General features: G+C 40.4%; 1 protein-coding gene and 1 pseudogene across 1 annotated transcript; both read right to left on the minus strand.

The window, feature by feature from the left end:
- Window positions 1-5,881: 5,881 nt before the first annotated feature.
- Window positions 5,882-39,279, minus strand: YTHDF2 (YTH N6-methyladenosine RNA binding protein F2). Its single transcript, XM_026014422.2, has 5 exons — window positions 38,614-39,279; window positions 38,092-38,116; window positions 37,429-37,508; window positions 32,708-34,294; window positions 5,882-6,731 (listed from the first exon to the last, which is right to left on the minus strand). The coding sequence occupies exons 1-5, from the start codon at window positions 38,638-38,640 to the stop codon at window positions 6,708-6,710; spliced, it is 1,743 nt and encodes a 580-aa protein (XP_025870207.1). The 5' UTR covers window positions 38,641-39,279; the 3' UTR covers window positions 5,882-6,707.
- Window positions 39,280-41,163: 1,884 nt separating this feature from the next.
- LOC112931670 (small ribosomal subunit protein eS21 pseudogene) lies at window positions 41,164-41,447 on the minus strand (annotated as a pseudogene).
- Window positions 41,448-51,991: the final 10,544 nt, after the last annotated feature.

Raw genomic sequence — 51,991 nt, forward strand, 5'->3', positions numbered from 1 at the left:
CGCTAAACAGCTGCGCCACCGGGGCTGCCCCTGAGCATTATTTTAAAAGGTAAAAGAAAACAATAAAACCATGCATGACACTAAAGTCATCTGCACCATTTGCACTGTTGAGTGAAATCCCTACCCCCCAGGCTACCTTGCTCACCTGTGAAGGTAAGGGGTTTAGCTCAGGGAAACAGAACCCATTTCAAACCCAGTTCCTGAAGCTCTTCGGTCAGGAAGGAGAAGTGTCTACAAAAATGAGGGTATGCAGAGCGGCCCCTCATGTTGTTGCAGTGAGCTAGAGCCAGCAAGGTCACAGGAATATGGATTCAGGTTATAACAGAAGTTGTCCCACCCGCAGGCCATGAAGCTAGGGGCCAGCGCTGAGCACGCACCATTCAGTGTCCTAACCCAGCGGCCGGATGGGGCAGAGTGGGAGGACCTGCCCTAAGCTCCCCAGGCAGGCCAGATTGCAGAGCCATTCTCAGAATCCTTGATGCAGAGCCATGAAGGCTTTGTGAGAACTTCTCCAACCTACTTAATCTTGCTGTGGATGTTTTACCCCACAACCACGTCAGGTTTCCACATGCAAGCCTACCTATAATAAATACTACCGTTCTAAAGAAAGACTTCTCAAAAGTAAGGAGCCTCACCAGCTGCCCAGAAGCCACTAGGGAGAAGTGACATACAGTCATCTGTGGCATGACTTCCAGGGAGGCGGGGGCAAAGGGGAATCAACTGCAAACTATCAGATCGGAATCCTACATACATGATTACTCCTTATCAGAAGGGTCCTACATTCATGACATAAGCCACATTTCAAATGCACATATCCTTCAACTTAAGATGGGTTTGGGTCCTAGGACGCCTGGGTGGCTCAGCAGTTGATCATCTGCTTTTGACTCAGGTAGTGATCCTGGGATCAAGTCCCACATCAGGGTCTCCATGCGGAGCCCGCTTCTCTCTCTGCCTGTCTCTGCCGGTCTCTCATGAATAAATAAAATTTTAAAAACCTGATGAGGTTGGGTCCTGATAAACCTATGAAGTTAAAAATATCCTTAAGTTGAAAATGCATTCAATACACATAACGGGGGACATCTGGCTGGCTCAGGCTGTAGAATATGCAACTCTTGATTTCAGGGTTGTGAGTTCAAGCCCTACATTGGGTTAAGATTACAAAAAAAAAAAAAAAAAAATCTTTAAAGATGTATCACACATAATCTACCAAACATCATAGTTTTGACTTGCCCACCTTAAAAGTGCTCAGAACATTTACATCAAACTACAGTTGGGCAATATTATCTAACATCAAGCCTATTTTATAATAAAATACTCACTGAAAAATAAGAAAAATTTTTCACTGAAAGTGAAAAACGAAATGGTTGTGTAGCACTAAATGATTATAAGTGTTGACCCTCCTGATCATGTAGATGGGACTAGCAGTTGCAGTAGTCTTGCTATGTCATGAGAAAATATCTTTGGGCATACAGCTAGCCTGGGAAAATGATCAAAATTCAAAGTTCAGTTTCTACTGAATGCATATCACTTGCACACCAGCATGAAGTTGAAAAATCTTAGATCAAAACATCATAAATCAGGGACTGTCTGTGAAATCATTTTTCAAATAAAAGTAAAAAATAATCGGCAATACCCAAATGCCACAATAATTCTAATGAAAAATTGAAAACTTTAGCATATGACCATTTGTTTTCTTGCAGGTTGAAAAACCTCTCAATCCCTAAAAGTTCAGATGGGGTGAAAGCCAGGTCTTCCAACATTTTGGGTCTTATTTATAAAACTAAAAGTAGAAATTCTGGAAGGGCACAAACCAACCCACATTCACTGGGCCTCACTCTAGGTGAAGCGTTATGCCAAGTGGAAGTCCTCTCCACAACTCCACAAGATTCATATGACAGGGCTAGAAGTGAAGAGCAAAAGAAATGAAGTGGTTAGGTGTTTAATGGGCTAAGTAATTCTCGACCTACATCAGTAATAAAAACTCTAATAATCTTGTGCAATTTAAAGAATTGCTTTAAAAAAAAATCAAGGGATGGTTTCTAAATACTCTCCAATAAAAGGAATCTTTATTCCTTGGGAAAATGGGGCTGGGGCAGAGAAAATACAAGATTAACTGGGATCTAAGTATATTGTACCAGAAAGTAAGGAAGGGCTCCAAAAAACATTGAGGACATGCCAAAAAGACACAAAAGCCAACTTAAAGAAGCAGCTCCCAATTGCCAACTCTGGGACAATCTGAGCAAGAAAATAAATGATGCACTGACCCATCGAATTATATATCCCTGAGTCCACACTGGTACAATTTTTTTAAAAACGGGAGAAGGCACAGTTCCTCCTTACAGGATTCTAATTTGTGTAAATATAGAATAGACCTACAAATAAACATTTGGCAAACACCACGGTAATACTTGTAGGTAATAACAATCCAGATGTCAAAATTAGTGAACCAAAGATTGAAGTTTTTAAGTATACCCCTCCACGAGTTACTTATTATAAAGGGAAAATCAGTAACTATACAGTGGAGAAATCTGGCAGACACTACCTAAACACCAAGTGACCAAAGTCAACATCACCACCAGTTAAGACATATGGACACCATGTATCATGATGTAATGCAGTGAGAAGGGTACAGGACTCTTGTGGTAGTCTTGCCAAAAAATAACCTCAATCTAACAGTGAAAAATTTGAGACAAATCCAATTCAAGGGACATCCTATAAAATACTTGGCCAATACTTCTCCAAAAGTGTCAATCATAAAAAGTGAAGACTGAAGAACTCATAGGCTAGAAGCCTAAAAAAACCAAAATGCAATATGGGATCCTAGATTGGATGCAGAGCCAGAGAAACAAAAGGATATTCCTTGAACAATTGGCACAATTCATAGATTAGTTAGTAGTACTGAATTAGTATTTAGTGTTTTTTTATTTTTATTTTTATTTATTTATGATAGTCACAGAGAGAGAGAGAGAGAGGCAGAGGCACAGGCGGAGGGAGAAGCAGGCTCCATGCACCGGGAGCCCGACGTGGGATTCGATCCCGGGTCTCCAGGATCGCGCCCTGGGCCAAAGGCAGGCGCCAAACCGCTGTGCCACCCAGGGATCCCCTATTTAGTGTTTTTGATAATTGTACCATGGTTACATAAATGTTGACATTTGGGGAAAGGGAAGTGAACAGTGTATGAGAGAACTCTATACTATTTTCACAAAATGAAATTATTCTAAAGTAAATTTTTAAAAAACAGAACATGTAAAAATAAAAACGTTAGGGGAAAATAGCCCATCAAATGCGACTAAGATTGAGTGACTTACACATTTTGTTCAAATCTTAAAGGTTTAGAATGCTTTGAATTGACAATGATGATATGTGGTAATATTGTTCAGTTTCCCCTCAACAGAGGAGAAAAGTAAACAAACATGGCTATCCAAAGTCTTACATTCACAAAGTAAAGAACAAAACAAAAGTACAGAGGACAAATAATCAAGTCAGCAGTTTCCACTGGCAAAGCAGTCACTGGCAAATAAGAGAACTAGTTTTATTTACTTATTCATTCATTCATGAGAGCCACAGATTGAGAGAGAGAGAGAGAGAGAGAGAGAGAGAGGCAGAGACATAGGCAGAGAGAAAAGCAGGCTCCATGCAGGAAGCCCATGCGGGACCCAATCCCAAGACTCCAGGATCACGTCATGGGCCGAAGGCAGGCGCTCAACCACTGAGCCACCCAGGCGTCCCCAAGAGAACTAGTTTTAGCTGCCCTGGGAGATCACCAAACCAACTTTTGAACCAAAAACTTAGGGAGAACATAGCCTAATTTTTTATACTACAAACACCTCTCTGTGCGTGTATTTTTAACACAGAAATTCAACATCCTGACACCCTCAATCTCCCCCTCAAGGGAGAGCTAAGTGAACAGCCTTGTTAGGGGTTCTAAATTCTGTTTGTTCCCAAAGCTATACCAGTATTTTCTGTGACGTGAAAAGAAAAACTGGCAAGCACTGGCTTTAAACTAACATTCCAAATTACAAAACAAGCATCTTGAATAATCTATCCAACTTGAATACAAGGTAGAAAAATCTAGGAAAAATTGCTTTTGAATTTGCTTTGCTCAGGATATTTTCCCTTTTGAAGGTGAAATACTGGACAAATTAAGTTCACGGGAGTTCTCTACAAGTCAGAGAAGTTTGACTAAAACTGAAAACAGTGAATGTAGATGAGCATCTTCAAACTGATGAAAGTGCAAAGGACTCCCAATGGGGGCGGGGGGGGGGGGGATGTAATTCAAAATGAGCTTGGGAAATAGGAATATCTAGGTATATTGTACCGTGCCTCAGGCAGAGAAAAGTTCTCCACTCAACTACAAATCAGAATTATTTGATTCAGTAGCCTGGGCTATGTCAAATAGTCAAATAAAGAAGTCAATTGAGGACAAAATATCATTAAAATCCATTTTCAGAACTCTTTCTTTAAAAAGTTTTCACAGGGACACCTGGGTGGCTCAGCAGTTGGGCATCTGCCTTCGGCTCAGGGCATGATCCTGGAGTCCCGGGATCGAGTCCCACTTCGGGCTCCCTGCGAGGAGCTTGCTTCTCCCTCTGCCTGTGTCTCTGCCTCTGTGTCTCTCATGAATAAATAAAATCTTAAAAAAAATAAAAATAAACCAATTTTCTCAACAAGGATCCCCATTAGTTTTAAAAATAAAAAAATAAAAAATAAATAAAATAAAAAGTTTTCACAGATTTAACTCTATAAAATTGGGACATCTTCAGAACTAAATATCTCCTGGGGCACCTGGGTGGCTCAGATCATGATCCCAGGGTCCTGGGATTGAGCCCCACCTTTGGGCTTCCTGCTCAGTGGGGAGTCTGTTCCTCTCTCTCTCTCCTCACCCTGCTCATTCTCTCTCTCAAATAAAATAATAGAATCTTAAGGAAAAAAAAAATAACAATCTTTTTAAACTTATTCACCTTATTTTTAAAAAAGACTTACTTTATTTATTCATGAGAGACACAGAGAGAGGCAGACAGGAGAAGCAGGCTCCATGCAGGAGTCTGATGTGGGACTCGACCCTGGAGTTCCAGAGCCTAAGGCAGACACTCAACCACTGAGCCACCCAGGTGTCCCATCACCTTATTTTTTTTTAAACTAATCTCTATACCCAACATGGGGCTCAAACACCACCTTGAGATCAAGAGTCCCATACTTGGGATGCCTGGGTAGCTCAGGTCATAATCTCAGGGTTTTGACTGAGCCTCACGTTGGGCTCCTTACTGGGTGTGGAGCCTGCTTTAGAGTCCCTCTCCCTCTCTGCCCCCCCCCCCACACATTAAAAAAAAAGAGTCCATGCTCTACCAACTAAGCCAGCCAGGCACCCCAAAGACAAAAAATCATTAAGGCAGAGAAGCCCCAAACCCTGAAAAGCAAAGGTAAATCAAATACCATTATGGTTATATGGTTAACAAAAACCCAAGCCCCACTGGAATTTATTGTTTGACCTGCACCCACAGGGAATACTCTCTAGATAAGTGGTATTTCAAATTAAACACTTAACATCGTTGATATTGGGCTCTACCTACTTTGCAAATAAAATTATGCACTATCTTGCCAGTTTCTAAAGGGTCAGCACAGTGCCTGGCACCTAGTAAGCAGTCATAATAAAATATTTGCTGAAATGATTTAGCAATGGCTTGACTTTATGAATTCTGGCCCACCTTTTTCTTTATGGAGGTCATGGTTGTCTGGCCCTGGATACAAAAGCAAACCTGAACTATTTCATTTCAGCAAGCTTTCTAAAAACAGTTGCCATCTCACCTATACAACTCCTTACACTCCAAATCTTTAATAAAACACAGAAGACACAAATCATATTAATAAATGGTACTAGAAGTGATGCTCAACAGGATCTCACGTTTATTGAGAAGTGATTAATGGTAAAAAGAAAGGCAATGCCCTCTCCTCATTGGCTGAACAATAAACTGAAGAAACATTCACTACACGTTTTACAATATTTTTCTCTTCCAAAATGCATTTCTGTAAACAAGTTTTTACCACTGTTCTTAGCTTTGAAATCAAATTAATCCTGACTTAATCAGTATAATGTACAAGAACAGAAAATTTCTTAGGACTCCTAGTACTTTACTTTGAGTAACAAAGGGTCAGAGAAAATGAACCACCCTTAAAGACACAACCTTGGGTAACACTGTTAAATTCTCCAAGACAAAAATTCTTCATAAAAATGTTCTTCCAGTTCGGAAGGGAAAAACCAAATTCCCACTTTCTGGGGTGGAGGCCCAAAATCTTCGAAACTCAAGTGTTCTCCAAGTGCAAATGTCAAAATGGGGAGAGGAAAGGGTTTAAAAATTAGAGAAAACTGTATGCACTTACGGACTTTAAAATCCGAAAAAAACATAGTAAAAAGACAAAAAAACAAAGCATTATGCTCTGAAATCACAACCAAAGCCAAAATAAAAGGGACATTTTTCACCTAAACTACCTAGAGGGATTTTTTGTTTAGTTTTTTCTTTTTCTTTTTTTTTTCATTTTCCAGTTAAGTCCTATGTCTTTTGTGAAATTCCAATACTTAAACTGCAAGTCTGCAATCGTCTCTGAAGTCAATGAAATTAAGAAAAAAGTCCTAATTCTCTTGAAGGTCATTTTTTTCCTCTTAGGATATGCAGATGCAACCGTTGCTGCAGTCTGTGCAGAACTGCCTTTTATTTGCCACGACCTTGACGTTCCTATAGAAGTTAAAAAAAAAAAATTTGAAATGGTTAGTTAAAACTTATCTGAACATGCATAAGAATTAAAATTTTACAACTCAACAGAAACTTCGTTATTTGTGCTAAGTAGAATATTCCTCACAAATATTTACTTCCTATATTTAAACCAAAGTAGTAATAAACACTCAATCATCCCAATTAATACAAAATTATTTTCCTTTGACTTTAAAATTTCTTACATGACTTAAACAGATCTGTTTTCCAATTACAGTTGGTTTAGGCTAATACTTATCAGTCCCCCCAAATAATGGGCCTAATGGAAGTAACTCAAACATACATCAAAAGCCTAAAGAAGGGAAGCAGCATAAAGTATACTAAACAAAAACAAAAACTTAACACTACTAGAGTCATCCCATACTAGTCCTAAGGCCTTAGGCATATTCACAGGCCTCAATTTCCTTTTTTTTTTTTTTTTTGTAAAGTGAGGATATATATCTCACAGGGTTGTGTGAGAATTAATGGGCTGACATACAGAAAGCTCTTTATCCATAGCCAAAAAGAAAATTATCCTTTTCCCCTAGGGACAGTTTAAAATCCACTTAGAGATGGATTTTGAAAACTGACCTCAATACTTAAGTTTTCCTTGAAATAAATCTAAATGCTCATTTCTTAGTAAAAATCATTCTTCGTGTGCCTTTTAGAAGCTTATCCTAAACAGCCTTCCATTTCACACACTACCTCATGTACTGGAATCTTTTAAACTATGACTCAATCCATGTGCCCTTTCTTTCTTTCTTTTTTTTTTTAAGAGAAGGAGGGGCAGAGGGAGAAGGAGAGCGTCTTTAGCAGGCTCCAAGCCCAGCACAGACCCCATGCAGGGCTCTGTCTCATGACCCTGAGATCATGACCCTGAGATCATGACCTGGACTAAAATCAAGAGTCAGCTGTTTAACCAACTGAGCTACCCAGGCACCCCTCAATCCACGTTCCTTTTATTTTTTTATTTTTTTTAAAGATCTATTTATTTATGATAGAGAGAGAGAGACAGGCAGAGAGGCAGAGACACAGGAGGAGGGAGAAGCAGGCTCCATGCCGGGAGCCTGACGTGGGACTCGATCCCGGGACTCCAGGATCACACCCTGGGCCAAAGGCAGGCGCTAAACCGCTGAGCCACCCAGGGATCCCCCACGTTCCTTTTAAAAGCAAAAACATTAAGTAGTTAGGAGCACACAGGCCTGAACTTATACTTGATTCATCAATCTGCTTGAGTAGAGTCATCTGCTCCCATTTACCCCATGGTAACTACGATTCTGAAGTAAAATAGGACTCCTACTAAAAGGAATAGCAACTACTACTTACGGGGTTCCGTGTTCCAGACACCATACATAATAATGATCTTCATAACTATGCTGCAGGGACTGTATTACTTCTGAGATAGGAAAACTAAAGCTCAAAAAAGCTACTTGACTAGTATTACCTAATAACCAAGATTCAAACGTAAGGTCACATACTATATAGGCTCTTTCTGAACACCAGTTATTACAAATACTTATGTGAAAGTCAACAAACTGAAGCTTTGTGATGAACTACCCTTACTACTAAATTAATCCATAGGTATAAAAACAGTATTCAGAAAGAAGTTATCTTTTTTCTTTTTAAAAGATTTTATTCATTTGAGAGTGAGAAGGCCCTCATGAGTGGGGGAAGGGGCAGGGGGGAAGAGACAGAGAGGGACCAGCATACTCTATGATAAGCACAGAGCCCCACACAGGGCTCAATCCCACAGCTCAATCCCATGACCCTGAGATCACAACCTGAGCCAAAATGAAGAGTTGGGACACTCAACCAACTGAGCCATCCAGGCACCCTGAGCAGTTATCTTTTTCTAAGATTTTATTTATTTATTCAAGAAAGACACAGAGAGTGGGAGAGAGGCAGAGACACAGGCAGAGGGAGAAGGAGGCTCCATGCAGGGAGCCCGACGTGGGACTCGATCCCGGGATCCCAGGACCACGCCCTGGGCTGAAGGCAGACACTCAACCACTGTGCCACCCAGGCGTCCCAAAAACAGCATTTTTAATTCAAAAGAAACTAACCCCCTGAGGGGGGCACTTGATGGGATGAGCACTGGGTGTTATTCTGTATGTTGGTAAATTGAACACTAATAAAAAATAAATTTATTATTTAAAAAAAAAAGAAATAAAAAAAAAAGAAACTAACCAGCATTTTGCAATTGTACTGCATCATCTGACTTTTTTTTTATCTGACTTTTAAAACACCAAATTCCTCTTCATAATGTGCTAAGTTCCACAAATACCTGTTCAAATTTTGCCCCAAACATAAAGCTATTCTTGAATCTTCACTACACAATGATACCAAGAAGGCAAGTATACAACCTGTGTCCTAACTTAAACCTATATGCCAGAAGGTTTAAGATTTTTATTTAAGATTTTATTTTTTCAAAACAACAACAACAACAAAGATTTTATTTTCTCATGGGAGACACAGAGACAGTGGCAGAGAGAAATACAGGCAGAGGGAGAAGCAGGCTCCCCATCAGGGAGCCGGATGTGGGAGTCCCTCCAGGACTCTAGGATCATGTCCTGAGCCGAAGGCAGATACTCAATCATTGAGCTACCCAGGCATCCCTAAGATTTTATTTTTAAGTAATTTCTACACCTACGGTGGGTCTCAAACTCACAACCCCGAAATTGAGTCAAATGGTCTTCCAGCTGAGCCAGCCAGGCACCCCACAGGTTTATCTTAAATTATGCAAATTACATACAAATAAATAGCATTCACAATCTTAAATCTTTTTTTAAGATTTATTTATTCATAGAGACACAGGCAGAGACACAGGCAGAGGGAGAAGCAGGCATACAGAGAGCCTGACGTGGGACTCGATCCAGGGTCTCCAGGATCACGCCCTGGGTTGCAGGCGGCGCCAAACCGTTGCACCACCGGGGCTGCCTGGCATTCACAATCTTAATCTCCTGATCTACATCAAGAAAACATCATATACAATTCAGCAAGCTCAATTAACTGCTGTCCTATTTCCAAATAGTTTTGATGTGTATACAAAAATAAATTTATAAAATTATAAATAAGGAGAACCTCCATCTTCTCGGAGATTATAGAAAATATTCACAAGGCTGTTTTTTTAAAAGATTTTATTTATTTATTCAGGAGAGACACACAGAAAGAGGCAGACACAGGCAGAGGGAGAAGCTCCCCATGCAGGGAGCCGGATGTGGAACTCGATTCCAGGACCCCAGGATCACGCTCTGAGCCAAAGGCAGATGCTCAACCGCTGAGTCACCCAGGCGTCCCTTGTTTTGTTTTTAAAAGATTTTTATTTATTCATTCATGAGAGGCAGAGGGAAAAGCAGGCTGCATGCAAGGAGCCTAATGCGGGACTCGATCCCAGGACTCCAAGATCATGCCCTGGGCCAAAGGCAGGGGCCAAACTGCTGAGGCACCCAGGGATCTTTTTGTTTTTGTTTTTTTTTAAAGTAGGCTCTGCCCAGCATGGAGACCAACAAAGGCCTGAACTCACAACCCCAAGATCAGAACTCAAGCTGAGATGAAAATTCAGATGCACTTAACTGACTGAGCCAACCCCAGGTGCCCCCAAGCAAGATTTTACACACTAGATTGAATTTTTAAAATATTTTCATCAGGGTGCCTGGCTCAGTCCATAGAGCATGCAACTCTTGATCCTGGAGTTGTGAGTTTTGAGCCACACAGTGGATGTAAAGATTACTTAAAATTTATTTTAAAAAATAAAAATTAAGGGGCACCTAGCTGGCTCAGGTCATGATCCCAGGCTCCTGGGATCGAGTCCTGCATCAGGCTTTCCACAGAGAGCCTGCTTCCTCTGCCTATTGTCTCTGCCTCTCTCATGAATAAATAAATAACATCTTTAAAAAAAAATTTTTCATTAAAAAAAATATAGGACAGTCCCGGTGGCACAAAGGTTTAGCGCCGCCCGTGTGATCCTGGAGACCCAGGATCGAGTCCCACGTCGGGCTCCCTGCATGGAGCCTGCTTCTCCCTCTGCCTGTGTCTCTGCCTCTTCTCTGACTCTATGAATAAATAAACAAGTAAAAAATCTTTTTTTATTTTTGTAAAAAAACTTAAAAAAAAATTATAGGTTGGAAACAGGAATCAGTAGGATCTTGCTTGAAGGTCCTCCCACTGCTCAAATCTGTGACAACTTAAGCATTACATAACCGCAGTAAGTAAACCATTATCACGGGGTGTCTGGGTAGCTCAGTTAAGCATCTGCCTTTCGGCTCAGGTCACGATCTCAGGGTCCTGGGATGGGCCCCCACATTAGGCTGCCTGCTGAGTGGGAAGCCTGTGTCTCCCTCTCCCTCTGCTGTTCCCCATGCTTATGCTCTCTGGCTGTCAAATAAATAATTAAAAAAAAAAAGAATTATTATAGTGTTATCTGAATTAAGGCAAGAAAACAATGCATGCAAAAACTAAAAGGTGAAAATTTGGTAAGGAACAAGGTATTTTACAGTCTCAAACTATTTTCCCACTTATTGAAAGGAAAATAGCTTTACAATGGAGAATTTGGTGAACACTTTAAGTGATCAAATAACATTCCCAATAATGACATAAAACAGCCTCCTAATGTGAAGCACTGAAGACACAGTCACTTATGTGGTATTCCTGCTAGAGAAACACAATCAGAATGTACATGATGAGGAAACCTTAGACAAACTGAGGGGCATTCTACAAACACCATATACTCTTCAGAAAGGCAATGACATAAAACAGCTGAGTGGGTGGGGTATGGTATTCATATGTAATCGCTGCAGATTAAAAGAAAAAAAAATAGACATGAAAACTAAAAGATCCTGGACTAGAACCTGGATTATTAAAAAATGGCTATCAAATGAAACTCGGGACACCTGCACCCCGATGTTTCTATCAGCAATGGCCACAATAGCCAAACTGTGGAAGGAGCCTTGGTGTCCATCGAAAGACAAATGGATAAAGAAGATGTGGTTTATCTATACAATGGAATATTACTCAGCAATTAGAAACGACAAATACCCACCATTTGCTTCAACGTGGATGGAACTGGAGGGTATTATGCTGAGTGAAATAAGTCAATCAGAGAAGGACAAACAGTGTATGTTCTCATTCATTTGGGGAATATAAATAATAGTGAAAGGGAATATAAAGGAAGGGAAAAGAAATGTTGGGAAATATCAGGAAGGGAGACAGAATATAAAGACTCCTAACTCGGGGAAACGAACTAGGGGTGGTGGAAGGGGAGGAGGGCGGGTGTTGGAGGGGAATGGGTGACGGGCACTGAGGTGGACACTTGACGGGATGAGCACTGGGTGTTTTTCTGTATGTTGGTAAATTGAACACCAATAAAAATTAATTAAAAAAATAAAATAAATAAAAAATGGCTATCAAGGACATTAAGACTTACTGTAAAATATAAATAAGATCTATAGATAATAGTGTTGTGTGTCAAAGTTAAATTTCCTGATGTTGGTAAATACACTGTGGTTATAAGCCAATGTTCTTTTTTTTTTTTTTAATATTTTTTTAATTTTTATTTATTTATGGTAGTCACAGAGAGAGAGAGAAAGAGAGGCAGAGACATAGGCAGAGGGAGAAGCAGGCTCCATGCACCGGGAGCCTGATGTGGGATTCGATCCCAGGTCTCTAGGATCGCGCCCTGGGCCAAAGGCAAGCGCCAAACCACTGCGCCACCCAGGGATCCCTATAAGCCAATGTTCTTATTTTCAGGAATTAACAGCAAAATATTGAGGAGAAAGGACCTATCTGAAACTTACTTTTAAATTGTCAGAAAATTACACACACATACCAAAAAGAATAAAGTAAATGAGCCAAAACGGTACACTGACAAATCTGGGTGAGAAGTATATAGGCATTCATGTACTATTCTTGAAATTTCTTGAAGTTTGAAATTATTTCAAAATAAATAAATGGGGAGAAAGTGAATGTTCATTTAACTCTTCTGCAAATACTGGTTACACTAAAAGTCATGTACAACAATTCATAAAACTTTGAATTAAGTTTATTTCTGGAGCACCTGGGTGGCTCAGTTTAAGTATCTGACTCAGGTCTTGATCTCAGAGTTGAGCCTCATGCTCAGCAGGGAGTCTGCTGGGGATTCTCTCCCTCCCTCTACCCCTCCGCCCTAAGAAAAATAAATAAATAAAATAATGAAATGAGTTTATTTCCTCAGACCTACACTAAAAGTCCCTAAACACAGAGTATTTTAGTAAAAAAAAGAAAACAGGAGCCCCTGGCTAGCCGAGTTGGTGGAGTATGCAACTCTTGATCTCTGGGTTGTAAGTTCCAACCCCACACTGGATGTACATTACTTAAATAAATTTTTTAAAATTCTGTTTAATTGTAAAAAAAGAAAAAAAAAGAAAAAGTCTACTTAGCAGCTTTTTACAAGTCTTTTACAATGAGAAAAGAGGACAGAGAATGTTCTAAGACAAGGACCATTATTTTTAGACACTTATGGACATTAAAACCTTTTAATTTTTTTTTAAGATTTTATGTATTTAGGGATCCCTGGGTGGCGCAGTTTAGCGCCTGCCTTTGGCCCAGGGCGCGATGCTGGAGACCCGGGATCGAATCCTACGTTGGGCTCCCGGTGCATGGAGCCTGCTTCTCCCTCTGCCTGTGTCTCTGCCTCTCTCTCTCTGTGACTATCATAAATAAATAAAAATAAAAAAATAAAATACTTAAAAAAAAAAGATTTTATGTATTTATTCATGAGAGATAGAGGCAGAGACCCAATGTGGGACTCAATCCTGGGGCCCAGGGATCACATGCTGAGCCACCCAGGCGTCCCTAAACTTTTTAGGTATCTTTTTTCTTTCTTTCTTTTTTTTTTTTTACCTTTTAGGTTTCTTTTTTTTCTTTTTTTAAAGATTTTATTTATTTATTCATAGAGACACAGAGAGAGAGAGAGAGGCAGAGACACAGGCAGAGGGAGAAGCAGGCTCCATGCTGAGAGCCCGACGTGGGACTTGATCCAGGGTCTCCAGGATCACACCCTGGGCTGCAGGAGGCGCTAAACCGCTGCGCCACCGGGCCTGCCCAATCTTTTAGGTTTCTATAGATGACTTCTCTTATAGCAGCTTTCTTTCACTTTTGTGACTATCTCCTATTACCACTGAGAACAATTTCACTAAATGCTTTGACAACTTATGGCCAAAGGGTTTTGCTTGTAGGTTGGCTGTATCTGCTGACATTCCTAATCAACCAGTCCTACCCTAGTAATATTTAATTAATAAAAAGCAAGGAGGGATCCCTGGGTGGCACAGCGGTTTAGCGCCTGACTTTGGCCCAGGGCGCGATCCTGGAGACCCGGGATCGAATCCCACATCGGGCTCCCGGTGCATGGAGCCTGCTTCTCTCTCTCTGCCTGTGTCTCTGCCTCTCTCTCTCTCTGTGACTATCATAAATAAATAAATTTAAAAAAAAAAAAAAAAAAAAAAAAAAAAGCAAGGAGAGGGGGGAACCAGAAGAATGATGATGGATATATAATAAAGGGAGGAGAGAAGAGCATATAAAAGCAAAATTGGATTTCCAATGGGTCCAAATCCCAGTCAGAATTGCCATGAGCAAAACATACATCTATGTTTCGTTGGACATGCCAGCCTTTTTTTTAAGATTTATTTATTCATGAGACACAGAGAGGCAGAGACAGACAGTGAAGCAGACTCCCTGCAGGGAGCCCAATGCGGGACTTGATCCCAGGATCACAACCTGAGCCAAAAGCTCAACCACTGAGCCACTGGACACTCCAGCTTTTATTATACATGAAGACACTGCTGACTCATCATAGCAGTGCAAGTGGTATGTCAAGTTGTTTCTCCCCATGGTACCGTCATGTGGAACTGATCTACCAACTCCCCCCGCCACCCTTTTTTTTTTAACTTAGTACTTCTAGAGCCACAGTCTGGACAGTTACAATGAGATCTGTGGTAAGAATAGGCTGAAATGGTCAGTCAAGGTTAAGCTCTTGCCATGATTTACTGTCTGCAGAAAGGTAAACATAAGATCCTCAAGCACAAACACAAAATTATCATAAAGTCCCAGTTAACCAGAAAACAACCCAAACACTAGAAGTTAGAGAAGATGCATGCATTTCTAGAGCTTAAGAATATTGTACTGATAATAAACAAATAGAAGATCACAGAGCCAAGATCTTACTGAATTCACACCCCTTCCTCAAAATTCTAATTAGGATACATTCATCCTATCTTCAATCAATTCACAATCTCAACAAAAACAGCAAGACTAAAGAAACAATCTTAGAAATAAAGATAGGGCAACCCCAGTGGCTCAGCGATTTAGCGCAGCCTTCAGCCCAGGGTGTGATCCTGGAGACCTGGGATCGAGTCCCACACGTCAGGCTCCCTACATGGAGCCTGCTTCTCCCTCTGCCTGTCTCTCTCTCTCTGCATCTCTCATGAATAAAATCTAAAAAAAAAAGAAAGAAAGAAAAAGAAAGATAATTTAAAGACAGTAAGAAAGCGTAAAAAGGGAAAAAATTTCTAGCCCTCAGCATCTGTTCTGCTACTTAAATAACTAGAGGTAATACCCATACTAATCATGCATCCCACCCTGAGCCCCTCCCCACTTTACATCTATGATTATAAAATACAAAACTTCATCTCTAGAAAATATCCTAAAAACCACAAGGTGGCAATGTTACTTAAAATGTGCACATCTAGGGATGCCTGAGTGGCTCAGTGGTTGAGTGTCTGCCTTTGGCTTAGGGCGTGATCCTGGAGTCCTGGGATGGAGTCCCACATCAGGCTCCCTGCATGGAGCCTGCTTCTCTCTCTATGTTTCTGCCTCTGTGTCTCTCATGAATAAATAAAATCTTAAAAAAAAAAAATGTGGACATCTGAAACCTCTTCCTGTAATAGATACAGAACTCTCTACTGATTTATTTTTCCTCTATTTAGCTTAACATCCTCTTGTTTCTACTAGCATACCACTCCCTCCACTTTTAAGAAGCCATAAAACACAAGTGAGGCATATATTTATTTGCCGGCTATAACTTAACCATAAAAACAGATATTCACCCCCAAATTAAATTTATTTACATAGCCCTCAACTAATTTTTCCTATGTCCCCATGGGCCTTGAGAGAAAGAACAGAAATTTCGCTGTCCCTGGCTGAAAGAGAATGCTAAGATGGGCTAGTATGAAAAACAAAACAAAAAAAAACGTGATTATACTAAAATCACTTTCAGAGACAAATACCATATGATTTCATTTATATGTGAAATAAAAAAAAAAAACTCAGATGAATAAACAAAAAGCAGTAACAGACCCATAAATACAGAGAACAAACTAATGGTTGCCAGAGGGGAGTTGAAATCAGTGAAGGAGGGTGGGAGATAGTCTTCCAGGTATGGAATTAAGTAAGAAGATAAAACATAAAAGCAAAGGGAATATAGTCAATGGTATCATATGGTGACATAGCCTTGTATGGTAGCAGATGGTAGCTACATTTGTGGTGAGCAGAGTATAACATATAGACTTGTCCAGTCAAATCACTATGCTGTACTTAGGCACCTGGTTGGCTGATGTCTGACTCTTGATTTTGACTCTAGTCCTGGTCTCAGGGTCATGGGAATGAGCCCTGTGTGGGACTCCCTGATAAGCACAGAATCTGCTTAAGACCCTCTCTCCCTCTCTTTCCCACTTCCTTTCTAAAGTAAATATATCTTAAAACATATCTATTCTGTGGGGGGCACCTGGGTGGCTTGACTGGTTAAGCATCTGACTTAGGCTCACATCATGATCTCAGGGTCCTGAGACTGAGCCCTGTCACAGGACCTTCACTCAGCAGGGAGTCTGCTTGTCTCTCTCCCTCTGCCCCTCCCCCCACTCATGCTAGCTCTCAAATCTTTAAAAAAAAATCTTCTACCCGCTCATCCCCTTTTAAGCTTTTCTAGGTGCAGAAATGGACATTTAGTTAGAATGAATTTCTGGGAATTAAAGTAGGAACAACAAAATGAAGCTAATGCATTAACTAGTAACACTTCATACTACCAGTTAATTCCCAAAATTACTAATTAGAAGCTGAACTCATACACATTTTGCCAAATGGGTTAGAAGTAAAAAGCCTGAATAAGCCACTATTTTCAGTACCTGAATAAGAAATCTGACTAGCGACAGAACAAAGGGTAAGATAATTTATATATTAACAAAGGGTAAGATAATTTATACATTAACATTTTTTAGCTTAACTAAAAGTAAAATGAGGAAACACTAGCTCTAAATTAAATGAAATGGTCTGACAAGGTTAACTATTGTCTAAATCACTCCCTGGCTTTCCAATAAAAACTGCATTTGAACCAAACCTGACTTCACAATAAAATCAATTTCTCAAAACACTTCAGAATACAATTTAGCAAACAAGGTTTGTTTTTGGTTTTGTTTTTATTTATTCATGAGAGAGAGAGAGAGAGAGAGGCAGGCAGAGACACACACAGGCAGAGGGAGAAGCTGGTTCCTCACAGGGAGCCCAAGGCGGTACTCGATCCCCAGAACCGGGATTCATGACCTGAGCTGAAGGCAGACACTCAACAGCTGAGTCAGCCAGGCACCCCAACAAATAAGGTTTTAATACCTTCTCAAATCCCCCCCATTCCCAGTATAAGCATTATTTTGCTTTTGACAGATAAATTCAGAATGAAGTAATCATTAGAATATGCTTTCCAATTATCTGATGATACTCTCCAGCTCTACCTCCAAAACTTTCCAGTAGAATCATTAATACCTCTCTAGTCCAAGCTACTATTATCTCTCATCTGGAATTTGCCAGACTCTTAAATGATCTTTTATTCTTATGCCCTCTTCAGTGTATTCCAAGGGTTGGACCTCAAAATGGAAACTCAGCAGCACTATTAATTACCATGCCAAAGGTTACCGAAGAATTTAATGAATGATTCAAAATAAACAAGTGTATATTTGTGTGTGCCTAATATTATAGATAGCAATCATTCATAAAAGACCTGTATGCAAAGAACTTCTATATAATTTAATCCTAACAGCACAATAAGGTATTTTTCTGATTTTTATAAATATACTAAAGCTCAGAGAAGTTTACTTGCTCCAATCAGTCATAGTGGTAGATATGGTATCAGGTCTTCTAGAGCCTTTAGCCTTTCTGCTACTATAAATATGATATGTTAACAAGACCACAGAATCTAAAATTAATGCTCTCTATAAATAATATCAACCATTATACATACCTAAATAAATAAAGGCCCATTTAATTAACATATTTTATTGAATCCTCTCCATCCAAAAAAACAGGTTACCTTTAAAGATCAGCGTTTAAATATCTTAGTTTGGGCAACTTCAAAATGGCTAGTGACCACTAAATATTATAGTTTAAGATTAACAACTTTCTAAAAAAAATTAACCTGCTCACAAAAGGAGAGATACAATAAAAGGAACACTAAATAATGCAAAACTTAGGGATGCCTGGTTGGTGCAGGTGCTTAAGCGTCTCTCAGTTTCAGCTCAAGTCATGATCTCAAGGTTCTGGGATCGAGCACCGAGTAGGGCTCTGTTGAGCAAGGAGCCTGGTTGAGCTCTCTTCCTCTCCCTCTTCCACTCGTGTGCTCTAAGATAAATAAATCTTCAAATAATGTAAAACTGAAAACCATTAATGTCTCTTAGAAACAGCCATAAAAAAAAAAAAAAAAGAAAGAAAGAAACAGCCATAATGCCTCTAAAAAGTATATTATAACATCAAGTTACAGGGGTGCCTGGGTGGCTTGGTCAATTAAGCGCCCAACTCTTGATTTTGGCTGAGGTCATGATCTCATGGTCGTGAGATCCGGCCCCATGTTGGGTTCCACACTGGGCATGGAGCCTGCTTAAGATTCTCTCTCTCAGGACGCCTGGGTGGGTCATGATTCTGGGGTCCTGGGATCGAGTCCCATGTCTGGCTCCCCACAGGGGGCCTGCTTCTCCCTCTGCCTGTGTCTCTGCCCCTCTCTATCTCTCATGAATGAATAAATAAAATAAAATAAAATAAAGATTCTCTCTCTCCCCCCCTCTGGTGGCCTTCCCCTCACTAAAAAAAATAAAAATAAAAATAAAAAATTAAACAAGTAACATCAAGTTACAATTGTAGGATATTAAGCCAAAGAGACTGTCAGCTTTTAATAGACAAAAATTATTGGCAACACACTAGAGACTCATAATATTAGTAGCTGATTAAAAATGGACTAACTGCTCAAAATACCACAGTACTAAAAAGTACAGCCAGGTTTATCAGATATATGTGAATTCTAACACTGCTTTTAAAGGTGAAGTCTTGAGACGAACAGGTAATAGAGACTTTTTTTGTGGGGGGAGGGTAGGACTACATTACAAAGAAAGAAACTTTAGAAACCAAATTTGCAGGAAAAATAAGCATGAAGAATTTGAGGTAAAAGGCATACAAAACACTAATGATATACATAATCCAGGAGTTCTCAAACTTGAAAAATATAAGAGTCACCTATAGATAAAGAGCTGATAAAATGCAGATTCCAAGACTGTCTCCAAAGATGCTCCTTCAGTAGGTGAGAGAATAGAATCTGCAGTTTAAATACTCAGAGATGGTAATTTATGTAAACTTCTCATCAATTTCTAATCCCATAAAAATACCTGGGGAGTTTCCTAAATTAACTTTCTTCTTTAATAAGTCTGAGTATAAAACCTAGTTACCAGTATTTCTGTAAATACTTTTCAGATGACTCAAAGTTTATTTTATATCATTGTTACCATCTTTCTGTTTATATTCTAAAACACTCACCTAGGTCCACCCGGCTCCCCTCCCCATCCCCATCCGTCTGCAGGCTTATGGATTCCAAGTAAAGTAACATTTGCCATAAATAATATCAGTTACCCAAGAACTTGTCTGGGTTCTAGTTCTGGCTCTGCCACTAAACAAAAGTAAACTTGCAACTTTGTGTACAAATGAGAGTGGGATACACTAAAACCTTTCCATTCAATTTTATAACCTTTTCAGAGTACATTATATCTAGAGCCATTTGTGTTCCCCCTTATTCCTGCTGCCTGTCATTAGGCAGCAACTTTCACAAGGTTAGGTAAAGTAGATCCAATTAGCTCCATTTTGATGCTGGTGATGAGGGGAGTATATAACCTGAGTAGTTAAAGGTTTAAATTTCAATTAATTATGCTCTCCTCATATACCCTCAAAGAGGTGAATGGCATTTGCAGATAACAGAACACCGTTGTTGAACTGTTTTGAATGATAAATGTGGGGGCGCCTGGCTGGCTCAGTCAGTAAAGCATGTGACTCAATCTCAAGGTTATGAGCTGGAGCCCACATTGGGTATAGAGATTACTTAAAGATAAAATCTTAAAAAAAAAAAAAAAAAAGATAAATGTGAAGATGCAGCAAAGCATTAAGAACAACAACAAAAAAAAGCTTTGGGGCAAAACAAATTCCAGCTCATCTACAATTTAGCTAGTGATCTTGAGGAAGTTATACGTTCCAAATCAGAGTTCCCTAACTGTAAACTGAAGATAATTTTATAAAGAATATTAAAAGGGATCAGAAACAAGCATGAAAAAAAAAAAAAAAAAAAAGAAACAAGCATGAAAAGTATCTAATACATAGATGCCCCCCAAAATGGCTAAATATGGATATACACCTAAAGTACTAAGAGAAAAAAAAAAGATCAAAATACGATGTAGAATATGATTAGGAACCTCTGGGTGGCTCAGTGGTTGAGTGTCTGTCTTCAGCCCAGGGCGTGATCCTGGATCTCAGGATCCAGGATCCTCTGTATGTGGGGAGCCTGCTTCTCTCTCTGCCCCCCCCCCCCCCCCCCCGTGAATAAATAAATCATTTGGGATCCCTGGGTGGTGCAGCAGTTTGGCGCCTGTCTTTGGCCCAGGGCGGGATCCTGGAGACCCGGGATCGAATCCCACGTCGGGCTCCCGGTGCATGGAGCCTGCTTCTCCCTCTGTGTCTCTGCCTGCCCCCCTCTCTCTCTCTCTCTCTCTCTCTCTCTCTGTGACTATCATAAATAATAAATAAAAAACAAATAAATAAATAAATAAATCTTTTTAAAAAATACGATTATTACCATATAAACCACTTGTGTTAAGTAAAGACAAGCAAACATGCCAAAATGATGAGTGGTTTGTCAGAGTAAAGAAATCAGGTGTGATTTTTCATTTTCTATACTTTTTATAATTTGATTTCACAATAAAAGATAAATTCAAAGGCAAAATTTGCAAATACTACTATAAAATTTGCACACTGGAAGTTTTTCACACGCAAACACTTTAAAATTCTATACACTACCCACACCCTGATTACCAAAAAAAGTTCACATAAAGTCAAAAGCTTATATAAATCTACCTTTCTAAATGGCTTTGTGTATTACGTAAGTGATATGGCCAAATTTTTAACGTTGACAAATATAGGAAAGTACTAAGTATCTCATAAGAACTACCAGATCTTTTAATAGCGCAAAAGAATTGGAAAGATTAACTGCCTGCTTCTTCCTTCCCCTCCTCCTCTATACCCAACAGCTCAAACTTGGCCAGTTTAGTCATTTTCTTCATCTTTCCACTATTTTTCCTATCCATCCTTCCAGAGTCAACTCAAATACAGTCTTCCATTGTCTTGACTCTAACCCTAACTGGTCTTACTATTCTTTTCTTTTACACTTGGTCTCATACTATAAAATTAGCATTTTAAAATACACTGTCCTGTACTTTCATTTATGATATCTTCTCCCTATGATTAATTGGAGTTAAATCAGTTCAATCAGGAATTGTTATTTGGCAGGAGATGAAAACTATTAGGGCACTATTTAACGAGCTAGTTGCTGTATCTAGAAGAATTTGGTCCAGAGAAGGTGACAGCATACAAATTTAAACTGAATTATTCGCTTCTGTGGAGGAGAAAGGCAGAAGGGATGATATAAGTTACCATGCTCTGAGCTTTTCTCCTTGCTCATTTGTAGACTTGCAGGATTCAATGAGGAAGAAAGAGATCACTTTTGTTTGCCCTAATTCAGGGAATAAAGCTATTTCCTCCTCTACATGAAACTCCTGAACAGCTATAACTAACAGTCCTTTGTCATTTGAGGACAGTCAAAACCAATGCTGTAGCCTCCCTCCCCACCTCTTATGATAGGTGTGGTCTTCCTCACAACCCCTCTTCCCCACAGACTAAATAAACTAACACACTTAGATGAAATGAAGCTGCAGAACCTTACATTTCTTTAGTTACAACATAGATCCCACCACAATAGAACTTCCCTGTACCATTCTTTCATTTAAAAAAAAATTGTATCATCCAATGGGGTCCAAATTATCCTTCACAGGGGAGATGCTTTGGAGACCTCCGAGTGGGGGTTGGAGGGTGCTGAGTACCTAAGGTTAGCAATTCATGGGGTTCTGAGTAAGGTTTTGTTTGAGAGAAAAAGAACTCACTGCTAAAAAGTTTGAAAATGGTTATGGGACTAATCTTTACTTCTGGTAAGCACAAAGGCTCCCATCTGAGTAATTCTCAGTTTCAACTATTCAGAATAGATACTAATAGTAAATGGTTCTAGAGTTACTAACTATCCTTATCCCAAAATGGGGATTTTCTGGAAACACAGCAGTCCCCTCTCTATCAATCTTTAGCTGTGTGTGTGTGTGTATACACACATATACATATATATACACACACACATATACATACACACACACAATGTGTTACTTGCTCAGAGTAACAACGGCCATTTCTTAATACTCATTGTATTTCAGACATTTTTATATGGTCTACATTACCAAAACAACCCATACTAACTAGATAATAACTGGTCTTACTTCCAGCAGTTCAAACTTCACTAAATCTCTTTAAGGCTTGGAACACCTTGTGGGTGAGGAGGTATTGGAACAATATAGAAAAAAACAAATGCAAAGTCTGTTGAATAATGTATGGACACCAAAACCTTCAATACCTAACAACAAAGCCCCCTCATGTTACTTTTACTCAACAGATAGCCATTGCCATTTCCCATTATCAGCTACCTCTCTGTACAAGTTGATTATAACTTCACCACCCCCTCTTTAACCCATTCCCCCCCACTTTTTTTAAGATTTATTTACTCATGAGAGACAGAGACAGAGAGAGAGAGAGGCAGAGACACAGGCAGAGGAGAAGCAGGCTCCCAAAAGGAGCCCACTGTAGGACTTGATCCTGGACCCTAGGATCATGCCCTGAGCCGAAGGCAGACGCTCAACCACAGAGCCACCCAGGCGTCCCTAACCCATTCTTTAAATTGTGTTATGGGGGTTCTTTTTTTGGCCCTCTTCTCTTACTGTGGGTTAACTCTAGAACCCTACCACAGAAAAGAGGTATACCAGCTCCACTTTCTCAGCTTATGTGACTTTACAATACTATTTTTTTTGTGCTTCAGGGTCTTTATATACAGAATTAGTTCAATCTACATCATAATAATGTAAGAATTAGATGAAAATTTATAAATATGTAAAATATTCAGGACAGATGTGTGCTAGACACTATATACAGTGTTTAATAACTTCAGCCATTATTTTTATTACCAATATTCTTGACTAATCTTATACTCTTTCATGCCTTTGCCTATACTGAAGTCTAAAAGACACTCTCTTATTTCTATCAACAGATCTCTTTCCTGAGCTCCAGACCCTATCACCTTACTGTCTCCTACAGGTACCCCAACACTATTTCCAAAAGCCAACACATCTCCAAACCCCCTAACCTTAATCTGCTATTTGTCCCATGTTCTTGTTTGTTTGTTTTTTAATAGTAACTGGTTAGGAAATTTATCTACCTTCTTCAAATCTACCTTTCCCATCATTGTTTTGGTTCAGGTCTTTTTTTCCAAACTCATTAAAGCTTCTGATTTGGTCTTTGAGCCACTTGTATCCGTCATTTAATAGATGAGTTTAGGTAAACTGCTAACCTCAGTTTCCATTTTCCTATCTGTAAGTACTGCCTCCCAGGGTTATTAATATGGAGATTAAAGGAAGATTATGGAAGTGGTTAACAAAGCCAGTGCTTCAGTATTTTACCCTTCCCATCCTCCAAAACTGTCATTCCACATTAACTACCATCCCTTACAATCCAACTAAAACATAAGTATAGAATATAAATGCAAAGCCCAGGGTGCTGGGTGGCTCGGTGGGTTAAGCATCTGCCTTTGCTCAGGGAATGATCCCAGCGTTCTGGGAGAGAACAGGCACAGCGGAGAACCCTGTTCAGCGGAGAGCCTGCTTTTCTCCCTCTCCTGTTGCCCCTCTCCTTGCCCATGCTCCAGCTCTTTCAAATAAAATCTTAAAAAAAAAAAAAAAAAAGCAAAGCCCCAGAGCACCTGGTTGGCTCAGTCAGTTAAGTATCTGACTCTTGATTTCCACTCAGGTCATGATCTCAGGGTCAGGAGTGGGTGTGGAGCCTACTTTAAAAAGGGGGGGGGGGGGAGAAGCCCTTCATACATACTGCTGGGCCTACCCAACCTCTGCAGCTTTATCCCTTACCATTCTTTTCCACCTTAAACTTCTCATTACTCTGAAAACAGAACCTAAGCATTCATGAGATCATGTTTATGCACATGCTCTCTCCTCTTCCTAGAATGCCCTTCTCCCTACTTTTCTATCTTACAAATTCCACATATCATATAATGGTCCATGGGCTTTGGCGCCAGACAGATTTCTGTGTTTAATTCAGATGTAGTTCCAACATCTTTTCGTTTATCAAGACAAAAGTGAAACGAATCCACTGTCAGAACTTCACTAGTTTATCAATGATTTGAACAACTTCTTTGCTAAACTGGATAATAATTTTAAAATTCTGGAAGACTATTTCTTCAAATTTTGTGCTATTCAAAATATGTAGAGCTACAGACATGACACACTTTACAGTAATATTTTCTCTATCACTTTAAGGCTAGACAATTAACAAAAACCAAGTCCTGACATGTATACATAGCATTTGCCTATTTTCATGGTGTAAATAACATGGCATATTTCAAACTACCAATGTGACACCACTGAAAGTGGGACTGAGGAGAGATGTGCAATGGCACGGTATATATTGATACAACAGATGTAAATAACTTCAAGAGTGATAAATTTGAGTATTTATTATGGTTGAGTGCTCGCTTCGGCAGCACATACACTAAAATATTGTGGCCGAAAAGTAATAGTGGTATTCTAAGTTTATGTTGTTTAACTGTAATTTTTATTATAAACTAGTTTATAATGAATTTAACGTAAATACAAAAGCATTTAAAACATCTCTTAATACAATGTATTTAATTTTGTCTTTTTTTTTTTTTTAAGATTTTATTTATTCATAGAGACAGAGGGAGAGAGGGGCAGAGACACAGGCAGAGGGAGAAGCAGGCTCCATACAGGAAGCCTGACATGGGACTCGATCCCGGGTCTCCAGGATCACACCCGGCTGCAGGCGGCGCTGCGCCTGCAGGGCTGCCCTAATTTTGTCACTTAATAATGACTTTTTAAAATAATGTTTAACAGCCAGGTTGCTAAAATTCTTAAAAGCTCAACAGCTAACAATTAGCCAGCTTCACATCATTGACTTAACTGAAATACCAATTCTACCACTGATTAAGCAATGAGTCCTTATACAAATAACCTCTTGGGCCTGCTTCCTCATCTAAAATGAGAATATACTGAACTTTTGTGTACACTATGTTGCTATCTGAGTGCTTACTACTAATTCTATTTGACATGGTTCAAATGTTATTTCTTCCACAAAGCCTTCCTTAATTTCCCCAAATTTATCACTCTTCTTCAGAAAATCATTTCTTGGGATGCCTGGGTGGCTCAGCGGTTGAACCTTTGGCTCAGGGTGTGATCCCGGAGTCCTGGGATCAAGTCCCACATGGAACCTGCTTCTCCCTCTCCCTGGGTCTCTGCCTCACTGTGTCTCTCGTGAATAAATAAAATCTTAAAAAAAAAAGAAAAAAAGAAAACCGTTTCTTCATTCCTCTATTACAGTTCTTATCCTGTATTTTATCATTTTGTACCTTATCAATTAACAAACACTTGTTCAAAGATGGATACAAAAGGCATGGCTGAAAGAGATGCAAATTCAGTTTCATCTGTTTTCTTCTAGTCCTCTTCTAAGGAGGCTGCAGAAAGGCATTTTATCTATCCTTGAAGGAAAGTGATGAGTAACACAAGTAGAATTTCCTCAACCCTTTTGGCAGAGAGACGAGTAATCTTATCTTCAAGACAGAAGTAGACATAAACAGCCTTAGAATTAAAAAAAAAAAAAAAAAAAGTCCAGATTTGCCATCCCAATTAAAACAGGATACCAGGGGGACACCTAGGTGGCTCCGTGGTTGGGTGTCTGCCTTTGGCTCAGGGTGTGATCTCAGTCTGGGGATGAACTCCCACTTCAGGCTCCCTGTGAGGAGCCTGCTTCTCCCTCTCCTTGTGTCTCTGCCTCTCTGAATAAACATTAACAACAACAACAACAACAACAAAAAAAAAAAAACAGGATAGCCAAGGACACCTGGTGCCTCAGCGGTTGAGCGTCTGCCGGCCTTTGGCTCAGGGCTTGATCCCTGGGTCTGGGGATTGAGTCCCACATTGGGCTCCATGTGGGGATCCTGCTTCTCCCTCAGCCTATGTCTCTGCCGGTGTCTCTCGTGAATAAATAAAATCTTAAAACAGGGTACCAGCATCCCATTAGTTTTGAAGAGGCAATTTAAACCAGTGGCGGAAGGAGAAATACCAAATGGAAAGGAACAATATCCCATAGTTATTTATTCCCCAAGGACTTAATAAGAAAACATTATTTGGCTTTTAAAGTGATGTTTTCTAAATTTTGTATCACAAACTTTACTTGGATATTTTTAATTTTTTTCTAAAGTTGAAAATAGAATGAGGGCACCTGGCTGGCTCAGTCAGTGGAGCATGTGACTCTTGATCTTGGGCTCATGAGTTAAAGCCCCACACTGGGCACAGTACTTAAAAAGAAAGGAAGAAAGAAAGAAAAGAAAATGGAGCCAGTGTTGATTGCTTCAAATATTTCCCAACAAAAGATTAAATGCACAAATCAAAGGGTTAGGAGGAAGATGGACCAAAAAAAAAAAAATTTTTTTTTAAACAAACAAAAAAAAACCCCAAACTTCCTTATAAAGAGAAACACTTGGGCGCCTGGGTGACTCAGTCAATTGTCTAACTCTTGATTTCTGCTCAGGTCAGGATTTCAGGGTCGTGAGATCAGGCTCCATGATCTTTCCCTCTGCCTCTCCCTCCCCTGCTTTCTTTAAAAAAAAAAGAGAGAGAGAAAGAGACTGAAATATTACTTGCACCAACACCATAGGCAAACTGGATTTAAAGAAAAAGGAAATATTTTTCTTAAATAATGATTTCTATGATCCTTTAATAAGTTTTTAAATTTTTTTAAATTGTATTTGAGAAAGCACACACATGCAAGCCGGGGAAGGAGCAAAGAAGAGAAATAGACACCACCACCCACACCCCACCGTGCTGAGCAGGGAGCCCAATGTGGGGCTGGATCTCAGGATACCTCAATCATGACCTGAGCCAAAGGCACCTGCCTACTACATTAGAATTAATGAAAAATTAATACCTGAGCCACCCAGGTACCCCCGCTTCGGTATGTTTCAGATAACAAATTTTTCATTAATACTAATGTAGTAAATGTTTTAAAAATAACTATCCATATACCTTATCTGTACTAAGATTTACTGGGAATCTACCAATCCTTTCTGTTATCCATATCCTTCTAGCCTCAAGTCCTTTATATGTAATAATTAGGTCAAAAATTATAAAACAGAAATAACCTTCCTATAAAGCTCTGTTAAGTAACATCAATTCCTCTCCAAGAATTTCAAATGTCATCTTGCGCTGGATAACTCTTTTATCCTTTGTCTCTCTGATCTACTAGACTATTCCACCTATAAATCTTCCCTACGACGTATCTAATAAAAGTTGTTTTGGTCTCTTCTTGAAACCCTCCTGTGACTAAGAACTTTAAAAAGTTCTCCCTTTTAAAATCTTCCTCCCTATAACCTCTATCCTTTGGTTCTGCTGCTGTCTTTTGGCATGGAGAATAAACCCACCAGTCTTTTTTTTTTTTTTTTTTTTTAAGTGAACTCTACACCCAACACGAAACTTGAACTCAGACCCTGAGATGTAGAATAACATGCTCTACTGACTGAGCTAGTCAGGTGCCCCTAAACCTACCACTCTTTAATGCATTTGATAACAGCTATCCTATTCCCCTTCTAAATCATCTCTTCTAAACACTCTGATATACACTAAGGCCTAAGAGGAAAAACAAGTAATGGGTATCAAACACAACACTGGTGGGCACCTGGATGGCTCAGTGGTTGAGCATCTGCCTTTGGCTCAGGTCACGATCCTGGGGTCCTGGGATTGAGTCCCGCATTGGGCTCCCGGCGGGGAGCTTGCTTTTTCCTCTGCCTATGTCTCTGCCTCTGCCTGTTTCTCTGTGTCTCTCTCATGAATACATATATAAAATCTTTAAACACACACACATCACTGGAAGAAGTGAGCTGACAGGTATTCAGTAATGGTATCTATTATTACCATATAACGGGGTTCACTTTTACTTCTACAAGCTTTCCATTGCCTTCCATGCAAAGGTAACAACAAGGAGAACACCACATGATTTATGGAATTGTTGAATCACTACTATACTGTACACTGTATGTACTAAAACTAATATAACACTATATGTTAAGTGGAATTAAACTAGTATAACTATGTTATATACATAAGCTAATATAACATTGTACGTTAACTAGAATTAAAATAAAAACTTATTAAGAAAACGTTAACATCAAGGAGCTCCTCTATCCTGATTCAAATTAGACCTTAATGCTTTCTTTTAAACTCTAGAATTTTTTTAAACCAACTGTGCCTTTCTCAGTTTCCTTGTATCTCAAACTAACCGCATAAACGTTTCTTTCAACTCTCCTATTCTAATCTCCAACAAGCTTCCATTGTGGAGAAATCCATTCTACAAATACCAATTAGACTTGCTCTTAAACTGTACAGGACTTCTAGTTCCAAATTATCATCTATATGGTGTCACAGACGTGGGCTGTCCTGAACCTAGGTTCAGTCTTCCCCAAACACCTCTGGCTACCTTCTATACATCTTTAAAGGCTCATCTCAAAGATCATGTCCTCCTCCAGGATTTCTTCTGTGACCAATCCACCCACACTCCAAGCACGGAAGTTCTCACTTCCAAATTGGCACCCTGTGCATATCTTGAGAAAATACTTTCTCTTTTGTATGCCTACCTGTCGCTAGTGTAAGGCTCCCTGACAATACACTCCAGCTTTCTCTGTAGTACCCAGCACACAGCAAAGAACAGATATATAGCTTCATTGCAATTCTCAAGCAGCATAATAAATCTTATGTATATCCAAGCACACTCCAAGGCATCACTATTTTTAGGTCTTCTGCTTGAAGAGTACTTTTAGAGGTATTTAAGAAATCCTGATATTTTCCCTTAATAGCAATTAAATTTTTAAAAATATACACCTCAAGCCATTGTCACAATAGTCACATCTTCTCTAGCTGTCTCTTTCCCATTAGCTTTCCAGTTATTCAGAAAAATCAGTGACCCAAGTCCCTGACTGAATCTAACACTGGGATAGGCTTTAAGAAAATTATGCAGTCCCTGGTCCCCTCTACTATTTTTACTTTTACCTATAGTTAAAAGGCTGGGAACGTAAGACAAAAATTAAACCAACTATTAACGAAGTTTATGAAAAACATATCACATCATTTATGCAGGGAATAACTCTCCCTTTACGCCATACTACTCTAAAGTTTAAACAAAAGAGGTTAACTCACTTCTTCTGACAATAATTCTTTCAAAAAAATCTTTCAGAAAGAAAAAGTCCCATATGGCAATATACAGCACAGCCAAAACCTTCAAAAAGCCTATACCCTTTCAGGCAGCAATAACATTGAAGGATAGGTGTGAATCAGTATTTTTATCAATGGATGTTCACTGGAGTGTCATTTTAGCTGTAAAAAAATATAAAGAAGCTGACAAAAATAAATAAAAATTAAAAAATTTAAAAAGCTGACAAATCTAAGATTGGTAAATTATAATTAATCTATGATAGAATACTATGAAGCAATCAAAAGTGATGTCATAGAAGAATATTTAACAATTAGGGAAAGGTTCTAAATAAATGCAGAAAGCAGGTTACAAAATAGTATCTGAAGTATACAACAGAGAAAACCACATATGGAAAATGACCCTAAAGTTCGTTGAAGTTTCAAGCCGCATAGATCCAATGCTTGAAGTTCTATGATACTGAATTACATCATGGAAAAGAGCAAGTCAGTAATGGTAGGCAAAAATGGCTATAGTTCTGCTTAGTGTGTTCTGCCAAGATACATGCCCAATCATGGAATTTTAGAATAGCTGTGACATCATTTCCAGGATGAAGCTTAAGTATTTCCCTACTTACTGAGTTACCATGCCCATTTGGCACGATTTTATAATCTTGTAAATAATACAAAAGTGCACATATGAACACCCGACCTAAAAGGGTATGCTGCCTCAATGAATTATCAGTTCAACTCTCATGAAACTTGTTTTCTTTGGGAGTCTGATCAAGTCCTAGGGTCTGGGATCAAGTCCCACATATCTTTAAGGGGAGCCTACTTCTCCCTCTGCCGATGTCTCTGCCCCTCTTTCTCTCTAGGTCTCTCCAATGAATAAATAAAATCTTTATAAAAAAAAAAAAGGACTGGCTTTACAGTTATGTAAGGATGTTTAGGATAACAGTGGGCAAGTAAGGCAATACTAACTGAAAAGGTAACTGGGTTTAGAAGCAATCATAGGGACCTTCCTGAAAAACTGCAGCTATCTCTTCTCACAAAAGATAAACTGAAAAGTAATCTGACACAAGTATAATCAAAGCTTTTATTTATTTATTTTTTTTGGTTTGTTCACCAGCCTGAGAACAATCGGTATACTCATTCATCGAAGTCTTTATGGAATGGTTTTAAGAAAGATCCGTTAGCTGTCTTAACAAAGACCCTAAACTTTGATTATTATTACTCAGTATTAAAACACCACAAAGCTGGTCAATTCCAAAATGTGAATCTTACACCTCCTTATGAAATTGAATTATTATTCACTGAACCACTCAAGTGAAAAGCAAATTTGATTAAAAGTCTATATAAATTAACAGCCCTCAAATTTGCTACTGCCTTTTTAAAACCAAGTTTCCCCACTAGTTCTAACAAATACAAATTGATCTTATCATTTATGCTGTACATTCCTAAAAATGTAATTCTGTCTTTGCCTTCCTATTTTTATTTTTTCCGCCTTCCTATTTTTAATCACAAAGTGTAAGACAACTTTGCAGATGAAAAAAAGCAGATTCACAACATGGGATTGATTTTATGCATGTTTCAAGTGGTGAAACTAAGCACCTGGATGCCCCCTCACACATTAATAATCTGCTATGAAACTCATTTCATACATGATGCTTAAAAAGTCCTTTCCTTGAGTTTCTCTAAATATAGGAGCCTGTTAAAACATCTTTAGAGCCTTTCAAATAATCAATATACTATTTCTTCAAGATTATGGCAGATTTTAAATTAAACTTAAAGGAAAAGGGGAACTTAAAGGACAAAAAAGGAGGATTTTTTTTTTTAAAGGATTTTTTGACTGAACTTTTTCAGTAATGTGGCTCTGTACTTTTAGCATCACTGACAAGCAGATCTCCATTTTTATTCATCTGCACACACTAGAAGGTAAGATGGCAACCATCCTAATTTAGCTGGACAACTATGCACCTCTAATTCTATGTTATGGAGATGGAGAGTCTAACCAAAGAGCCCTCCTCCTTCCACTGCTCAAAAAATAAGCTTTTACAGAGGCTTCTTTTAACAAGTGCCTCTTAGAGGCACTCCTAGATCAAATATATAAAATCTATGAATTCATGACAAATATTTATATGAACTTAATAGGCTATCTTACATTTGAAGCTAACCACTTAGGATTCTATCACTAATATGTAATCTTTTTTAAAAAAAGTCTCCTTGCCCATAATAATCTCTTCACCTACTTCCTACATTTAAATGTCTAAGTCCTACATAATACATGCTCTGCCCCCCAATCAGTATTTTACCATTCTTTATGGCCGTAAAAGTTTACATTCACTCAACACACACACACCAAGCATTCCCAACACTTTCCAACAAATTCCAATTCTTTCATTTGGACTTAATTCTCCATCGTCACTTGTGACAAAGAGGAAACAAGATACAGTTACTCTTCAGGAATACAACAGCATTCTAAGAGCAAGAGATTAAGCTTTTCCTGATTATCTGTTTTGCAAGTTTTATGTAATAAACGTTACCTTTTCAAATGACAAAAGAGTTTTAGAAAAAGTAACTAAGAATAGGAAGAAAAAAGTTCTGAAAAATACCAAATACTGCTAATTGTCAAAGGCAGGCATAAAGCGATGTCAGGCCTTGGTGACACACCAACTCCTGACTCAACCACCATACCCGACTTAGGCCAAAAGTTCATTATAACAGAACTTTTACCTTTTCTCTGCCATATTACAGTCTCAACTTTTTCTTATTTGAATTTCTATGGTTCTATCACTTCAATTACTCCCTTTGCATTTCTTTTGGCCTTGTTCTTCACCTCCGTTGCATCACTTAAATTCAGTTTCTCTACAGTTTCTGCTTTCCGTTAATTTAAGCCCACATTTCTACACACTAAGTCAAACAGTAACACCAATTATACTTCCATAAAGGCTTGAACTGTTAAGTGATATGTTATTTACAGAGCTTTTACTAACCATTTAGAATACCTCTCCTGTTCTACATTCCTTCTCCTTCCCTAAAAGTCTTTAAGAATGGTAAACTGATTACCTTTTTAACACTTTCTTCTTCCTCTTGGCGTTTCTCATAGTGTGAGAAGTCATCAAAAATCGAAGTGGTGTGCTTGTAGCTGGCTATGATTTTCAACACCTGCTTAGCCTTTTCCAGAGGCACTTCCTGAGTGTCCCTGGAGTTGGTCACTGGTTTATTCTCGTTGTTCTCTAGGCGAATGTGTCGCAGTTGGCTATTGGGAACGTCCTTCACAAAAATCCACCTGACATCAAAACGACCCTTCCATTTGTCCTGGGACCACACACCTGCACATGTGTTGTAGTCCACAGCAGATTTCATTTCTGCAACGCCACAGAAGTGTCCACTGCCGTTGACACTGAAAAGTAAGTAAACGGGGCCTTTCCCGTTCATGGAGCGATAAGCAGCATCCAGTCTCTTGTTACCGTGCTCTGTGCTGCACCAGATATTATACTTAATGGAACGGTGGATATCGTCCTCAGAGTAGCTCTTAATGATGAAAACCCGGCCATGTTTCAGATTCCAGTCAAAATCCTTGGGGTTATAGTTATTAATGGACCGCAGCTTCTCCAACACTGGGTGAGGTTCTGAAGGAGTAGATCCAGATCCAGCCTGAGACTGTCCTACTCCATTACCATCAACCCCATTATGACCGAACCCACTGCCACGGTTCCGAGGTGCTACCCAGCGGGTTGGCTGAGTTGCCTGTTGCTGGACTGAGAGCTGCGCAGGCTGTGGTGGAGGTGGGGGCAATGGCTGTGTCTGTTGCCCCACTGATGCCTGAGCCACTGGTGGGCTATTGTTGGCCTGCTGACCTACAGGCTGGGGAGACCCCTGGGTTGGCTGCTGACCTATATTCTGAACCAAAGCCTGTGAGGGGGCTTTTGCAACAGGACCCTTGTTATCCCAAGTTCCAATATCCATATTATGCTTTATTGGGGGTGGTGGAAGACTTGACCCTGCAATGCCATTCTTGGTCTTCAACTTAGGTTGCTGTTTCGCAGGCTTGCTAGCAATATCAGCCCAAGATGCTGGTTTTGGAGGAGCAATAGTAGCTGGAGGCAAACTATTGGAAGCCACGATGTTACCAGTAATGGACCCACTACCAACTGCAGAACCTACAACTTTTGGAACATTGCTTGCAACTTCTGTGCTACCCAACTTCAGTGCTGCCATCCCTTGGTCTATTGTATTCATGCCAGGAGCCTTATTGAGGGTCTCACTGGCAAAAGCTGACTGTCCATCGATCATGGCTCCACCTAAGGAGCTAGGTGCATAAGCATAATTGCTACTATATCCAGAGCTCTGAGTAGACTGTCCCTGAGAACTGTTATTTCCCCAAGCTGAGAAGTCAATCCCACTGGGAAAGAAATTAAAACCATGCTGACCAAGAAATGGAGTGCTACCTAGGGCTCCTGGTTGTCCAAACATTGCATCTGGTAGGAAATGAGGCTCTCCGTTGCTCAGCTGTCCATAAGAAGTTAGATAGGGCATGGCTGTATCACCCCCAGTAGACCAAGCAGCTTCACCCAAAGAATAGGAGAAGCCAATGGAGGGACTGTAGTAACTGGGTAAGTAGGAATCTGACATGGCAGTATATGCATTATTCTGTGGAAAAGAAAAAAAAGACAAATCAAAACTAAACACAAAAATTAATAAAATAACAATCAGGACATTTCCTCCCCCAACTATTCACTCAATTCAAATCCAATTAAAAAAGCAAGTGACCATTTCAAGTGGTCTCTTTCCATAAACCTGCTACAATTCTTACAAGAGATTTTGGTTTCATAATTGCAATATTTAAACATTTCAAATTAAACTGACATATAATGATATATGCCTTAACCTTAGCACTATAATTCAGAAAAGGGGAAACCCAGCATCTCTATAGAAGTGTTGAGATGATGCTTTTATTAAAACCAGTTCTCCCTGGATTTAAGGAGTGCAAATTTTGGCAGATTGGAGGAGTGTTCCTAAAAGCTTCCTATCAAAACCATACTATGATAGATAAAACAAAACTAAAAAACTGAGTATTTCAAGTTCTAGCCCCAAAATCTGTGCAGCTGTTCCTCAACCATAAATCACTACACCTCGTTTACATCATTAGCCTCTTAGCCAACCACCTGGGAACATCAATAGATGCCACTATTTAATTATAACCTGGAAGGAAATGGCACAATAGCTCCCAGAGTTTAAAACTAGAAAAAACGTTGCTACCTGTTCTACTTTACCTATAATTTTAATTATAAAATTAATGGCTGTAGGTTCAAATGCACACCTGATTTTTCCATTAAAAGAATTCCAAAAACACTCTAAACTCTGTATCTTTAAGAATTATCCTAAAGAATAACCAAAAATATAAACTTACACTCGACTAGTCTACACATTAGGAAACAGATTCCATTGCAAAAACCTCAATCATTCTTGACCTTAGTTTGTGAACAGTATTTGAACTTTTTTTGTATTTGAACTTTTTTATAAATGCTGTAACTAACTCACAGAATAGTCCCTTCAATAAGAAGCTGGAGATATAAAAAGTTGGTCTGTATAAGTACAGATACGGCTCAAGTCAAAATAGAGTACTTTACCCTATCTTCAAAATAGCTCTGGTACAAGAGTAAATTTTCTTGATGGGCATAGAGGGACACATGAAATTGTTGAATCACTACTACACTGTACCCCTGAAACTAATATAACTGTGTATTAAGTACACTGGAATTAAAATAATAGCTCTGGTACGTAAAAATCCATTAACTAGTGAATAAAGAATTTTGTTAAGAAACTTGGATGTGCCTAAGTATGTCAGGCCATAAGTTTGTTTTACCAAAGCGAACAGTACTTCTCCCTAGCCAAACACAGCTCTTGAAAATTAAATGTTTCAACTAATGTGGTTTGATAAAATGGTGCTTTTCCCTGCCAAAATTTCCTTACCAAAAAAAAAAAAAAAAAAAAAAGCTAAGTCCTTTCACACATACCCTCAAGTTTAAAAGAAGTCTATTTCTTGAAGATAGTATTAAAACTTTAACAGATTCAAATCCATTATGAATAAAAAATTTAGTCTAGAATCAATGGATTAACCCTGAAGGATTATTCCAACATAGGGTGATGAATAGTGGTTAAAAAGTAGGTGAATTACCCTTGACAATAAACTACAAAGGACAAAGATTCTCAAGTTACCCATCTATTCAACCAAGATTTCTACTCCCCAACCTTCCAAATTTTTAAGATATTTAAGCTTTAGCTCATTTGAGAAGTAAAAAACATGGACTTAATATCACAGGTTATGCCATTATATAGCTGAATGCCTACACCTGAACTGGCAGGTTCCCACATGCCCCTGAGCTCAAAAATCTGAATTACACAATGTTTCACAAGAACTACCTAGAATTATGTTTCTAAATGCTCCCACTCTCCCTGTTATAATGATTATGTAAGCAAACTACTTCAATAGCAGGAACCTATTAATAGTTCATTCCTCTACTTCCTTCCTACTTTTCCTGATTAACTGGTTGACTTCTCTGAAAACTTTTCCCAATCACTTGCTTAAGTGGTTTCTACACTCTCAATGGAGAAAATTTCATGAGGGATCTAAAAGTTTTATGCAAGAATTAGGTCCAAATATGAGCATGCACCAATATGTCAAGTTTTAAAACTATATTCTCTATCGCATGGCATCTGTTCACGTTTAAATGTTTCATAAGCTTTTTCTTTTTTTTTTTTTTTTTTTAAGATTTTATTTATTTATCCACAAGAGACAGAGACAGAGGGGGTGGGGTGGGGCAGAGACACAGGCAGAGGGAGAAGCAGGCTCCATGCAGGGAGTCTGACGTGAGACTCCATCTGGGGTCTCCAGGATCACGCCCTGGGCCAAAGGTGGCGCTAAACTGCTGAGCTACCTGGGCTGCCCTGCTTTTTCATTTTTTAGGATATCTTGAGTTACTGTAAGTTTTTCTTTTTGTTTATTAACCTGTGGATTTTTATTAGCTACAACCCTGAGTGTTATGTGTTTGGGACCCAAGATATTAATGCAAAAGAACTGACAAATCAAAGTAGTTTCTACATGCACAGATCATGTTAACATATGAGGCTGCAGAGCTAGAAGAAATTAGAACAGGTTACATGGCAAAAACCTCAATCATTCTTGAGCTTCATTTGTGCTAAACAGTATTTTATCTTCCTTTAACTCCATTTTATGAATCCTATAGCTCCCGTAAGTGAGAATCCCTAAGTGTACAAAGTTGGTGCCTACAGATACAGCTCAGCTTGAAAAAGGAATACCTAAGTCCAAAATTTAGGGTAACCTAAGAACCCACTAACTAGTGACCAGATGAAAAGGAAGATTCCAGTTCTGCAGTACTGAATAAAGTTCAGGTGATTTTTTATTACTTTTCTCCCCATCGCATTTGCATCCAGTTTTCCTTAAAGAAAAAGGGTTGTGGGGTAAAAACAATACTGAAGCTAAAAAGTATTCTTCAGTTTTGCACTGTTACATTCTTGGTAAGGAGAATTACTAACACATGCGGTTAGTATACTATAAAATGCTATCACCTCTAATCTCAGAATATGTTTGCTGTCAACAGAGATGGGAGTCTTAACAGCCTGTATCATTTGTAGTAACTCCTGTTACAACACATGGACGGGTATTAAGTCACCCCCTGATAATGAGATTTATTGATGGGACAGAGAAAAAAATACGGTATCCTACACCCTTTGATCAGGCATGTAAATGGTTAACTACTCACGGGCCTTGCCTGTGGACTCAAGTAAGGTTCAAAATCATCATCATTTAATCCATCCTTTTGATGTACAGATCCATTTTGTACTGAAGGGAAAAAATTCAAATAAATTAGCAGCGCCTTAATTGTACCATCTACCTCCCAAAGTAAGCAAAATACATTCTAGCCACGGGGACCTTACTCAACAAAGCAAATAAGTTTGAATTTCAAACGGATTAAGAGGCAAGTGAACGCTGAGCAACGTTCGTCAATGAAAATGTCTCCCTCTACCCGGAGCAAGCTGATCTAAAAAAGGTCATTTTATTGGCTCCTCTAGATTTCAATTCCCTCCCGCTTCCCCTCCCCCCACCCCCCATCACATGTGAGTACTTCCAGAGTGTGATCCACGAGGATGAAAAACAAAGGCCTCCTAAGACCTACAGGAAACTAAGGACCTGGGACATTTCAAAACCGAATCCACCCCCACCCCTGATGAATTACTCCTTGTTCACTGGAAAGCTGCTCGCCAGCTGCAGGAACACACCGAAAGGGTCAAACACTTAAGTGTGAGGCACCTGCGAACTAAGCGGCTTCCGAAAGGTCCTCTCCCCGGGGCGCTTCCCGGAGACCCCGCCCCCACCACTCGGCGTCCCCCTCCCCGCCCGGGGCCACCGGCGGAGCTGGGCTCACCTTTGTTTCCTTGACCTTTTGGTCTCTGCGGGCGAAGAAAAACGTCGCCGAGCAGCAAGCCGTCCGAGGGAGAAAGGAAAAGGAAAGACGAATTAAAGCCGGGCCCGAGCAGGAATAAAGGAGCAGGCCTGACGGGAGGCGTCAGGAATGGTGGTGAGGGGGAGGCTGAAAATGGGAGGCGGGGAAAGGCGCAGGCCGGCGGGGCCCGCGGAGAAAAAGCGGGGGACGCGCCAGCAACCCCGCCAGCGGACCAGGGCTTCAAGGAAGGGGAAGGAAACAAGGAAGAAAACGAGGCCGGCTGAGAGGAGGGCGCGCAGCGCGGCCCGTGGGCTCCGAGGCCCGGGGCGAAGCGGGAGAGCGGGCTGAGGGCGAGGCGCTGGGCGCGGCCGGCCTGAGAGGCCCGAAACCCGGCCCGCGAGAGGCGCCGCCTCGGCCCGGCCCGACCGGGGGCGGCGGGCCCGGGCCTAGTCGGGCTCCCTCTCGCCTCACACAATGGCCGAGGCATGCGGGCCGGGCCTGTACCTGCTCCAAGAGGCTGCTGGCCGACATGGCTCTCGGATCCTCACGGGTGGCGACGGCGGCGGACTCTCGTCAGGGCGGCGGCGGCGGCGGATGAGCCCTAGCGGCGGGAGCAGGCGGCGCGGCGGCGGCTTTTGTCCCTGACACTCGGGGGCCTCGGCGGACGCAGCGGAGACACAGCGCGCGGCTCGGGCTCCGGCTCCGACTCGGCGACGCTCTAGCCCGAGAGCTCAACGCCCGTCTCTATGCCTTTACGCGCGCGCCCGCCCCTCGCAGCCGAAATAAGGGCGCCGAGCGGCGGAGGCGGACGGCGCGCGCGGCGCGACGCTGACTCTCACATTCACTCACCCACGCGGAAGGGGCCCGGCGCGAAGCACTCCGGGAAGGAAGAGGCGAGGCCGCAGAGCCCTCTGGTGGGCTGGAGGAGCGGAAGCGGCGAGCGCGGCCTCCCCGCCCCCACCGCCTCGGGACTGGGGCCTGTAGGAAGGTGGGGGCGGTCAGGGTCGCGCCACGAGGTTTGGACGAACACCTCACGAGAGTAGCTTTGGCTTAAGAAAACCCACAAAAGCCAGAGTTTCTCAAGAAAGAATTGACACCCCCCCCCCCCCGAGCGCGAGAGACCTCAAAATAAACCTGCCTCCCAGCTGCAAATGGCACCCCACCCCCCCCATCCGGGAGGGAACCCTGAGAGGGGTCACAGCCCCCAGGGAAAGTTCATGGGGGCACTGCCCGGAGACATACACAGCATCATCACTACCACCGGGGACCTGGTTATATTCCTCTGTTGGGCTGCAAAAAGACCGCCCAGAGAACAGAATCATCCACAAAAAAATCCGGTCCCCTGCAAGAGGGATTTGGCATTGCAGGGAGGACAATCGACAGCTCTGTTTTAGGGGGGAAATTTTTTTATAAGATTATTTATTGATTTATTCATGAGAGACATAGAGAGAGAGGCAGAGATACAGGCAGAGGGCGAAGCAGGCTCCATGCAAGGAGCCCGATGTGGGACTTGAGCCTGGATCCTGGAATCATGCCCTGAGCCAAAGGCAGATGCTCAACCACTGAGAGAAGTTGTTAGCCACTACGATAATCTGTTAAACTGTGGCCTTTATTTCCAAGAAAAACACACCTGACACATCTACACAAAATATCCCACGTACTTTTGACAAGTCCCGAGAATCTATAAATCTATGGACCTCAAGAGAGAATATCCTTACCTGTGAAAGGAGAGAAATTAACTCTATTTGAACACCTGCTGTGGGTTAGGTTTTGTTGATAGGTGCTTTCAAACATTTAAAAGCTAGCAGCATCTTCCAAATAATCTTCAGTCTCTGTTTTACAACTGGGGAAACAGACTAAGCAATGTCCCCAAAGTCACAAGTCTATTAAATAGTCATGGGTATAGCTGACATATTTCTAGGAGAAATATAATAGTGACCCTCCACCCCCCAAAAAATATCCTGTATTCAGGAATCAAAATCCAGATGAGATCCATAATATGTGCAAAACCATTTTTAATCAGCAGCAAACCCAAACTCATGAGGGGATATTTGATCCTAGGACAGCCTAGCTCCTATTAGCTTCTGTTATTGCAAATAGTAGTAAACAGATAAATAATGCACTGTTAAGTTGTCAACCTGATACCATCCACTCTCTGGAAACAGGTTTGGTGGACTCAGTGGTAAAATAAATGACAACATAGCAATTTGGATTTTGCATTATAATTTTGCTCAGAGTGCTCAAGGCATTTTTATATGCCCATAATCACATTTATGTTTGGAATGAATAAGGTCAGACACCAATGTGTGATGGACTTCTGTAGAGACAGTAAAATGTCAAGTCTTGGAGCGTAGATCCCAAAAAGGGAATGAAAGAAACCTAGTAAGCCTTTTTTTTTTTTTTAAAGACACTTAGCCAGTTAACTCCATAACTCTGATTTTTGTATAAACAGTTGCTTACACTTACCCTTGAAAGCAACATGATTTGCTAAGAAAAGGATTGACCAAGAGTCATGTCCTGCGGAGGGGAGGGACTAAATATTGGCCTCATCACCAGATTTGTAACAGGTAATTTACTAGATCTTTCAGAGATTCACTCATTTGAAAAACGGAATAATAATATTTACCTAACAGGTTTGTTGTGAAGATAAAGGTTAAAAAAGCAACACAGAAGCTGTCTGGTACATTGCAGATTCCTTTCCTATAATCCCATTAAGGGATAATAGTGAAAATTCCCTCCTTCCAATGACATTTGCAGGGCCTGAAAGTTTTCTTACAATAGTTCTCCCTTATCTGAGGTTTTCTTTTCTTTTTTTTTTTTATTTTTATTTATTTACGATAGTCACACACAGAGAAGATTTACTATAGTCACACAGAGAGAGAGAAGATTTTCTGACGTGTGGTCAGAAAATCAACGGTAGCTTTGTGCTTGGTTATAATGCCTATGCCGTTCATTTCTCATCATTGCATCATGTAGGCATTTTATCATCTCACATCATCACAAGAAGAGTGAGTATATTACAATATTTTGGGGGGGTGCTATTTATTTATGACAAATATCCCACGTCCGCAATCCTCTCCTGTCAGAAGTTCTTTGAAATGGTGCTGTCAGCCTCGGTCAGTCAGAGGATTCTATCCTCTGACTCACCTAACCTATGAATGGCCCCCACAGATAACATAGATTTTAAACTGGCCATTTGAAACCACCTGTCACCTTGTCAACCTTGGCCATGTTCATCTGGATGGGCGTGTGTGGTCCTTAGCACCCATGTTGCAGTAGCTGGCAGAGCATTTCTGCAACAGGTACAGGTCCACAAACTTGCTGGCATCCTATTGCATGTCCAGGGTGTGCCTGCTGCCACCACCACAAGGACAAGTACAGAAAGCTTCAATAAGATATTTTTGATAGGGATCCCTGGGTGGCTCAGCCGTTTAGCACCTGCCTCTGGCCCAGGGCATGATCCTGGAGTCCTGGGATCAAGTCCCACATTGGGCTCCCTGCTTGGAGCCTGCTTCTCCCTCTGCCTGTGTCTCTGCCTCTCTCCGTGTCTCTTGTGAATAAATAAATAAAGTCTTTAAAAAATAAAAAAAAAAAATTTAAAAAGATATTTTTGATAGACCCCATTCATATAACCTTTATTCCAGTATATCATTATAGTTGTTTTATTATTGTTGTTAACCTTTTCTTTTTATTTCATTTACTTATGATAGTCATACAGAGAGAGAGAGAGGCAGAGACATAGGCAGAGGGAGAAGCAGGCTCCATGCACCGGGAGCCCGATGTGGGATTTGATCCCAGGTCTCGAGGATCGTGCCCTGGGCCAAAGGCAGGCACCAAACCGCTGCGCCACCCAGGGATCCCTGTTGTTAACCTTTTTTTTTTTTTTTTGTACCTAATTTATAAATTAAACTTTATTTTAGGTAGGTACATATAGAAAAAAAACAGTATATATAAGGTTCAGTACTATCTGCAGTTTCAAATGTCCACTGGGAGATCTTGAAACATATGCCTTGTAGATAAAATGGGACTACTGTAGTTTCTTTGGGGGTTCCTTTCTGCCCTCCAGGAGTTCCCAGGAGTTAAAATGCAAATATCCTTGAAGTAAGGGTAATCTCTAAACCCCTATTAATTCTCCAGATCAGCTGTAACAGACCCCTGAATAGAATACACAAGACAGATCACTTACCACTGGGAAAAGGGAGAGGAAGTCTGGAGTGTGGAGTATCATATTACCAGGATAGACCCCTCACGATTTAAGAAAGGAATAATGTACTAGAAATAGGCTTGGGTTCTAGTTTCAGCTCTGCTTCTGGGTGGATAAAGCACTCAATACCCCTTTTAACAGGGATTTATTGAGGGTCAGGCAATGTGCTAGAGAGAAAATTTTAAGAGTTCACTTACTCATGAAGCTTATAGACTAGTCAGGGAAAATGACAGTAAGTAAATAGTTATTCAATTACAGTTGTGCTAAGTGCAATGAGAAAGCACAGATGGATCTAACCTAATCAGGGGGGCAAGAAAGCTTTCCCTGAGGTCATAAGCTTCAGCTAAAACCTGAAGGATAAAAAAAAAATTAAAATAAAAAAATTAAAATAAAAAATAAAACCTGAAGGATGACCAGACAAGGAGAGAAGGGAAGTACGGAAACAATATGTGCAAAGGCCCTATGTGGGGAAGGAGCTTGGCACTGACTGATAAGGAATGGAAAGAAGGCCAGCATGACGGGCGCATAATGAGAGAGAGGGTGGCACCAGACGAGACTGGAGAAAGAAGAAAAACAGGGACGTTAGTCATTAGCTGCAAATTATGATCAACTAGTAGGGAGTTAATGGGAGTATAGCATTCTCAGGTTTATGTTTTAAGAAGTTCCTTTTGGTTGCAGTGTGGGAAGTAGACCTATCTAGGAAGAAGAGAGTTGATTAGGAGTTAGAAGAGACATGTAGTAAATCTAGGCAAAAGATAATGGTCTAACGTAGTGGCAGTGAAGACAGTTAGAAATGGACAAAATGAACATTTTGGGAGGTAAGATAAGAGGTCTTGGTGATGGATTAGACTGGGAGAAGGGTTCTAAAGGAAGAGTTATCAAAGATGATACCTGATTTGATTTGAGCAATTGAGTGGATGAGGTGGCATGTTTTAATGTGGGGAGATAATGGAAAAAGACCATACATTTATCTTTGGACATCTCAGGAAAACATAAAGCATCAGATAGAAATGTTCTATAAACAAAGGGCGGGGGACAGAGAGAGAAAAACATAGCTGGGACTACAAATCTTGGAGCCTTTGGTATAAAGATATTAGTGGAAGTGAAAGGCATCCATACAATTCACTCAGAAGAGAGGGAGAAGAGCAAAAGACCCCACAGCAAACCAGAGAGACAGAAGGGGAGACAAGAAGAGTAAATCATTCCCTCAGAATCTATTCCCAAAGCTGTAAAATTAGGAAGTTGGACCAAAATAAATTCTAAAGTCCATTCTGGTTCCATCGTTTTCGAACTCTGGAAGGTAGAAACCAAAGCAGTCCTTAGAGATACATGAAGTGAGGAGTAGGGCTAAGAGAGAAAAGAAGTAGCAAAGAGGACAGATTTCATATACTCTTTAGAATGTCACAGGCCGGGGTGGTAGAAGGGGAGGTGGGCGGGGGGTGGGGGTGACTGGGTGACGGGCACTGAGAGGGGCACTTGATGGGATGAGCATTGGGTGTTATTCTATATGTTGGCAAATTGAACACCAATAAAAAAAAAAAGATAGGGAGAGAGAATGTCATAGGCCAGGGGTGGGTCCTCAAGCTCTAGTTCTCAAAGTTTTCCAGCCTTCAGAAGTAATAGACCTCATGGCCCAAGTCACCCCCTTAGTAAGGTAGGAATAGAGAAATGTTTATATCCTTCACACAACTGACAGTGTAAAACCCTATTTTTAAAGATTTCTTCTGGTTCTCTGTAGTCTATACAATGTACAAAAGCTTGCCACTCTCTCTGGTCCTGTGTATTTCTCACCATGTACTTATGCCCCAGTCACACTGAACTTTTCCCTCCACACACATTTTTTCTGGAACCTGAAGTAATGCACATGCAATTCTTTCTGCGTCAAATGCCTGGTCATTTCACCTGCCCAGCTCCTATCTGTCTTTGAGACCCTCATCAAATGATGCCTTATTTCTTCCCCCAAGTGGAAACGTGCTTTATTCTTTGTTCACTCATAATGTTAGTCATATTTCCTTATTGTAACATTTTACTGTATTAAAATTCTCTGTTTACATCAGTGTTCATTTTTCTTTTGGAAGTTTTGCATTTAGTTGATAATCTAATGGGAGAAATTAATTTTCTCCTTAGAAAAAGGTACATGCATCAAAATTTTTGCCAGCAACTGCATTGAGCAGTCCCTTCCCAAGCCCATCTATCCCATGGACCCCAGGTTAAAAGAACCAAGCCTTGGGCTTACATATTGCTTCTCCAGTAAGTCTAGGACTGCCTATAGAACAAGGAACATTTATCGGGACACCCAGGTGGCTCAGCAGTTGAGTGCCTGCCTTTGATCCAGGGTGTGACCCTGGAGTCCCGGGATCAAGTACCGCATTGCCCTCCCTGCATGGAGCCTGCTTCTCCCTCTGCCTGTGTCTCTGCCTCTCTCTGTATGTCTCTCATGAATAAATAAAAAAATTTTTAAGAAAAAGAATAAGGAACATTTTTATTATTGATCTTTATATTCCAAAGCTAAGTAAATATTTGTTGAATTAATTTATCTCATTCATTTCAAAATTCTCCCTAGTGATGTCAATTCTCATTTTAGTAATGAAAATCTGGTGGGGCCAACATATATATTAAAAAGTTAAATGTAAGGGGTGACTGGGTGGCTCAGTCAGTTAAACATCTGCCTTCAGCTTAGATCATGATCCCAGGGTCTTGGGATCCAGCCCCGCATCAGGCTCCCTGCTCAGCCGGGAGCCTGTTTCTCCCTCTCCCTCTGTTGCTCCACCTGCTTGTGCCCTATCAAATAAATAAGATCTTTAAAAAAAAAAAAAAAAAAAGCTAAATGTGCAGAGCACCTGGCTGGCTCAATCAGAAGAACATGTGATTCTTGATCTCTATATCATGAGTTCAAGCCCCACATTGGGTGTAGAGATTACTAAAAATATAAACTTTAAAAAAAGTTAAATGTGCAGAGACTTAACTAGTTTAATTGAATGTTAAAAAGAAAGGCTCTGTGGAAATCCCAAGGTAAGTGGATGATTGGCTTTGTAATGTGCAGGTGTATTTCATGATGGGTTGAATGGAAGCATAAAAAGAGCAATATGAGAACGAGGCAAAAGGAAGAAAAGACCTGCAGCTGAGCCAGGTGACCTTTAGACTCTAGTAATTCACAACTGTGCAAATCCAAAGGCAGCTATTAGAGATATTGAGGGCAGAGAAGAACAGCACCAAGAAAGGACCAGCAGTAAAGGAGTCTTGAAGATTCAACTTAGAGTCTAGAGGTTAAGAGTAGAAATTTTCACCAGTCCTCCAGGAAGTAAGAACAATAATGATAATGTAATGAGTTTTCTTTTTTTATTTACTTATGATAGTCACAGAGAGAGAGAGAGAGGCAGAGACACAGGCAGAGGGAGAAGCAGGCTCCATGCACCGGGAGCCCGATGTGGGACTCGATCCCGGGTCTCCAGGATCGTGCCCTGGGCCAAAGGCAGGCGCCAAACCACTGCGCTACCCAGGGATCCCTGTAATGAGTTTTCATAAAGCTAAATGTATTCATTCAATGTACAGGGCTTTTTTATTATTATTATTAAATTAATAATATGAGGGGATCCTTGGGCGGCTCAGCAGTTTAGCACCTGCCTTCGGCCAGGGGCATAATCCTTGAGTCCCAGAATGGAGTCCCACATCAGGCTCCCTGCATAGAGCCTGCTTCTCTCTCTGTCTGTGTCTCTGCCTCTGTGTGTGTGTGTGTCTCATGAATAAATAAATAAAATCTTTTTTAAAAATAAAATAATTAATCAATATGAGATTATTTATCTCCTATCTTTTTGATGTAAAATGCCCTTTCTTTTCAAATGATGACAGTAAGAGTGGCCATTTTTAAAACATCCTTATTTGGTAAAATATGTCTGGAACCCCATGTTGGTTCCAAAGACTCTTTTTTTTTTTTTTTAATCTTTTATTGATACATAGAAGCTAGAAGTCCAAGTAGCAGTGTGCTAGGGATCAATTTATAGTCTCAATCTAAGACAATCAGACAGAGAAAAATGGAGGGCAAACAAGATTTTTGGAGATAAGGCCAAAGGGAAATGAAGCCAGGGATCTCCTGGAAGGGCTGGTTCAATTTTAAAAGTGTGCTAAGAAAGAATAATGAAACCAATAAATGTGTGTCTGAACGATTTGTGACAATGTTTTACAAATAAATCCTTCCCTGGTCCTTGGCTAGAAACTACAGAGAACTCAAACAAGACAAGTATGTAAGAAGTTGGGTCCAGGGACACCTGGGTTGCTCAGTGGTTGAGCGTCTGCCTTTGGCTCAGGTCATGGTCCCAGGGTCCTGGGATCGAGTCCCACATCAGGCTCCCTGCAGGGAGCCTGCTTCCCCCTCTGCCCATGTCTCTACATCTCTGTGTCTCTCATGAATAAATAAATAAAATATTTACCAAAAAAAATTGGGTCCAATCAGCTCAGAAAGGCTAACTAGAGTGTTTCAGTCAATAGCAGTGTGAACCTAGCATTTCTGTAGCAGAGTAGTTCCAGTAGTTCCTGGAGCAAGGGAATATTGGCTTTTTCAGTTAGTAAAGGTTTTATAGTTCTATTAATGTTCTATGGAGTAGGGTCTCCATGTAGAAACTAGGACATGGAGTTGGGTTCTGCACAGTAGGTTCTTAACAAAGAAATGAAGGAGTTCTAAGCAAAGACCTTGACACCAGCATCATTTCAAACAGGGCCATTAACAAAGCAATAAATCGGGGGCACTTGATCGGCTCAGTCAGTAGAGTGTACAATTTGATCTTGGGATCGTGAGTTTGAGCCCCATATTGAGTATAGAGATTACTCACAAAAAATTAAAAGTAAAAAATAATAATAAATAAGTCAGTACTTCCTATGATGGACAGATGATCTAGGTTCTAAAATCCTTCATCCAGGGGCGCCTGGGTGGCTCAGTGGTTGAGCATCTGCCTTCGGCTCAGGGTGTGATCTGGGGTCCTGGGACTGAGTCCCAAATGGGACTCCCTGCAGGGAGCCTGCTTCTCCCTCTGTCTGTGTCTCTGACTCTGTGTCTTTCATGAATTACTAAATAAAATTTTTAAAAATTAATTAATTAATTAATCCTTAATCCATGGATGCCTGTGTGGCTCAGTTGGTTAAGCATCTGCCTTGAGCTCAGGTCATGATCCCAAGGTCCTGGGATGGAGCCCCACATTGGGCTCTCTGCTTAGCAGAGTGCCTGCTTTTCCCTCCTCCCGGCACCCTGCCCCTTGTTCTCACTCTTCTGGGCACTCTATCTCAAATAAATAAATAAATCTTTAAAATAGAATAAAATAAAATCCTTCATCCAGTAAGTGAACTTTTCCTTCGTCCAGTACTCCTCCAGAACTCTGGAGAGACGGGGAACTGGACTTGCTGCCCAGCATAGATCACAAAATTTTATCAGCTACTATACCACTGCTCCAGATCTTCACAATCCAATCTAAGCTGCAGCTGATCAAGGCCCAATCCCACAACTGAAAATTTTAACTTAAGTGGTAACTAAACACATTATCAAATAAAACACCATTATTATATGATGATCCATTGAAGGGCTCCTTTTAAAAGGTATTAGGCTTCTCTGGTAGTTTAAAGATTCTGTTTAATAAATTTGATGAGTTAAATGATTCAAATGTATCTATTGTTTATGGTAGAATATAAATGTTTCTTCATTGTAAAATGAAGCAAGTAATGTTATCCACCACATAGGATTGTTGTGAGGATCAAATGGGTTAACATATGTAAAGTGCTTAGAACAGTGTTTGATACATAGTTCCCCTTCAAAGAGTATTGGCTATTTAGTATTCATTTATCAAATACATGTTCAGTTTCTACTACAAGCCACCTGGGCCTAGAAACAGCAGTGACAGAGAGACAAATATGCTCTGTTCTCATGGAGCTTCCATTCTAGTTTGAGGAAGAAAAAAAAAATATGTCACATGCATAAAATGGAGGAAAATAAAACATGGTAAAGACAACTAGAAAGCATTGTGCAGAGGAAGTTGCCATTTTTTATAGTGTGGGTGGTCAGGGAAGTCTTCTCTGATAACTCTGATAAGGCAACATGTGACCAGAGACTTGAAGGAAGTGAGGAAATAAGCTTTGCAGTTATCTGGGGGAAGAGTGTCCTAAGAGATCACGGAGTCAAAAAAACAGGCTACCAAATAAGAAAGTCTTGGACTGTAACAGGGAGTGACAGGGTCACGTGATAAAGAAACCATGCTCCACCAGAGATAGGCCTCAGTTCCATTCAAAGGTTGCTATGAGGGAATGTGCACCCAGTGTTGTCAGATCTTCTAGACTGTTTTTGTTTCTTAAGAAAAACAGTACCTTGAATTTTTAATGTGAACTGTCCTAAGTTTGAAAGTCTGTGTGGGCATAAATGCATATATATATGCACATCAAAAGCCTGTACAAGAATGTGCAGACACACAATTTCTAATAGCCCCAAACTGGAAATTACCTAAGCACCATCATTAGGATGGATCGGCTATGGCACAGTTAGTTTCTGCACTGCAGTGAGAAGAAGCCAACTACAACTTCACACAACATCATGGGTGAATCTCACATCATAATGTTGTTTTTTTTTTAATTTTTTTTTTTTTTTAATTTATGATAGTCACAGAGAGAGAGAGAGGCAGAGACACAGGCGGAGGGAGAAGCAGGCTCCATGCACTGGGAGCCCGATGTGGGATTCGATCCCGGGTCCCCAGGATCGCGCCCTGGGCCAAAGGCAGGCGCCAAACCGCTGGCTGCGCCACCCAGGGATCCCTCACATCATAATGTTGAATGAGATAATGTTACAATGAGATAATGCTAGATAATGCTAGATAATGATAATTAGTCAATGCTAGGTGGCTCCGTCAGTTAAGTGTTGGACCCTTGATTTTGGTTTGGGTCATGATCTCAAGGTCCTGAGATGAAGCCCTGTATCATGCTCGCTGCTCAGCAGAGTTTGCATCTCCTTCTCCCTCTATTGCTCCCCGTGCTTGTGTTCTAATAAATAAAATGTTAAAAAAAAGAAAACCAGGTATAACTGAGCTGTATGGTGTTAGCTAGATAGTGGTTATCCTGGTTGGGTAAAGTGCTAATTTTTTTTTTCTTGATCTGGTAGCTGATTTAATGAGTGTGTTCAGTTTAACTTTACCAAACTGTACAGTCATTTGTGCACTTTCCTGTATGCATTTATATTTCGTAAAAAGTTAAGACAAAAATGTGGACCAAAGTCTCAGGAGGATCAAGGCTCTGGGCTTCTAGGTTGCTCTATCATGCATAGATAGACATCTTAAGAGAAAACAGATTTTTTTTTTTTTTAAACAGAATTTTAAAAAAATAAATTTATACTTCAGAATGCAAATAAGCCCTCTCTGTGTATGCTTTCTTTAGAAGCCTCTACAAGTCCATTGAGGAACTTGTCTTTCCTTCTGGGTCATTATGAGCCTCCATTTACCCTTACATGTGATCCAATACTATTTTTCATTCGTGTTCTCAAACTAGAAAAATAAATCCCTATATACCATAGTACTTGCCATAACTGTCAGTAAAAGCACATAATTAGAAACCATAGATGCAAGAGGAGAACCCAGAGGCAATTTCAAGTAGGTTGTAGTGTACTATAGGCTGAGAGGCTCAAAAAACATAACAGAAATTTCAGGTAATTGTGAAGAGGCGGTAGGAATCACACCGGGCTGAAATAATCTACCCAGGAAACAGGCATCTCTTAGCCTGGACCATGGGCCATGGGTAGAGAATCAATTGGATATAAAAGATAGATTTTAGGGGCACCTGGTTGGTTGGCTTAGTCAGTGGAGCATGCAACTCTTGATCTCGGGGTTGTGGGTTCAGGACCCAAGATGGATATAGAGATTACTTAAAAATAAAAATCTTATTAAAAAATATTTTATTTATTTGAGAGAGAAAGAGCATGAGCAGGGGGAGCAGCAGGCAGAGGGAGAGGGAGAAGCAGGCTCCCCACTGAGTAGGGGGGGCCTGATGTGGGACTCAATCCCAGGACCCTAGGAACATGACCTGGGCTGAAGGCAGCTGCTTAACCAACTGAACCACCCAGGCGCCCCCTCCCCACCGCCCTGACAGATTTTAGATAGTCATTGCACAAGCACATCCCCAAGGTCCTTCAATTCAGGTGATTGATAGAGTTGGGCAAACTTTTTAAGTAGTGAAGACTGCAGACTATGCATGTATGCTGAGGTTTGGATCTTGGGGTACCTGAGAAAAATGATTGTCTCAAGAGTTACTGACGTAGAATCACTGACACGGCAGACTTTAGGAACCAAATCAACTTTGCCTCCTAAGAACAAGGGCTAAGGAAGTAGGAATATGGATAAGGAAGTTAGAGGAAAGTTTAACTTTCTAGAGAAAGTCAAACTGTATATATACATCAGGACAAAGAAAGTTGTTCCTGGATTGGGAAGGAATCCTCAGAAGGACTCAATTAGGGCTGCTTAAGAGAAATTCCAGGGAAAGAGTCTAAATCTAATAGAACTGACAGCTTGTCTAGCGCAACAACCTTGGTATTATTATAATACCTTAGACCATGTAAGAATTTCCCCAAGAGGTATCCTAGGGGTGAGGGAATCTGTGAGCAACGGTGCTAGTTAAATTGTCTGAAAATGCAAGGCCTAGACTAGTTTGTGACTTTCTTTTCAGAGATGACTCCTCAGGAGCATTGCCCAAAGTGAATCAAAACCTTTTGCCTATTTTCAGAATTCAACCTTTTGTTTATCTCTTCCGCCTAATAGTACTAAAACCTGGACCAGTTATAATTCAGTGAACTAGTAATTACGTATTTCATGCTTGATTATATGATCTTTATACTCAAAATATTACCAATACCAGTATTTCAGTATTTTCCACCACAAAGACTTACCTTAGTACCTTTCACGAAATGAGGTAAACACCACCTCTAAAGAGTGTCAGACCATCTGAGCTGAATATCAATTTCTAAGGCATTCATATTAACATTGGTCTTCCTTCCCTACTGTGGAGAGGCATGAGAGAAACTTCACGTGAAGTGGCTTTGAATCTTGAATATTCATGTATATTGTTCATTTTTTACTTTAGAATAACTGTGAGTTGTTTTGTTTTGGGGATGGGATCACGGAAGGAGCCTGGAAATTGAAAGGAGGAAAAGAACAAGGCAGGGACATAATCAAGGTGAGATGGTTGTACAGTTGACTCCAACCAAGGCTTTTGTGGAAACCACATGACAGGAAGGTTGGGGCATTTACCTTCTACCAGCTAAATTCTCATCAGGCACTGGAGTTCTCTAATGGAAACTCAGAGAAGCTGACGCATAACTCGGCTTTTTCTAGGAGGATACTCTCCAGAGACTGCCCATGCTGCTGACTTTGCCTAGCTCCGGAGTCAGAAGCAGAAAGACTAAGGATTTTCCCCGCTCTTACATAAATGAGCCCCACTACTTGAAAATGGAGTACAAAAAACTAGCCAAAAGTGATCTCTCGGGATCCCTGGGTGGCGCAGCGGTTTGGCGCCTGCCTTTGGCCCGGGGCGCGATCCTGGAGACCCGGGATGGAATCCCACGTCGGGCTCCCGGTGCATGGAGCCTGCTTCTCCCTCTGCCTATGTCTCTGCTTCTCTCTCTCTCACTGTGTGCCTATCATAAATAAATATAATTAAAAAAAA

Source organism: Vulpes vulpes, chromosome 2 (assembly GCF_048418805.1).
Source record: "Vulpes vulpes isolate BD-2025 chromosome 2, VulVul3, whole genome shotgun sequence".
In the NCBI taxonomy this organism is placed as follows: domain Eukaryota; kingdom Metazoa; phylum Chordata; class Mammalia; order Carnivora; family Canidae; genus Vulpes; species Vulpes vulpes.

Coding starts and splice junctions, on each gene's coding strand:
- YTHDF2 (XM_026014422.2), bottom strand. CDS start 38,640: ATGTCGGCCAGCAGCCTCTTGGAGCAG. Junction 38,117..38,613: donor CCAGCAGCCTCTTGGAGCAG/GTACAGGCCCGG, acceptor CTTCGCCCGCAG/AGACCAAAAGGTCAAGGAAA. Junction 34,295..37,428: donor TGAGTCCACAGGCAAGGCCC/GTGAGTAGTTAA, acceptor TCTTTTCCACAG/AATAATGCATATACTGCCAT.